The sequence below is a fragment of the Lactuca saligna genome, chromosome 4 (genome assembly GCF_052625555.1).
Source record: "Lactuca saligna cultivar CGN05327 chromosome 4, ASM5262555v1, whole genome shotgun sequence".
Classification (NCBI taxonomy): Eukaryota; Viridiplantae; Streptophyta; class Magnoliopsida; order Asterales; family Asteraceae; genus Lactuca; species Lactuca saligna.
In genome coordinates, this window is record NC_136420.1 from 284,533,230 (window position 1) to 284,594,201 (window position 60,972).

The 60,972-nt window shown below is 37.0% G+C and overlaps 2 protein-coding genes and 1 long non-coding RNA gene across 3 annotated transcripts; all 3 read right to left on the minus strand.

Annotated features, from left to right (window-relative positions):
* Nucleotides 1-2,175: 2,175 nt before the first annotated feature.
* Nucleotides 2,176-2,484, minus strand: LOC145040716 (TMV resistance protein N-like). The gene has a single exon (XM_078988623.1). The coding sequence runs from the start codon at nt 2,482-2,484 to the stop codon at nt 2,176-2,178; it is 309 nt and encodes a 102-aa protein (XP_078844749.1).
* Nucleotides 2,485-35,301: 32,817 nt separating this feature from the next.
* LOC145043718 (uncharacterized) lies at nt 35,302-37,213 on the minus strand. Its single transcript, XR_013681132.1, has 4 exons — nt 37,071-37,213; nt 36,894-36,967; nt 36,691-36,811; nt 35,302-35,597 (listed from the first exon to the last, which is right to left on the minus strand). It is a non-coding gene; the product is annotated as an uncharacterized LOC145043718 (long non-coding RNA).
* Nucleotides 37,214-38,805: 1,592 nt separating this feature from the next.
* On the minus strand, nt 38,806-44,272 carry LOC145043716 (TMV resistance protein N-like). The gene is made up of 5 exons (XM_078992455.1): nt 44,165-44,272; nt 42,386-42,885; nt 41,048-42,146; nt 40,649-40,948; nt 38,806-40,533 (listed from the first exon to the last, which is right to left on the minus strand). Exons 2-5 carry the CDS (start codon nt 42,862-42,864, stop codon nt 38,944-38,946), a joined length of 3,468 nt encoding a protein of 1,155 aa, XP_078848581.1. The 5' UTR covers nt 42,865-42,885; nt 44,165-44,272; the 3' UTR covers nt 38,806-38,943.
* Between the last annotated feature and the right edge of the window lie 16,700 nt (nt 44,273-60,972).

Here is a 60,972-nt window from a genome sequence, read left to right on the forward strand (position 1 = left end):
ATGTTTAATGATTGTAAAATACAAAGTGCGCTTTTCTAAACATTCTAACCGACCAAGATCCTTAGGTAACTTCTCAAGAAAAGAACATGAGTTGAGTTCGAGAGATTTCAGATGTTTCAACATACAAATGCCGTCTGGAAGATGGTTTATCTTTGTAGACAACAATATTATCTCCTCGAGACATTCCAACCTGTCAAGGTCCTTGGGCACCTCCACAAAACTTCCTTCCATTTTAAGCTTTCTTAAACGTCGTAACCCACAAATGCTTCCTGAAATCTTCTCAAGGCTTGTGCAAGCACACTTGACTAGAGAAATAAGCATCTCAACATTTCTAGCCAGTGAGAGCTGATCTTCTCTATAAAAATAAATAAGCATCTCAAAATTTCTAGTAAGTGACAAGCTATTGTCGGGATGAAGTGGGCAGCTTTCTAGGGACACCTCAATCAGATGTAACTCAGCTAAAGGACTACAAGATCTATAACCCTTTGCCTGAAACATAAGAGCTCTAAAGCCCAAACCACCGCTTACGTACAAGTGGGAAATCTCTTTTAGACATCTAAGAGGAGTGATCAGTTCTACCAAATTACAACATTGTGCAAGATATAAGTTCTTGAGATTTGGAGTCAGCCCAAGGTTAAGGGTCCTCAACTTTGAATGAGTAAGGTTGAGGTTTGCCAACTTTTGACATTCATCGTCCATGTGAAATTCTTCCAAATAATAAGAATTTTCAAGATCTAAATTCTTGAGATTAGGAGTCAGCTCAATGTCAAGGGTCCTCAATTTTGAATTGGTGATTTGTAGGGATATGAGATTTATACATCTATTAGGCATTTGAAGTTCTACCAAATCAGGACATTGATCAATAATCAATATCTCAAGATTCAGAGCCAACCCAAGGTCAAGAGTCCTCAACCTTGAATGTGTGAGGTCAACGGATGTGAGCTTTAAACATCCAACGGACATGTGAAGTTCTTCCAAATCATAACAGTTTCTAAGATCTAATGTCTTGAGATTTGGAGTAAGGCCAATGTCAAGAGTCCTCAACTTTGAATTAGCAAGTTGTAGGGACGTGAGATATAGACATCTATCAAGCATGTGAAGTTCCACCAAATTACAACATTCTTGAAGATATAATGTCCTAAGATTTGGACTCAGCCCAAGGTTAAGAGTCCTCAACTTTGGATGACAAATGTTGAGGTTTTTGAGATTTTGACATTGATCAGACATGTGAAGTTCTTCCAAATAATAACAATCTTCAAGATCTAAATTCTCGAGAACCGAAGTCTGCCCACTGTCAAGGGTCCTCAATTTTGAATGAGTGAGTTGTAGGGACTTGAGATTTGGACATCTACGGGGCATGTGAAGTTCTACCAAATTACGACATCGATCAAGAATCAACTTTGTGAGATTCGGAGCTAGCCCAAGGTCAAGAGTCCTCAACCTTGAATGTGAGATGTCGACAGATATGAGCTTCAAACATCCAACAGGCATGTGAAGTTCTACCAAATTAGAGCATCCTCCAAGATTCAACGTCTCAAGATTTGGATTAAACCTAAGGTCAAGGGTACTCAACTTTAACCAACTCAGGTTAAGGAATCTAAGCTTGTTAAGAACCTAACATAAGAAAAAAAATACAAGACAAGATGAATATTGGTGTAATAACAATAGAATGGATGTAGAACATTACAATGAATCATGAAAAAACAAACAATCAATCATATTTCTACCTTGTTTTCTCCCGCTTCCCAAAGTTGTATGATTTGACTGTTAGTCATCTCAAGTGAAACAAGATTATTTGCTTGAAATGCTTTGGGTAAAGACCAAAAAGGGTAATAATCCACACTTAGATATTGTAAAGCATTTGGAAAAGTCCGGGTTATCTATATTATTAAATTCCGAAGTACGGGAACGATATCCAAGATCCACGGCAAGAAGTCTAAGTTTTTTCATCTTTCCAAGACCTTTTAGAACAATATGCGGATTGAGTTTCTCGGCGTGGACTAGTATACATCTTGTTGCTTTAGTACCCTGTCATCAAAAGACAGTCAACATGAAACCGAAGTTGTAACAAATGAACATGTATTAGTTTTCCCCAATTAACTTAGAAAAAGAACTTGACCCTTACCAAATAATTAGCCAATATCTCTTCAATTTCATCGGCGATCCATAATCGGCTCATTTGTGAGGCTTATCTGGGTGAGAGCGACGAACAATATTCCTGCCCATTTCTTGAATATGGTCATGCATTCCAATACATTTGTAACCTTTACTATTATAATTAGAAATAGTTATGAGAGATCTTTGCTCAAGAACTCTTAAACCATTACTAGCATGTAATCCGCAACTTTCAAGTGATTTTATTGCATTATCTTTCCGCCAGCCTTTCATGATGCATGCAATATCTAGGAATATTTCCTTGTAATCCTGCTCTAGACCAATATAACTTAATTCCAGCCTTTTTAGTGTTTCTGCTAAAGGAACCATTTTTAGTCTTTTTAAGTAATCTACCCATTCAAGCTCATTTTTACCACAAAGAAATGATCCCAAAACTCTGACCGTTAAAGGAAGGCCAGTAGCATAACCTACAACTTGTTTGGATAGCTTTTCATATTGTTGAATATGTTGGGGTTGAAACAAACTTTTATTCAGAACTAGAACAAAAGGAGGAGCTTACTAGCTCAATTACAAGAAAAGAAAAACAACCCTCTATTACAAATACTCACTCTATCACTCTCTGTTTTTGTGGTGCCTTACAACTGAGATTACAACTTCTATTTATACTAAAGCTAGCCACTATAAGTACTGTGGCAATTTATTGTGTTCATCGTATGAATAAAGAGGCTGCCGTTTCTAGTTGTTATTGTCAACAAAGGAGGCATTCATTTGTCAACTAAAGAGGGTGGTGCAGCTACTCATGGCAGGTTCACACCCAAGTAGGTTTACACTCACATTCTCCCCCTTAAACCTTGGCTCGAGATTCGTCACTCCGATCATGTTTCGCATTTCACCATGTTTCACGTATGCTAAAGCCTTTGTAAAGATGTCCGCCCGTTGATCCTTCGAGTTGACATATTCCATTATAATTTGCCCACGTTCAACACATTCTCGTATGAAGTAATAACGAATGTCAATGTGTTTGCTTCGTCCATGAAACACAGGATTTTTCATCAATGTGATTGCTGACTTGTTATCAACATATAAGGTGATAGGCATGATATGGTGTCCCGTGAGCTCCTTCACGAGATTAGCAAGCCAAATGGCTTGACATGCTGCTATTGTAGCTGCCATGAACTCGGCTTCACATGTGGACAAAGCAACAGTCTTTTGCTTTTGGGATTGCCAAGTTATCGCATTCCTTCCCAAACAGAAAATCATTCCACTTGTGCTCTTGCTATCAACAGGGTCACCTCCAAGATCACTATCGGTAAAACCAACCAAATCTTCAATTTCACGACCTCTTCCATAGTTGAGTCCATAATCAACGGTTCCTTTTACGTATCGTAAGATGTGTTTCACAACTTGAAAATGCAAAGTGGTTGGTTCCTCCATGAAACGACTTGCAATTCCAACCGAAAAGGACAGGTCTGGTCGAGTGTGAGTCAAGTACCTCAAACAACCTACCACTCGCCTATATTCAGTTGGATCAACTTTTTCACCATCTTCATCCTTCTTAACCTTTAACTTAGGTTCCATTGGTGACGTTGTCGGATTGCAATCCAGCAACCCAAAATGCTCTAAAATCTTCTTTGCATAAGCCGTTTGTCGCAAAGATATTCCCCACTTCTTTTGCGAAACTTCGATTCCAAGGTAGTAAGAAAGTAATCCCAAGTCACTCATTTCGAATTCTTTCTTCATTTGTTCTTTGAATTCGACAACGTCGTTAGTGTTCGACCCAGTAATGATCAAGTCATCAACATAGACACCAACAATAAGAATTTTGTCTTTTGAGTTCCTTTTGTAAACAGTTGGGCCTTGTGAACTTTTTGTAAAACCAAGACTTTTTAAACTTTTATCCAAACGAATGTTCCAAGCTCGAGGAGCTTGTCGTAGACCATAAAGAGCTTTATAAAGCTTGAACACCTTGTGACTGTTTTCTTTATCAACATATCCTTCTGGTTGGGTGACATAAACCTCCTCTTTGAGATCTCCATTGAGAAAAGCCGACTTGACATCGAGATGGTGGACAACCCACCCATGTTGAGCTGCTAAGGCAAGAATGAGCCTTACGGTGTCAAGTCGTGTTACCGGTGCGAAAACTTCATCAAAGTCGACTCCTTCCTTTTGTACAAATCCTTTTGCTACAAGTCGAGCTTTATGCTTCACCACTTTTCCCAAGTTGTCTTTCTTCACTTTAAACACCCATTTCAAACCGATTGCTTTGTGTCCGAGTGGTAAATCGGTAAGTTACCATGTCTTGTTCTTCTCGATTGCATCCAACTCTGTTTGCATAGCCTCCTGCCATGCCTTAGAGGTTACCGCCTCTTTAAAATTCAAGGGTTGATCCGATGCAATCATCAACAATTCTTCGGGTTCAAGGAACACATTTTCGGTTTTTGTAGATGTATGTTGTAAAAGTCGAATAGTGTGTATTGTAATGACTCACATTTGTATGTTATTTTACTAAGTCAATTTTGTATGCGAAGTGTAGTATGCGAAGTGTCAATGTATAGACTTAGTATATTTTTTGTATGTTCCCTATAAATAGGGACTTAGGCTTGAAGTAGACAGAGGAAGATCGAAACACAATATCTCTCTTCAGCTTACTCTGTAATCAGTCTTAATAAAACAAGATCTGATTAATATTTACTCCTTGTGTTCATCATCTTTTCATCATTCAAATCTATCGTTTCTTTTCTTAATTCTCGATAACAATTCTCATCAATTGGTATCAGAGCAGGATTCAAACTGCTTAGATCTGATTTTCGTATAAGAATCATTTGCTTTTTGAGTTGCAAAAGTTACTCAAAATTTTCCGTGCATTTTTGGTTTTGAAAATCACTTTTGATCTTCAGATTTGAATCGATTCTGTATTTGAATTGTTAAGTCGAGTAATCGATTAGTGATTTTTGATCAATTCGTTTGATTGAATTCTGAAATTCATCAAGTTCTCAAGTTTTCAGATATTTTTCTGAGTTCATCAATGGCGAACTTCAATATGAATACAATGACTTCTTTCTTCATTTTCTTGGTTCCTCAACCAAAATTCCGATGTTGATTCCAGAATACTATGATCAGTGGGCTGATAGAATGGAAGATTACTTAAATGGAATTGATGAAGAACTTTGGAATTGTATCGATGGAACAGTACAAGCTCCTGCTAATGTTCAACAAATTGGATCATCCACTGGATCTCCTGATGTTGAAGTTCAAAGAAAACGACTGAAGGATAATGAAAAGAGGTGCATGAGGGAACTAAGAGGTGCTCTACCTCCTGTGGTTTACAATTACATTCGTATTTGTAAAACAGCCAAAGACATCTGGAATACTCTAAAAGAAAAATATCAAGGTAGCGAAAAGACGAAGATCAATTATGTGAAGCAATGTCTGTTTGAACTGAAGGAATTCAGACAAAGGGATGCAAAAACTCTCGAAAGTTACTATGATCGTCTGAATGAGCTTATGTTTCACTGCAATAGGTATGGTATCACTAGATCTATCATGGAATTCAATTTAACTTTCATTATGGGTCTTCGCAAGGAATGGCGAAGTGTGAGCATGATGATTAAGAATCAACAAAGTTTTGATACAACTAAATTGAATGATCTCTACAATCAACTGAAAACACATGAATATAAGGTCTCAGAAATGTATGAAGAATCAAAACTAGCTATTGGTGGTCCTTTGGCTCTAGTTTCAAAGGCATCAGAAACTGATGAAAAAGATGGTTCAGATAATAAAGGATTTTTGATAAACTCTGATGATGAAGCTGTAGCATTATATTGAAACAACAGAATTAAAAAGTTTTTCAAAAAGCCTTTTAATCCAAAAGGAAAGATTAATGATGCGAAAAATGTTGTCACAAGGACTGGAGGGGAAGAGAGGAAGAAAATGGAGAAAATTGATGAAAAACAGAAAAATGCGAATGAAGAGAAAAAGTTGAAAGGTGATTCAGGAATTTATTGTCATTATTGCAATGGTGCGAATCATTTCGCAGCTGACTGCATGTTGCGAAAGAAAGAAGAGAAGAAAGAAAAAGTTAAAGATGAAGCATACTACTCCGAGAAGATTGAAGAATTACGTGCTAAGACCAAAGGAGTGTCATTGGTTGCTAAGGGAGAAACTGCTGAAGAAGAAAGTGGAACTTATCAGATCTGGTCTTCAGGATCTGATGATGAGGAAATGAGGCATCCCACCCATGGAGCAATGTTCGCAAGTTTTGAGGATTGCGAAGAGAACATTTCAGGGAGATGTTTTGTGTCTAAATCCACTGACAAGTCACCCATGACAACCAAGGTACGTGCAATTCTTGAATCTTTTAATATTCCTTTATCTGCTTATGATGCTGAAATTGTTTCATTTGATGATACTGTGGCTTATTTTGATTCTGTTATTGTGTCTGCTAGTAATGAAACTAAGAAATTAAATGTGCAACTTAGTGAGACACAAAGAGATTTAGAAATAAAGAAGAGCAGAGTTGAAAAATTGGAAATGCAAGTCAAAAATATAGATTGTGATAGGAATAATCTTACTAACGATGTTAGGTTATTACTAGCACAGAGAAACATATATTGTAATTCTGCAAAACGTTTGTATGCAAAATTAACAGCTTTACATCATTCTTCTGATATTAGCAAAGAACAACATAGGAAACTTTTACCTTTTCTTGAGTATGAACGTGAAAAAGTTGATGTTGTTTCTTATGATTGCGAAAGCACAATTGCTCGATTTGACAAAATACCTGATGATAGATATTCATATGGTATTGTCAAAATTGATGAATTTTTGAATGTTGATGAGTTGGTTAACATTGTCAATGAAAGTTTGACAAAGAGTGAACAAGTGAAAATCATAAAGAAAACTGAAAATTCAAATCTTGCATCATTGTTGAATTATGCTGATATTGATGAAAATTCTGATCATGTAAGTGAAATCAGTGAGATAGAAGAGGAAGAAGAGGTTGATTGTTCTCAATTGTCAATCATTAATATCACATCTAAGATCAAAGGTAAAGAAATAATAGTTGATTCAATAGTAGAGGATGAAATTGATAAATCTTCAACTTCGCAACATTGTATGTTTGATAATGTGGAAGTTGAAAGCTGAAAATCTGATGACACAGATGTAAATAAAGAAGAAAAGAAAGTTTCAACTGAAACACCTCAAAGGATTGTAGTTGATCAAGTGTTTGAAAATACAAAAGAATTTGATAAAATTTTAAATGATAAAGGCGCACATTATTTGGAAACCAACACTGTGGTATATCCAAATTTTGTATGTACTGATAAAACTATTTTTCCAAATCAAAGTTTTGTCACTACTGGAAATGCTGAGAAAGTTCTTCCTAAGTTTAATAAAATGATTGAAAAAGATAATCAAAAGTCCACGATTGAAGGTTTTTTCGCAACTCAAAACACAGAAGAAAACAATTTAACCAAAAATCCTTATGTGTTTCAAAAACAAAAATCGGCACAAAAATGGGTGGTTAAAGGTGAAAAATCAAACAAAATTTTTCAAAAAAGATGAAAAACCAAAGGTTGAAGTGAAACTAAATTCTCATGAATTCAAATTGATGGTTGGAAACTATTCAACAGAAAATAATGTTTCAAAAAGAAAAGCAAGAAAAGCAATTTTCTGGCAAGTTGTGTCTAATGAAAAATCAAGAGATGAAAAAGAACAAATTTCAAAAACATCATCAATTGATAAAAACACAAAAACATATTCAAGTTTTCATAAACAAATAAACTTTGTTGACAAGGTTCCATATGTTCGCAAATATGACAACAAACGAAAATTTGAGAATTCGCAAAAAATTGCAAATAATCAAAAGTTTCAAAATGTTGGCAAATTCACGAATACTTCATCAAGTTTGAAGAACTCAACTCAAGTCAAAAAGAAATTTTCACCAAAACAACCAAATTTTCCAAATCCTTCAATATCAAAACCAACCAAAGTTTCATACAAAAAAGGAAAATCTGATGTTAGTACGATAAATAATTGGAGAAAACAGTATGCTCCATACTCCTGTGACACTCCATTATCTTAACAAGTTCATCCAAACACCAAGATGAAGAGGCATAGTTCTTGGAGAAAACAATGATGTAGAATTTTGAGTCTTCAATGGATCTGATAAGCTCATCACTAATGTTTTTCCCTTTTTGATTCTCTGGTTGTCCTTGTAAGTATGAATGCTTTTTTGTTTAAGAGCTTGATAAAGATGATCAACGAAGTTCGTACGGGTGTCTTCACCCCTAAAACTCAAAAAAACATCATACTTAAAGCTCTTGTGAACAAATAAAGTTGTAGAAGACGCCATTGAAGGTATGATCGAAGGATTTGTTGGATATTTTAATAACCAAAACGTAAAACGCGGAAGCATAATATGAAGATCTTTAATCTCGAATCTAATTAAAAGAAACTTAAACATCAAAGAATGTGATGAGAATTGTTATCGAGAATTGAGAAAAGAAAAAATAGATTTGAACGATTGAAGATGAAGAACACAAAGAGTAAATATTAATCAGATCTCATATTGATTAAGACTGATTACAGAATAAGCAGAAGAGAGATTTGTGTTTCGCTACTGTGTCTATCTCTACTTCTAGCTTCCATCCCTATTTATAGGGAACATACAAAAAATATACTAAGTCTAGAACTTTTCACTTCGCACACAAAATGACTTAGTAAAATAACATAAAATGCGAAACAATACAATACACTATTTTCGACTTTTTACAATTTACATCTACATTCTCCCCCTTTGTAAACAGTCGATGCAATTCAACTCAAAAGCTTTTGAATTGCAGAGTGAATTGTCCTTCGCACTTCTCCATACCAGGAGATCACCTTCTTGAGATCTTTCTTGTCTCCTTCATTATTATTCTTGCAGTTATTCATACGTACAATGAAGTGCGTATATTGCGAAGAATTATATCTTTCAATCTCCGAGACTTTGAACAAAATTTTCTTCGGTTTTCCTTTTGTATCTCTTCCAGAAAACACCATGCCAAATGGTTTTAGGCATATTTCACCAACAACATACTTCGACAAAGCTGATTGAGTTAAAGTTTCCTCCCATGGAACTTTTACTTCTCTACCCAGCACATTTGCTAATTCTTCATCTGTAAGAGCCAAACAGTCGAAATAGTTATCGATGAATGTCTTCACATGTGCGAAGCCAACCTTGAACACATCTGTCTCAGAGCCTTTAAGATTGTTTTCTTCCATATGCTTCAAGATCAGAGCTACTTGAATTAAATCATTGCAGTTCATCAATGGAAAATCAGCTACTGTGAAGTCATATTGTTTGTTGTCTGCTCTGATAACAAAATATCGGAAATTTTGAAGCATGTCTTCAAACAAAATATATCCTTCTTAATTGTCAGCACCTTTTTGATCTTCATTAAAGACAAAACATCATCTGGATTCTTCCCCAAGACTGCATGAAATCTGATTTTCATGTGAGTATAATCATCAGGATTATCAAATTTCTCACTAATCTTATATTGAGCAGTGATGAACAGCATTTCGTTTATCGGGAAATCCAATTGACAATGATCTGAGTTCGCAATATCATAACTTCTTTTCGGCTTCTTCTCGAACTCATACATCTCCCTTCCCACAACTTTCGACTCTATTGTTTCATTGTAACAGCCCGGATTGCCAGGTATCTTTATTGTTTTGATTTTTGGTGTTTTGAGAGGGGACTCGGCGAGTTGGAGCTCAGACTCGCCGAGTAGGGTCGCGATTCTGGACGTGGGATTCGTCTGGACTCGGCGAGTCCAGGATATGGACTCGGCGAGTCCGTGCTGTTTAATGAAACCCTAATTTCTCGGCTTTGGGACCTATTTAAAGGGCCTTATGGCCGTCCTTTGCCCCCAACAGTCCATAGAGAGAAACCCTAGAGTGCTTTAGCGATTTGAGAGAGAAAGCAAGCATTTCTTGACCTTTGTGTGTTGTTTAGCAAAGGAGAGGAAGGTTCTAGCCAAGAGGAGGCAAAGGAGATTGCTAATCTGTGGATTTGGTGCTTAGATCTTCGATCTAGAGGTATGATTTCGGCTCATCTTCTGTTTTGTGAAGTATATTTGGTTTTAGGGTTTCTTGTGATCCTTGTTGGGTTGATTGGATGGCCAAATAGTCCCTTGCTAGTGATAAGGCCTTGGATCTGGATCCATAGAGGTCCAGAGAGCCTTATTCATCAAGCTTTATGGAGAACAATGGAGGTTACGACCTTGAGTAGTGATATTTGTGGGTAATCCTTCATATATGGTCATATAGAGGTTGTTTGTGCACCAAGTCTAGGGCTTTACGTGGTGGTTCAGTCTACGAAGGCCAGATCTATGAATTGTTGGAACAGATCTGACCTTAGAAGCAAGTTTGAGTAGAGGTGGCAATCGTGTCGTGTCGTGTCGGGTTCGTGTCGTGTCAAAATACTAAACGGGTTGAAAGTACTTGACCCTAACCCGACCCATTTAATTAACGTGTCGTGTCGTGTCAACCCGTTTATTTTCGTGTCGAGTTCGTGTCGGGTTTCGGGTTAGGGCTATACCTTGACATATGTCGTGTCATGTGAGGTTAAAAGATTGAACATGTTGAAAGAGTAGGAGTTAGGTAGGCGGAGAGGAAAAACTAATAGTTTGGAGGCAGAATAGATGAAGTCATAGCAAGTTCAAATGACAAAATTAAAAGAGTGGGAGTTGGAGAGGCGGATGAAAAGGTCGCGAGGATGTGAGAGTGGTGAAAGAGACTGGGTATTTTGGGAGAGAATGGAAAAACTGAAATTAAGTCTTGATCTAGACGGCTAAGTCATTTCAAAATTACAAAACTAATGGTTTTGGTTTTGTATCTTTCTAGTTTATTTAAATAATTCAAAAAATTTGCATATAAATAAACGGGTCATTTTCGAGTCATATTCGAGTTGAAATTCTCAACCCTAACCTTACCCGTTTAATTTTCGTGTCGTGTCGTGTCAACCCGTTTATTTAAACGGGTTGAAATATCTTACCCAAACCCGTTTATTTCGTGTCGGGTTTCGTGTCGTGTCAATTTTTGCCACCTCTAAGTTTGAGTGATTGCATGGCATGGACTCGCCGAGTCCTATGAGCAGACTCGGCGAGTAGCTTGAAGATTGCCTTGGATCGGCCAGTGAGTGATCCAGTTGATTCACGGGTTGACTCAGTGAGTCAGGACGAGTTAGAGAGGGTCGACAGGTGGACTGAGTCGAGCTGGGACTCGCCGAGTTGTTCTTGAGAGTCGGCGAGTTGAGTCAGGGTGGCCCCGCGACTCTCCCAGGTGGAACTCGTCGAGTCAGGGGAAGCACTCGACGAGTAAGAAGGGAATCCTAGGGAGTTGACGAATACGTCTAGACTCGCCGAGTTGCCCTTGTGCACTCGCCGAGTCCGGTCAAGTTGACCGTTGACCGTTGACCAGAGTTGACCTATGTTTGAATTCTTAGGGATAGTCAAACTTAGAAGATAAAAGTGTTAACAAGAGATGTATGATGTTATAGGGAGATTGTAGCTCGGCGGATCGAGCACAAGTGACTTCGGGATTTGCTAGCTATCGATATTCACGAGGTGAGTCTTCTCACTATACTGTACCCGGAAGGGTTTGACTGTGTGACCGGAAGGTCGGATATGATATGAGACATATGTGCTATCTGTGATAAGTTAATTGTTATATGTGCTATGTATGATTTATGTGGGCCGGAAGGCATTATGTTATGGGCTGGAAGGCGAATATGTTATGGGCCGGAAGGCGTTGCAATGTGGACCGTAAGGTTGGCGTGGGTAGGACCGGAAGGTTTACCCAGTAGGGACGGAAGTCCCCTGAGACACATGGACCGGAAGGTCCGGGCCTGGAAAGGCGTATGTGCGTAAGTTGTATTTTGGGGAACTCACTAAGCAATTATGCTTACAGTTGTTGTGTATGTATTTCAGGTACTAGCGAGGACCGTGGGAAGGCGCCGGCGTGATCTGTACACACTGATAGATGATTTATGATCTTGGGATTCATATGATTTGTATTATGATATGACACGTGGGATGTTTATGCCTTATTTTGGATGAAAACACTTTATTTTGAAATGAAAATTTTGTTTGAAAACTTACGTTGTTACAAATTGGTATCAGAGCCTTGGTTTGAGGGATTCGGGTGCACCTTCGGGCGTAACTGAACTCAAACCGAGGATTTGAGGAAAACTTTTAAAATAAAGGCATAAACTCTTATAAATGATTTTGTGGTAAACAAGAATGAAGCAGTGTGTACGATCAGTCAGCGCCCGAACGGTAAAGATCCCCAAAATACCTTACAATGTTATGTTAAGAGATATGATATGATCTGATATGAATTGTTATGCATGCTAGAAGACTAGGTATTCATGATAGGACTAGAGTGGCCTAATTTGTGATGCCTTAGTCTAGGGAAGTTTGCCGATATGAGATGCTTTGATAGCGTGCGGGTAGTTAGTGCATAACAAAAGTAGAGTACTCACTATCCGGGGTTTGGGGAGGAAGACTTGGGATGAATGCTGATGCGGTGTGGTCGGTAGTATTGGGCCCGTACTACCGAAGGCACTGGATCAGTGGGCAACCCAAGTAAGAATCTCTAGATATCGGAGACTGAGTAGGGTTGCGTTATCGAGTACGATTATACTCGATAGAGTCTCTGATAGTTTTATGTTGTATTTCAGAGACATCATGGTTGGACCACGCCACAGACCGAGTACGAGCGGTGTGAGTGACGAGGAGATTTGTCAGATGATTCATGAGGAGGTGGCTGCAGCGATCCGGGCTGAGATTCCGGAGATGTTTGGGTCTATTAAGACCACCTTGATGGAGACTTTTGATGAGCGGTACGCCGCATTGACTGAGGCTGCAGCCGCTGCAGCTACCACAGCTGTGGCCGCTGCCAGGACACAGGGGGGTGACTCGTTGCTATTTCGGGAATTCAGCAACACGAAGCCACCCGAGTTTGATGGGATGCAGGATCCGATGAGGTGGATCGCTGATATTGAGGGGTGCTTCTACACTTGTTCATGTCTGGAGCATCTGAGGGTATGGTTCGCTTTGAACCAGCTCCGTCTGGGAGCGAAGGATTGGTGGAAGTTCGTGACGGCGAACTTCACTTTGGCAGAGATTTCAGCTGTGACGTGGGAGAGGTTTACCTCTATGTTCAGAGACGAGTACGTTCCCCCGGTGGAGAGGTAACGGTTGGTTCAGGAGTTCTTGACCCTCAAGCAGGGTACTGATTCGGTTACGGTGATCACGCGGAAGTTTCATGAGAGGGCGATGTTCTGCCCCGAGCAGGTGTCCACAGAGCAGGCTCGGATGAGCCGGTACTTGGGTGTGTTGAGGAGGGATATCCGGGAGTTTGTGTCAAACTCCACATATCATACCTTTGCTGAGCTTCAGGCGAATGCCAGGAAGCGTGGGATCGAGTTGGAGACCCAGGCCAGGGAGGAGGCCGAGTCTCAATGGGTGGACCGGCGGCCGGCTCAGTCTCAGCCGGCAGCCAAGCGGACTAAGTCTGCCGATTCGAGGATGGGAGGTCCGAAGGGCCGCACTTGCGGAAAGTGCGGCAAGGGTCACAAGGGGACATGTCGATCTGGTGCTTGCTACAATTGTGGCAAGGAGGGGCACATCGCTAGGGATTGCCCCAAGGGGTTTATGGTTTGATTTCATTGCAACCAGACCGGCCATCGGAAGGCCGAGTGCCCTCAGCTTCTTCAGGGATCTGCACCTGCTGCCAGGGCTACTGAGACTCGACCGGTGAAGGCCGAGGCCTCGAGGGCTCGTGGGAGAGCCTTTCAGCTGACTGCGGAGGAGGTCCGCGCTGCGCCCGACGTTGTGGCAGGTATGCTTTATTTCATGTATTTATTTTGATGTTGAGATGTTATGCTTATTTTATGATATGCGTAGGTACTTTCCTTGTGAACTCTGTGCCTGCTTTAGTGTTATTTGACTCGGGTGCGAGTCGGTCCTTTGTATCTTTGGCCTTTAGTCAGCATATCAGCGTTAGTCGTGAGCCATTGAGTCGGCCTCTGAGAGTTTCTATAGCTGACGAGAGAGTGATTTGTGCCACGGAGGTTCTTCGGGGATGTGTGTTAGAGATTTTCGGGGTTGAGTTTCCAATTGATCTGATTCCTATTGCGATGGGTGATGTCTGTGTCATTGTGGGCATGGATTGGTTGAGCCGATTCGGCGCAGTCATCAACTGCGAGCGTCAGCTGGTGACTATACGAGACCCTAGTGGGGGAGTTCTTTCGGTGTACGGTGAGGGTACAAGTTCGGGATCAGCCTTTTGTTCGGCCGCTAGGGCGAGGCAGTGTCTACAGAAGGGCTGTAAGGGTTTTGTGGCGTATGTGATGGATACGCGAGCGACTTCCGAGAGATCGAGTTCAGTTGAGGAGGTACCGGTGGTACGTGAGTTTCCAGATGTCTTTCCCGAGGAGCTGCCGGGAGTACCTCCTGTGAGGCAAGTGGAGTTTGGTATTGATTTGGTTCCGGGGGCCGCACCTATTGTTAAGGTGCCTTATCGTCTTGCACCTCCAGAGATGCAAGAGTTATCCTCGCAGCTTCAGGAGTTGCTGGGGAAGGGATTCATTCGGCCGAGCAGCTCACCGTGGGGAGCACCTATTCTGTTCGTCAAGAAGAAGGATGGTTCACACCGGATGTGCATTGATTACTGGGAGTTGAACAAGCTGACGGTCAAGAACCGTTACCCGTTACCAAGGATCGACGATTTATTCGATCAGTTGCAGGGAGCATCTTGGTTTTCCAAGATCGATTTGAGGTCGGGATATCATCAGGTGAGAGTGCGGGATGAGGACGTCCAAAAGACAGCATTCAGGACACGATATGGGCATTATGAGTTACTGGTGATGCCTTTTGGGCTCACCAATGCCCCGGCGGTGTTCATGGATCTCATGAACAGGGTATGCAGGCCGATGTTGGATCGGTCGGTGATTGTATTTATCGATGATGTTTTGGTGTATTCGAGATCTAGAGAGCAGCATGAGGAGCATTTGAGGGAGGTCCTTGGGGTATTGAGATCGGAGAAGCTTTATGCAAAGTTCTCCAAGTGTGATTTCTGGTTGCGGTAGGTCCAGTTCCTAGGACATCTCGTTAACCAGGAAGGGATTCTGGTTGATCCGGCCGAGGTTGAGGCGGTGATGAGTTGGGAGGTGCCGAAGTCACCATCTGAGATCAGGAGCTTTCTTGGGTTGGCAGGGTATTATCGGAGATTTATCAAGGATTTCTCCAAGATTGCAGTGCCGCTCACCAGATTGACCCGGAAGGGTGTCGCATTCTCATGGGGTCCCGAGCAGCAGACCTCCTTTGAGACACTTCGTTAAAGGTTGTGCGAAGCCCCGGTATTAGCTCTCCCGGAAGGGATGGAGGATTTTGTAGTATATTGTGATGCATCGATTTTGGGGCTGGGTGCGGTGTTGATGCAGAGGGGTCATGTGATAGCATATGCATCGAGGCAGCTGAAGCCTCATGAGACGAGATATCCCACGCATGATCTAGAGTTGGGGGCAGTAGTGTTTGCTCTCAAGATTTGGCGTCACTACTTGTATGGGGTTCGATGTACGATATACACGGACCATAAGAGTTTGAAATACTTGATGGATCAGCCCAACCTAAATATGCGTCAGAGGAGGTGGTTGGATGTGGTCAAGGATTATGATTGTGAGATCCTGTACCACCCAGGTAAGGCTAATGTGGTAGCCGATGCGTTGAGCCGCAGGGCGGAGAGCACTCCACTACGAGATGTATGTTTGAGATTGACGGTGATAGCTCCGGTATTGGATGCCATTGATGGGGCACAGGCCGAGGCTGTGCGACCGGAGATGCAGAAGAGAGAGCGGGTCGTTGGTTTGGTTTCAGAGTTTGTTACGGATGGACGAGGGCTTATGACGTTTCAGGGTCGGATTTGGGTACCGTTTTTGGGCGGTACGCGTATTACTTTGATGGAAGAGGCTCATCGGTCGAAATTTCCGATCCATCCGGGGGCTACGAAGATGTATTTGGATTTGAGGAAAGAGTATTGGTGGCCCTGTATGAAGAGGGACGTCGCTTGGTTCATTGAGAGGTGCTTGACCTGCCGCAGGGTTAAGGCCGAGCACCAGAGACCGCATGGCAAGTTGCAGCCATTAGAGGTTCCCGAATGGAAGTGGGAACAGATCACTATGGATTTCATCACCAAATTGCCGAGGACTGCCAGAGGAGTTGATGCAATTTGGGTGATTGTGGACAGGTTGACGAAGAGCGCTCACTTCCTTACCATCAGTGAGAGTTCTTCAGCGGAGAAGTTGGCGGAGATATATGTGAGGGAAGTGGTATCTCGGCATGGGGTGCCGATCTCGATTGTTTCGGACCGTGATGTGCGCTGCACTTCCAGATTCTGGAAGAAATTTCATGAGGAGTTGGGTACTAGATTGCATTTTAGTACCGCATATCATCCCCAGACAGACGGCCAGAGCGAGCGGACGATTCAGACGCTTGAAGACATGCTTCGAGCATGTGTGTTAGATTTCGGGGGTAGCTAGGATGCGTATTTACCCTTGGCAGAGTTTTCCTACAACAACAACCATCATTCGAGCATTGGTATGCCACCCTTTGAGCTGTTGTATGGCAGGAGGTGTCGGACCCCCATTTGTTGGGGAGAGGTTGGGCAGAGAGTGATGGGCAGTACAGAGATCGTGCTTCAGACGACAGAGCAGATTCAACAGGTCATACAGAGGTTATTGACCACCCAGAGCCGACAGAAGAGTTATGCAGACAGACGCCGGTCCGAGCTTGAGTTTCAGGCCGACGACTTCGTTCTCGTGAAGGTCTCTCCTTGGAAAGGAGTGATTCGATTCAGGAAGAGGGGCAATTTGGGACCCCGGTATATTAGGCCATTTTGTGTGATTGCTAGGGTAGGCCGGGTAGCCTATCGTTTGGAGTTGCCAGCAGAGTTGGGGCAGATCCACGACACTTTTCATGTGTCGCAATTGAGGAAGTGTATAGCCGATGAGTCGGCAGTGGTTCCATTAGAGGATATTCAGGTGGATGCGAGCCTGAATTATGCCGAGAGGCCTGTGGCCATCAGGGATCAGAAGACCAAGGTTCTGAGGAACAAGGAGGTACCTCTGGTGTTGGTTCAGTGGCAACACCGGAAGGGATCGGAGATGACCTAGGAGCCGGAGCGCGAGATGCGGGAGCAACATCCGGAGCTATTTTCAGAGCGAGACTTCGAGGGTGAAGTCTAGTTCTAGTGGGGGAGAATTGTAACAGCTCGGATTGCCAGGTATCTTTATTGTTTTGATTTTTGATGTTTTGAGAGGGGACTCGGCGAGTTGGAGCTCAGACTCGCCGAGTAGGGTCGCGATTCTGGACGCGGGATTCGTCTGGACTCGGCGAGTCCAGGATATGGACTCGGCGAGTCCGCGATGTTTAATGAAACCCTAATTTCTCGGGTTTGGGACCTATTTAAAGGGCCTTATGGCCGTCATTTGCACCCAACAGTCCATAGAGAGAAACCCTAGAGTGCTTTAGCGATTTGAGAGAGAAAGGAAGCATTTCTTGACCTTTGTGTGTTGTTTAGCAAAGGAGAGGAAGGTTCTAGCCAAGAGGAGGCAAAGGAGAATGCTAATATGTGGATTTAGAGCTTAGATCTTTGATCTAGAGGTATGATTTCGGCTCATCTTCTGTTTTGTGAAGTATATTTGGTTTTAGGGTTTCTTGTGATCCTTGTTGGGTTGATTGGATGGTCAAATAGTCCCTTGCTAGTGATAAGGCCTTGGATCTGGATCCATAGAGGTCCAGAGAGCCTTATTCATCAAGCTTTATGGAGAACAATGGAGGTTACGACCTTGAGTAGTGATATTTGTGGGTAATCCTTCATATATGGTCATATAGAGGTTGTTTGTGCACCAAGTCTAGGGCTTTACGTGGTGATTCAGTCTAGGAAGGCCAGATCTATGAATTGTTGGAACAGATCTGACCTTAGAAGCAAGTTTGAGTGATTGCATGGCATGGACTCGCCGAGTCCGATGAGCAGACTCGGCGAGTAGCTTGAAGATTGCCTTGGATCAGCCAGTGAGTGATCCAGTCGAGTCACAGGTTGACTCAGTGAGTCAGGACGAGCTAGAGAGGGTCGACAGGTGGACTGAGTCGAGCTGGGACTCGCCGAGTTGTTCTTGAGACTCGGCGAGTTGAGTCAGGGTGGCCCCGCGACTCTCCCAGGTGGAACTCGTCGAGTCAGGGGAAGCACTCGACGAGTAAGAAGGGAATCCTAGGGAGTTGGCGAATACGTCTAGACTCGCCGAGTTGCCCTTGTGCACTCGCCGAGTCCGGTCAAGTTGACCGTTGACCAGAGTTGACCTATGTTTGACTTCTTAAGGATAGTCAAACTTAGAAGATAAAAGTGTTAACAAGAGATGTATGATGTTATAGGGAGATTGTAGCTCGGCGGATCGAGCACGAGTGACTTCGGGATTTGCTAGCTATCGATATTCACGAGGTGAGTCTTCTCACTATACTGTACCCGGAAGGGTTTGACTGTGTGACCGGAAGGTCGGATATGATATGAGACATATGTGCTATCTGTGATAAGTTAATTGTTATATGTGCTATGTGTGATTTATGTGGGCCGGAAGGCATTATGTTATGGGCCGGAAGGCGAATATGTTATGGGCCGGAAGGCGTTGCAATGTGGACCGTAAGGTTGGCGTGGGTAGGACCGGAAGGTTTACCCAGTAGGGACGGAAGTCCCCTGAGACACATGGACCGGAAGGTCCGGGCCTGGAAAGGCGTATGTGCGTAAGTTGTATTTTGGGGAACTCAGTAAGCAATTATGCTTACAGTTGTTGTGTATGTATTTCAGGTACTAGCGAGGACCGTGGGAAGGCGCCGGCGTGATCTTTACACACTGATAGATGATTTATGATCTTGGGATTCATATGATTTGTATTATGATATGACACGTGGGATGTTTATGCCTTATTTTGGATGAAAACACTTTATTTTGAAATGAAAATTTTGTTTGAAAACTTACGTTGTTACATTCATAAGAGTAAAGTTTCACAGGATCTCCTTTGTTCATGGAGGGAGGATCACTTGCCCTTTGCCTCATGATACTTTGAACTTGTCTCATTCTCTCCAACTCAGCCTCTGCATCAGCTTTCAACTCCTCCTTTGATTTTTCGTATAATATTCCTTTTCCTTTTCCTACAACATCTTTCTGAAATTTTGAGCTTAAACCTCCTTCATTTTCTCCAATAACAACACCTTTTGAAACTATTTTTGTGGTAATTGTAGTTGAAGAAATCGGTTTCGTAGGAATAGGAAGAGTAGCTACAAGCTGAGTCGATATCACTTTTCCAACTGTTTTTGCCTCCTCTTCTTTACTTCGAATTTTCTCTCCCCCTTGCACCCCTGTGTAAACAGGTGGAACACTCTTCGGTAGTAAAGAAGTGAAATTCGTAAGTGGAGCAAGAGCTTTTTGAATTGCTTGTTCTAAAGTATTAATCTTTAGAGACAAGAATTCAGGAGTAAGGATTTGAGTTGATGAAGAATGCGAAACTGCTGTTTTAAGCTCAGTTACTAACTTTATCAGCTGATCAAACTTCTCCGTTGTTTCGGCTTTATGAGCTTCAAGAACAGGAATATCATTAAGCTTTTGGAGTTTAGAAGAAATCTCCACAATCTGATTTTGAACATCTGCTTGTTTAGTATGAACATCCTGAAGATCCTTCGCAAGTTCAGACTTCAACTCTTAAATCTTGAAGTTGACATCCTCACGAACTTTCTTTACATCTTGTACAAAAAGAATATGACGTTCTTTTGTAGCAGCTTTTAAATCTTGAACAACAGAATTAAAATTGCTCCCTTGTGCTTTAATTCGAAGCTCATTATTTTTTTCTGTTTGATCAACCTTCTCCATGATACGTTTCTCAGCCCCTTTTATCATGACTTCAACCTCCATGGCTGATATAGAAGACATTCTACCAGAATTAGCTTGCGTTTGAATAATGGTCTTCAATTTCTGATTCAGAATTTTAAACTGTTTTCCTGTCATCAGCATATGATCAGGAATATCTTCTTCTTCTGAATCAAAAGGAATATCATCAAGTATCCCTCCAAAGGCACCTCCTTCAACTTCAGTATCAAAAAACTGTTGCGAAGGTTGAGGATTTTCGGGTGATTGAGATGGAAAAAGTGTTGTGAATGGGTTTTGAAGAGCATGATCGAATATTGATGAAGTGGTGGATAAAGTGGTAACAGGTAATGAAATGGGTAAAGATGTTGGGATTATTGGTGCAACACTCAGGATAAGTGCCCCCGTATCAGATACGTTGACAACTGTATCGGAAATAGGTACCGCCTCAGAAACTGATTTGGTGAGAGCTATTTCGAGTGGTTTGGTTTGTGGTAGAGTGGTAGAAGTTTGCGAAGTGTGAATAAGTGGTAAAGAAACATTTACCATAGATGTGACAGGTGGAGTTTCCAGAACAATTTCTTCATCAGATGATTCATTGCGAATCACCATCTTCCTCCTTTTGACAAACGTACGTTGCATATTTTTGGCAACATCTTCAGCTCGTTGTCTTTTCTTGCCTGGAGACACCGGTGCGGGAATACTGCGAATAGTAACGCCTTTACTACTCACTTCAGCTTTGCGAATTTGCTTCAATACCCCAGACTTAGAAGGTATGAGTTCTTTCTTCGACTTTGATGAAGTTTCTTCAGTTGGAATAGCTTCATCTTGTACTTTTGGTGAGGATGAATCCTTCGCATTTTTCTTGCTAACCTTCGTTTTCTTTGATGGAGTAGCAACGTCTTGTAATACTCCAGTCTGATCTGATGTATCAATATTTCGCAAATATCTTACCAAAACTTTGTGAGTTGGAGAAACTTTGCGAAGCATCGCATCTGGAATACGAGCCACATGAGAAAAAATTGCCTCATCATCTTCTACAGTCTTTGGAAATTGATAGAAGGAAAATTCAGCAACTTCAAAATCTGTCATCACTGGAATTGCTTCTTTCTCATAAACTTTTTCCAGAATTAAGCTCCAGTATCTTGCACATGAAATCCCCTTCTCCGAATTTGTATTTTCAAGATTTTTAACAAATTCCTTCCACAACTGAGTTGCATAGTCAACATTGATATCATAGTAGATGCCCCTTACCATAGCATATACTTCCACTCTTCCTCTATCCAGTCCAACTGATCTTCCTGTAAGATACCTTAGAAAAATGCCAAATAGGAAATTCCAGATACACGGCAACCCAGACTTTCTGAAGTCACTGATTTTCTCAAGCTCCGGTTGATGCCCCATCTCATTGAACATGTGAATGATCTGCGAGTTGACAGGTTTGACAAACGGAGGGTTGTTTGGAATCTGCAAGATTTCAACAAACAACTTCTTGGACAGTTTAACCCGTTTGTTGTTGGTTAAATTGAAAGTAATCACATCCGCCGTGTGATTGTATGATGCCGTTGAACCTGCTCGAGATAGCCATACCATTGGAACAGAGAATGAACTAAACATAGCAGTTGACAAAGATGATCGTTTCAGAGCAACGATAAGCATCTTCAATTCTTCAGGATAAGCAGAAACGTTTGGATCAACTTGGTAATTGGTGCTTTGAATCTTCATCAGGGATTGAGAAAGAACCTCATCAGTATTGGAATGAGTGGCTGCCATTGTTAGGGTTTTGAGAAAGTTGAAGTTTTGATCAAGGTTTAAACTTTGAAGTTTTGTGAGAGTTCTTGTTTGCGTAACCGTACATAGTGTTCTTGATCCCCCTTTTATAGGTTACTCAAAATTGATTTGAAATTAAAGCAGGATACATTTAATGTTATCCGATGTGGCACCTTGAAACTTGGATCATGACTGCAAAAGATAACTATGATTCAAAAAGTAACTGTCACATCTCCTTGAAAACCGGATAGAATACCAACCATTTTGAGTATACAGCCTGGCAAGTTTCCGTTATAGAATCCGAAACGTTAAAACCCTTTGCATGGAAGCAAGGCTCATTCACTTTTGGGATTTAAAGTGAAGTCATATGCCAGATTTGCGAAATCATCAGTCTGAGTTGGTTTTACTCAGAACCTCAAGGATTTCGTGTGTGCATTGTGTCAATAGAATAAGATAAGAAACAAGAAAATTTGGAATGTTGTGATGTCAAAATTTTAATTTGACATGAATGCAGTAAAAGCCCAGGCAAAGGTTGCTTCATTAATCATGCTGTTAGATCTTAAACACAAACTTGTGATTTGTCTAGGTTTTGATTGGTTTGATCAAAGACCTCAAGGACAAATCTCTTCAAAAAATTTGGAGTGTAAGAATTGTTTGGTTTAAAAAGATTGGATAAGAATCGAAGTGTACCTCTGTTACAATGAACAAAACAGAAAACTCTTAACTCATTTGAGAAGAGTAAGGTAGCTCTTTTTGACTTATGCGAATATAAGCCTTTTTGGGAAGAAATTTTCATGTGATAATTTCATTAAGGCTTTCTTTTTACACATAGAGTCGTGTTGAGGCTTTTGGTCTACTTACAACAGCATGCTTCTAGGGACATCCTAACTAGTTTTTAAAAGAAATTTAATACCTTCCCATAGAAACAAATATGTATGACCTCTTCGCATTTTAGCCCTGTATTAAATTCTCAGTACACAAAGTTTAAAGAATAAAGAAAACAAAAATATTTTTGTGATTTTTGAATTTTTCAAAATTAAAGAACAAAAAAATAAAATCTTTTTGGATTTTTAATTTTTCAAAATTGAAAACATAACAAAATAAAATCTTTTTGTATTTTTGATTTTTCAAAATTAAAAACAAAAAACATAAAATCTTTTTGGATTTTTGATTTTTCAAAATTAAAAACAAAAAAATCTTTCTGGATTTTTGATTTTATAAAAGTAAAAAAAAAAATTATTCGTAAACCTTACCTTAGTTGTTATAAGCTTAGATGCGAAAAGATGTGGATGCGAAGCCTCTGAATGAACAGTAACCTCTGAATAATGTTGACTCTTATCTGCTGAACAAAACTTTTAGTCTTGTGTTGTTGAAATTGAATTCGCATTAATCATCCCCAAACCTGCTAAAATTCTAACAAATGATTTTTCATCAAGAGGTTTTGTAAAAATATCAGCAAGTTGTTCAGCTGTTTTAACAAAATGAATTTCAATATTCCCATCTTCCACATGATCTTTGATAAAATGATATCGAAGAGCAATGTGTTTTGTCTTTGAATGTTGTACTGGATTATGACAAATGCGAATTGCACTTTGTGAATCACAATACAAAGGAATCTTTTTCATGTTTATTGCATAATCACGAAGTTGACTTTGAATCCAAATAATTTGCGAAGTGCAAGCAGTCGCAGATATGTATTCTGCCTCAGCGGTTGATATAGCCACACAAGTCTGTTTCTTTGATTGCCAGCTCACCAACTTTCCATCCAATAGTTGACATCCACCAGTCGTACTTTTTCTATCCAAAGTACATCCTCCTAGATCGGAATCTGAAAAAGCTTGAATGAAAAATCCTGTTTTCGCAGGATACCAAAGTCCTAAAGAAACGGTTCCCTTTAGATAGCGAAAAATATTTTTCACTGCAGTCAAATGAGGTTCTCTTGGATTAGTTTGATATCTAGCACAACAACAAACCGAAAACATAATATCAGGTCTACTTGCAGTTAAGTACAATAAAGACCCTATCATGCTACGATATAGTGTTAGATCAACAGCATGAGCATCTAACGAAGGAGTTAGTCTTGTTCCTACTGCCATAGGTACTCTGAGTTTTGTGCTATTAAGCATTCCAAACTTTTCAAGCAAGTTCTTCGTATATTTTTCTTGATTGATTAAGATTCCTTCCCTGTTCTATCTTATGTTTAAACCAAGAAAATTATTAATTTTTCCCATCATGCTCATTTCAAACTGACTTTTCATTAAATTTTCAAATTCAATTGACAATGCTAGATCAGTTGAACCAAAGATAATATCATCAACATAAATTTGAACAAGCATTAGATGACACCCAACTTTCTTGCGAAATAATGTGGGGTCGACTGATCCTTGTTTAAATTTAGATTGTTTCAAGAAATTTGTAAGTGTTGCGTACCAGGCCCTTGGTGCTTGTTTTAACCCATATACAGCTTTGTCAAGGATATAAACATGATTAGGATGTTCATTGTTAACAAATCCTGGTGGTTGTTCAACATACACTGTTTCTTCTAGTTTTCCATTTAAGAATGCACATTTAACATCCATTTGATAAACATCAAAGTCTTTGTGAGCTGCATAGGCTAAAAATATGCGAACTGCTTCAAGTCTTACAACAGGTGCAAAGGTTTCTTCATACTCAATACCTTCTTGTTGCGAATAACCTTTAACCACTAGTCTTGCTTTATTTCGAATAATATTGCCATCTTTGTCGGTTTTGTTTTTAAAAATCCATTTTAATCCAACAATTGAAACATCAGAAGGTTTAGAAACTAATCTCCAAACCTTGTTTCGTTCAAATTCATCCAATTCAGATTGCATAGCAACAACCCAATCTGAGTGTTCCATAGCATTCTTTACTGTTTTTGGCTCTATTTTCGAAATAAAGACATTAAACATACATAGTTCTTGGTTTGCATTCAATACCTCATTTTTCGCACGAAGTTGAGCTCTAGTCAACACACCTTCTTGTGGATTACCAATTACCTGTTCTTTTGGATGATTTCTTGTCCATTTCTCAAGTGGTGGAAAATTAGGATCAAATTCTAATGGTGCATCTTCATTCATATCTTCATTTTCAGATCCTGCAACAGAAAAGTTATCATTAAATTCATGAAACTCTTCATTTTTATCAAGATTAATTGTCTCTGTTTCATCATGCTCCCCCTCAACATGATCTGCATCTTGATACTCCCCCTCAAAATGATGTTCCTGTTGATTCTGCAAATGCTCCCCCTCAACTTGATGATTCATAATTTCTTTCTCCCCCTCAAAAGTTGGCTGACAATCTTCATGAATATTCGTGTGTTCCTCCTCCATACGAACATCTGATGTGCTTTCACAAGTTATCGATGTTGTAGTTATCGTTGATTCATCAGTATGTTTTGAGGATTCTGATGTTTGATTATCAGGAGGATTATTTTCTGCGTCAATTGCCCTGTCAGGAATTCCAAAAATTAAGTCATAATCAAAATCATTGATTTCAGAATTATCAATTTGAGTATTTGAATCCACAAGTATTGATTTATTTTCAAATTTACTATCAATTTGTTTAAGATAGTAATCATCAAATGTTAAATTGAAAGTTTCTTCAATTTTTCTTGTTCGTTTATTAAGCACTCTGTAGGCAACTGAATTCTGTGAATATCCTAAGAAGATGCCTTCATCAGCTTTAGCTTGGAACTTGGACAAATTATCTTTGAGATTCATGATAAAGCACCTGCAACCAAAAACATGAAAGAATTTTACATTAGGTTTCCGATTATTGATTATTTCATATAGAGTAACATTGAATCTTCGATGAATGTATGATCGATTCTGAGTAAAACATGATGTGGACACAGCTTCTGCCCAAAGATATTGAGGTAGATTCGCATATGTTAACATGGTTCTGGCTGCTTCGCATAGAGATCGATTTCTTCTTTCAACTACACCATTTTGCTGTGGAGTATATGGTGATGAGAAATTATGCGAAATGCCTTTGCTTGTGAGAAAAATGTCAAGAGTTTGATTTTTAAACTCAGAACCATTATCACTTTTAATTTTTCGTACATTCTTCTTCAGACTAATTTCAATCTTTCTGATAAAATCAATCATCATCTGAGCAACTTCAGATTTCAACCTGAGAAAAAACACCCACGTGAATCTAGAGAAATCATCTACAACAACTAAAATATACCGCTTTTTATTTATTTTTGCAACGGTTGATGGTCCACATAGATCAATGTGAAGAAGTTCCAATGGATCTACTATTTTTGAATCTATCACAACCGGATGACCTTTTTGATGTTGTTTTCCTTGTTCGCAAGCTGCACACAAAGAATCATTGTCAAATTTTAGTACTGGTAACCCTCGAACTAAATCTTCAGTTACAAGTTTATTTATATTTCGAAAGTTCAAATGTGACAATCTTCTATGCCAAAGCCAGCTTAGATCATTAGATGCTTTTGATAGTAAACACACAGTTGGTTTTCCCACAATTGGTTTGATGTCCAGTGTAAACATATCACCATATCTTTTGGATTTGAGAAGTATTTCATTTGTCTTTGCATTTGAAATGATACTTCCTTCTTCATTAAATACAACTTGATTTCCAGTACCCACAACAAGTTGTGATACACTTATCAAATTATGTTTAAGTCCTTCAACATAAGCAACTCTGTTTACTGTGAAGTTTCCATTTGTGACTTTCCCATACCCTTTCACTTGACACTTGTGATTATTTCCAAATTTGACTACTCCAACATTTTCCAAGCTTCTGTAATCTCGCAAATTTTCCTTTCTTCCAGTCATATGACGAGAGCAACCACTATCAATATACCATTTCATATCATATTGCTCGTCACATATCACCTGCATTTATTGAAAGAATTTAGGAACCCAAGACTTATTGGGTCCATCATTAGTATAATGAAACAAATTTTTGGAATTTAAAAACCATGTTTTCACTTTGTTTGTAACAGAATCCATTATATCAACATCATCAGTTCTAGATATTGAGACATAGTCATTCAATAATTTTGGATTTCCATTGATTGTAATCTTATCCTTCACAACATTCGCACTTTTGATAACTGGTTTCCATTTTTGAACCTGAACTTGCGAATTATGAGATGATGCACTAGCAATTGAAGAATTATTTGTGAACTTATCAAATGCACTTTTGATTTGTTCTTCTGAAAACTTCCCACTTTGATATTTCTTTCCTTTCCCTTCAAACCAATGATTGATCGTACTTACATCAGATTTTCCTTTTGTGTATGAAACTTTGGTTGGTTTTGAGATTGAAGGATTTGGAAAATTTGGTTGTTTTGGTGAAAATTTCACTTTGGCTTGAGTTGAGTTTTTCAAACTTGATGAAGTATTTGTGAATTTGCCAACATTTTGAAACTTTTGATTATTTGCAAATTTTTGCGGATTCTCAAATTTTCGATTGTTGTCATATTTGCGAATATATGGAACCTTGTCAACAAAGTTTATTGGTTTATGAAAACTTGAATATGTTTGTGTTTATTAGTTTTGAAATTTTGATGATGTTGTTGAAATTTGTTCTTTTTCATCTCTTGATTTTTAATTAGACACAACTTGCCAGAATATTGCTTTTCTTGCTTTTCTTTTTGAAACATTATTTTCTGTTGAATAATTTCCAACCATCAATTTGAATTCATGAGAATTTAGTTTCACTTCAATCTTTGATTTTTCACCTTTTTCAAATATTTTGTTTGATTTTTCACCTTTAACCACCCATTTTTGTAATGATTTTTGTTTTTGAAACACATAAGGATTTTAAGTTAAATGGTTTTCTTCTGTGTTTTGATTTGCGAAAAAACCTTCTGTCGTGGACTTTTGATTATCTTTTTCAATCATTTTATTGAACTCAGGATGAACTTTCTCATCATTTCCAGTAGTGACAAAAACTTGATTTGGAAAAATGGTTTGCAAATAATGTGCGCCTTTGTCATTTAAAATTTTGTAAAATTCTTTTGTATTTTCAAACACTTGATCAACCACAACCCTTTGAGGTGTTTCATTTGAATCCTTCTTTTCTTCTTTGTTCTCATCAGTATCATTAGTTTTCCAGCTTTCAACTTCCACATTATCAAACTTACAATGTTGCGAAGTTGAAGGTTTATCAACTTCATCCTCTACTATTGAATCAACTATTATTTCTTTACCTTTGATCTTAGATGTGATATTAATGATTGACAATTGAGAACAATCAACCTCTTCTTCCTCTTCCATCTCACTGATTTCACTCACGTTATCAGAATTTTCATCAATATTAGCATAATTGAATTGTGAGGCAAGAGTTGAATTTTCAGTTTTCTTTATGATTTTCACTTGTTCACTCTTTGTCAAACCTTCATTGACAATGTTAACCAACTCATCAGCATTCAGAAATTCATCAATTTTGACAATACCATATGGATATCTATCATCAGCTATTTTGTCAAATTGAGCAATTGTACTTTCACAATCATAAGAAACAACATCAACTTTTTCACGTTCATACTCAAGAAAAAGTAAAAGCTTCCTATGTTGTTCTTTGCTAATGTCAGAAGAATGATGTAAAGCAGTTAATTTTGCATACAATCTTTTTGCTGAATTACAATATATGTTTCTTTGTGCTAGCAACAACCTAACATCATTTGTAAGATTATTCCTATCACAATCTATATTTTTGACTTGCATTTCCAGTTTTTCAACTCTGCTATTCTTTTTTCTAAATCTCTTCGTGTCTCACTAAGTTGCAAATTTAATTTCTTAGCTTCATTACTACCAGACACAATAACAGAATCAAAATAAGCCACAATATCATCAAATGAAACAATTTCAGCATTATAAGCAGATAAAGGAATATTAAAAGATTCAAGAATTGCACGTACCGTGGTTGTCATGGGTGACTTGTCAGTGGATTTAGATACAAAACATCGCCCTGAAATGTTCTCTTCGCAATCCTCAAAACTTGTGAACACTGCCCCATGTGTGGGATGCCTCATTTCCTCGTCATCAGATCCTGAAGACCATATCTGATAAGTTCCACTTTCTTCATCAGCAGATTCTCCCTTAGCAACTAAAGACACTCCTTTGGTCTTAGCACGTAATTCTTCAATCTTTTCGGAGTAGTATGCTTCATCTTTAACTTTTTCTTTCTTCTCTTCGTTCTTTCGCAACATGCAATCAGCTGCGAAATGATTCACACCATTGCAATAGTGACAGTAAATTCCTGCATCACCCTTCAACTTTTTCTCTTCATCCGCATTTTTCTGTTTTTCATCTATTTTCTCCATTTTCTTCCTCTCCTCCCCTCCAGTTCTTGTGACAGCATTCTTCGCATCACTATTCTTTCCTTTTGGATTAAAAGGCTTTTTGAAAAACTTCTTAACTCTGTTGTTTGAATAGAATGCTACAGCTTCATCATCGGAGTTCATCAAAAATCCTTCTTCATCTGAACCATCTTTTTCATTAGTTTCTGATACCTTTGAAACAAGAGCCAAAGGACCACCAATAACTTGTTTTGATTCTTCATACATTTATGAGACCTTACATTCATGTGTTTTCAGTTGATTGTAGAGATCATTCAATTTAGTTGTATCAAAACTTTGTTGATTCTTAATCATCATGCTCACACTTCGCCATTCCTTGCGAAGACCCAAAATGAAAGTTAAATTGAATTTCATGAGAGATCTAGTGATACCATACCTATTGCAGCGAAACATAAGCTCATTCAGACGATCATAGTAATTTTCGAGAGTTTCTGTATCCTTTTGTCTGAATTCCTTCAGTTCAACTAGACATTGCTTCATAGAGTTGATCTTCGTCTTTTCGCTACCTTGATACTTTTCTTTTAGAGTATTCCATATATCCTTGGCTGTTTTACAACTTCGAATGTAATTGTAAACCATAGGAGGTAGAACACCTCTTAGTTCCCTCACGCACCTCTTTTCATTATTCTTCAGTTGTTTTCGTTGTTCTTCAACATCAGTAGATGCAGTGGATGGTCCAGTTGGTTGAACATTAGCAGGAGCTTGTACTGTTCCATCGATACAATTCCAAAGTTCTTCATCAATTCCATTTAAGTAATCTTCCATTCTATCAGCCCACTGATCATAGTATTCTGGAATTAACATCGGAATTTTGGTTGAGGAACCAAGCAAGTGAGAGAAAGAAGTCATTGTATTCATGTTGAAGTTCGCCATTGATGAACACAGAAAATATCCGAAAACTTGAAAAATTGATGAATTTCATAATTTGATCAAATGAATTGATCACAAATCACTAATCGATTACTCGACTTAACAATTCAAATACAGAATCAATTCAAATATGAAGATCAAAAGTGATTTTCAAAACCAAAAATGCGCGGAAATTTTGAGTAAGTTTTGCAACTCAAAAAGCAAATGATTCTTATACGAAAATCAGATCTAAGCAGTTTGAACCTGGCTCTGATACCAATTGATGATAAATGTTATCGAGAATTGAGAAAAGAAAAGATAGATTTGAACGATTGAAGATGAAGAACACAAAGAGTAAATATTAATCAGATTTCATATTGATTAAGACTGATTACAGAATAAGCAGAAGAGAGATTTGTGTTTCGCGACTGTGTCTATCTCTACTTCTAGCTTCAGTCCCTATTTACAGGGAACATACAAAAAATATACAAAGTCTAGAACTTTTCACTTCGCATACAAAATGACTTAGTAAAATAACATAAAATGCGAAACAATACAATACACTATTTTCGACTTTTTATAATTTACATCTACAGAATGATTACATACCTTGTTCCATTGAGATTTTCGGATCTAGAGACTAGGAAGAGCTTTCCAGTTGATCTCAAGAACTCTCTCTAAAATCCCTCAGCAATGAACCATACGAATTTCTTAGTGTATTTTCGTGTGTCTTGATTTGCTCCTCATCACATATATTTATAGATGGAGATAAACCCTAATGTGAGAGATGGAAGGGATCTTGAGGATCTTGAGTCAAACCGGGAACTCAACCCACAAGGTAAGTAAATATTCTATAAATCGGTCCATCAACAATTTATACTCTTACCATAATAATTGGATTTAATAATATATATCTACATATTTATGAAGTGGTCCTATAATTATCCAACAATCTCCCACTGGACCACGAATATATAAATGTACGTATAACTGTATAAGCACTTTAATGAATGTTATTATAACATTGGTACCCTTAAACAATCTCGTCCACTAATCATAATAGTATAGGATCAAAGCGGCCTTCGTTACAATTTACGTAACTAAACCTATCAATGGTCACATCTACATATATAACTAACAACATAGATTAAACATGATGTGTGGTTTTAAAATCTAAATAGATTTACAACGAGTTCCTCTTGAGATTGAAGTAAGATCAAACTTCAAATAAGTGCAACTAATAACGGAGTTCACCGAATTCTTAATTCTGTACAGAAAAACATAATTGATCTTAAACAAAACGCAAAGCACCATAAAACTCCCACTAAAACCAAATATCACACCAACGTGTGTAGTATGCTCCTGAAAGACCTAGGGAGGTAATCCCTTTATGAGCGGATCCGCTTTCATGGAGTTTGTTCATATGTGCTATATATATATATATATATATATATATATATATATATATATATATATATATATATATATTCCATTTTGCACTATTGTGTTAACAGAAGGAAACTTGATGTCAATATGTTTTGACTTAATAGAACTTCTGTTGTTGGAATATAACATTGCTGACTTATTATCACAACTTTAGTGGTCTTTCAATACCAACAATGTGTAGCCTCGTGACAAATTTCCGCAACCATATTCCATGTTACAAATTATGCTGCCATTATGGAAGAAGCTACCGAAGTTTATTCCATGAAATGGTTTATCATGCTAAAATGTAAAAGTATCCTGATATGGATCAGTAACCATTTTGGCATCTAATAAAATCAAATTCTTAATAAAAATGATCTCCAAAACATCTAAATTTCCTGTAGTTGAGCATATAGACTTTTGTTATATATAGATATCTCAAATCCATTTGGTTGCTTTCTTATTATCCAAACTTGAGTTGCATAGATATCTACCCAAATCCAAAAAGATAAATTTACTCCCACTTAATATGTGATACACAAAACCATCTTTTGTATTTACCTCAAAACCAAAAGAGATAAAAAAAAAATTTGATGAAAAATATGGTACCACGCATAGGATATCCAAAGTTGAGGTTGTTGAGTTTGTGTATTTTGAATAGGAGATTGAATAACATTGTCGATCATTTTTCCATAATTTGCATACTATCGAAAGCAATAATAGGAATCAAGATTGATTCCTCCTTAAAGATAATGTTTTAACCTTGTTTCTCCCCCAAACTCAACATCCTCAAAGAATGTTGTTGTATCCAAAAATACAAGGTCAATACCTATACAATTGAGAACTAACATAATGCCCTCATTCCATTCCTTAAAGTTAATCTCATTGAGTACATGACTCATAAATGTGATCAATGTTAACAAAAATAATACCATAATTCAAACATAAGCAAATCTATTTTTATGCTCATTAATCCATAAACCGTAATCAATAAATTCAATTTATGACATCTTTATAAGGTATCAACACAAGATTAATATCAAGTCTTTGGACAGTAATACTAACTTGCAAGAGATAACCTTATTTTAGAGATAAACATTGATAATAAATCATGTCAATTAACAAGCCCCTCTTTGGATTGACTTATTAATCACATGGAACCAAAAAATCACCACATGTTTATCACCACATATATGTTTATTCGGCCAAATATCAGTTTACCTTTGGGTCAACTAATACCCTCATTAATAAACACATAAACTATAAATTTTGATAATAAGAATTGACAATATATCATATCAATTAATAAGTCCCTCTTTGGATTGACTAATTAATGACATGTAACCTAAAAATTGTCACATATTTATCATCAAAAACGTGTTTATCCGACCAAATACTAACCTACATTTGGGTTGATTAATATCCACATTAATAAACACAAACCATACAATTTAAGTTCTTTGTAAATTAATTTTTACAAAAGATATCACTTTGACGATATATTGTGTCAATTAATTTATCTTTAAAATAAGTAATAGGTCATAAATGAAATTTATCAATAATCAAAAATAATAATAATAATAATAATAATAATAATAATAATAATAATAATAATAATAAAATTACAAATATTAATCGGTATCAAAATTACCGTTTTCATAAGTGTAATTTATTGGCCAACTAAACATATCAAAATAAACAATGATATGTAGACAAGCATATATTTCCACATGTAAACATGAATTAGTTTTGTGGGCATGATATAACAAATTTAATAAACATTATCCTAAATTTCATTCAACACCATGAATAATTGTTAAGTTTATAATTTGTTAATGCCATAAATGTTTACTTAACTAATTGGCCCATGCATACACACGCAAATGGGTGTAACTGAAAGAAAAAATAGTGATTAAAACTTCAAATATAAATCCAAAGGAGTAGAGTTACGTCAACAAAGGAAATAATAGAGTTTGACAACTCTACAAGGGTTTGACGTGAGCACTTTAACACACTCGAATGCAATATTTAATTTGCAACATTTTCTTTCAAAATCTTTGTAGGTTTATTATTTATCAAAGGAGTATGGTCAATTTTGCTAACTCCTAACAGGGCTGATTTCATTTACCAATACACTAAACAGTAAAATCAGTAAAGCAAAGTTCCAGTAGTCAAACTCAAGGTACAAAATATATGCACACAATCTTGTTTCTAGTACAACTCAATGCAGTAAATTAATATTAAAGGAAGCCTTAAACCAAATGTGTTGTTATCAAGGTAATCAAGACACATAAAAGTCACGGTCTAGCAAACTCAAATAAAAAATAATAATAATAACCAGCTATGGATAGCATATAACCATCGGTCCATAAATTATTTGAAGCTTTAATGTCTTTTGAAGAAAAAAACAATATACTCTTGATCTCAAGAAGTAACAAAAAAATAAAATATCTCAAACCTCTTTTTCCCTCATCGTCGGACACGAATGTACAATACATAAAACAATTTTGAAGTAACGAGGACAATCAGGTATGTTTTCATTTAAAGATCAAAAGAACTAAGACCATCACACAATTTGTTGATAACAGATTCGAGTACGGCTCTGATACCAATTGTTGGATATTTTAATAACCAAAACGTAAAACGCGGAAGCATAATATGAAGATCTTTAATCTCAAATCTAATTAAAAGAAACTTAAACATCAAAGAATGATTACATACATTGTTCCATTGAGATTTTCGGATCTAGAGACTAGGAAGAGCTTTCCAGTTGATCTCAAGAACTCTCTCTAAAATCCCTCAGAAATGAACCATACGAATTTCTTAGTGTATTTTCGTGTGTCTTGATTTGCTCCTCATCACATATATTTATAGATGGAGATAAACCCTAATGTAAGAGATGGAAGGGATCTTGAGGATCTTGAGTCAAACCGGGAACTCAACCCACAAGGTAAGTAAATATTCTATAAATCGGTCCATCAACAATTTATATTCTTACCATAATAACTGGATTTAATAATATATCGTATCGTGGTCCCATAATTATCCAACAGGATTATGATAAAAATCAAATCTTTGTTGGGGAATTGAAGTTTATGCGAAATTGACCGTAAAGAAACTTGGAGGAGATGAATAAGTAACCCGTAAGTGTAAATTACTTGTAAGGAAATGTGAACGCAATGTGTTTTTCGGAAAAGCTGGAATGGGTGGAAATTAAAGTAAGGCACTTATTTGGTCAAAAGAATAGGGTAGCTAAGTAGCTTTATTTGAACAAATTAAGAATAAAGGCAATTTTTATTGTCTGTATATTTTCCCTTTTGAAAAAGATATTATACTAGCTAGAAGCTAGGTAGGAGGTACAAGGAAAATTTAACAAAATAAGTATCGCGTTTTGACACCATCCTTCCCACCTGAACCATCAGTTTTCATCCTTGAATTGATTCATAAGTGTGAGATAAACTGTACCTAACTTGCCAACGCCATGTTCGATTTAGGGATATTTGAATGCACTTTATGGTTTCTTAACTCCCACATAACCCACAATAATACGAATGCTATAGCCACATATATTTCAACCAAATTACCCGTACCTCCTTAACTATTGCACAACTCAAAAATACATGAGCTTTGTCCTTTGTTTCTGACTATAGATACAGCAAGTAGGGATGGAATTGATTCTTGCTTTATTGAGATTAACCATGGTAAATAGTCTCCAATGGCTCACCTTCCAGGCTAAAATTTTCAATTTACTTGGGACGAGATTGTTCTAAAATTGTTAAAAATCATCATTTAATTGTTTATTTGTCACATGTGGAGAAATGGTCAACATAGGACTCATTCACAACGGAGAATCAGCAGGATCCCGTAAATATCAGACATTTAGTTACTTGTAACACTCCAAATCAGGTATTACCTTTGAAGCCCTTGAAATTTTAAATATTGCAAAATAAGTCCCTTAAGTACATTGGGCTTACTTCATGAGTAGGTTTGATCCTTGTGAGAGGATGTTATTAATATACGCTCAGCCTTGTGTGGGAAAGTCTCCACCTCTTCATCAAGAGTGTTCATGTGAACTGACCTGTAGTCTAGTCGCACCTTCTCGTTCTCCCTATATCTGCACATTTTAAGATCAACATAACATCATATAGCTAATTATAAGAGATTAATGATTTTCAAATTGTAATAATATCAGCAAAATAATGCATATATGCTAAATGCAGGAAATACCATTGTACTTTCATTCATTTGAGTATTATAGCGTCATATTTCATTTCTTTCTACTACAACAAACATCTACTCAATTCTAGAATTGTATTCGTAATATCATTTCTTATTAAAACATTATATTTTGAAAACTCTACCCAATTATAGCATTGAATTTTCAATTTCATTTCATATTAGAACATTACACTTTGTAGTTTTGTATTTTCATATTCATTTCTAATCAAAACGTGATGATGCTTTAAAAATCAACCCAATAATAGCAGTGAACATTGATTTTGTATTTGAACGTGATAGCTATAGCCTGGTATAGTTAAATAGGTTGGGTTGGGTTGAGATTTTCAACCTATTTATTGTTTTAGTAACCAAACAGGTCAACCCGAAAATGACCCAACGTAACCCACTGCCATCCCTATTTTTTACCAAAAGCATTGTGTTGGTTGTAGAGACTAGGACCAAGCTGAATTTTAGAAAGGACACGTAGAGGATGAGTGGACAATTTTAGAAAGGACATGTAGAGGATGAGTGGACAATGTTTTTACAAATTTAGACAGCTAAGACAGAATATATTTCGTACAATTTTAACAAGGAGCATACTAATGGAGTAGAAGTGTATATCAAGTAGCAGTGTAGTACTAGTGGGAGCAAGTACTAAACCCAAAAGAGAGTATAAAGTAATTGGGGTCTATGATCCATATAAAGAAGGGGGGACGAGGAATTTTTTGTTATTGTTGTTGATAATTGGGTAGATTTTTCAAAGTATAATAGGTCGACACGAAAGTAGGATGCCATAATAAACACACCAAGAAAAGTATGCTACTACCCATGCATATACATATGTTTATATAAAAGAGAAATTTACCCAAACGTGTGTTTCGTCCATTTCTCATCATCAGTTTTTGGCAAAAGCATTAAACTTCATTCATGAGAAAATGTAAAGAGAAGAACAAAATTAAAAAGGAGATATGAATATAATGTTAGCGAACCATAAAATCTTTATGGACATGAGCTCCTTTACTCTCTTTCCTGGCTTCAGCTGAATGCATGGTGATACATGCATTAATCAACAGGTTCTCCAACTCTATTGTCTCTAGCAAGTCAGAGTTCCTGAAATATGTCTTCACATAAATACATCTGACCATAATAATAATAAAAAAATACTAAATCTTAAAAGTCCAATGGAATTTACCATATCAAGCTTCTATCTTTCAATTTGACATCATGCATGATAACTCTCCCATGCTTTGTACATCAGATCGCAACCTACAACACTCACATAGTCAGCCAATATGGTCACCAGAAATAACATATGTATATAAATATCTATATTCTATACACACGCACACACACACACACTGACACACACCTTCTTCTAACGTCTCATGTACATGTGTTAAAGACAGCAGCATTATTTTGCATGATTCAGCATGTTCAATCGGATACGAGAGTGAAGTGAACCATTTGAATTCCTGATTTTGTCTAACCATGCAATGGTCTTCTCTCCAGTATCCTTTTCCAATGGTTTTTGTTTTTTACCTGTATATAGCAGAGAAACTTGAGGCCATATGATGCATTTTTTTCTATTAATTATACATGCAAAACTTGGAAAACAACTTCACCTGGCTTATGGATTTCTGAAACTCTATTAGCAAAAGCTCTACGGAAAACAACAATGCCACCAAAAACAACAATGCCAAGAAGAGAATTTGCTCCAAGACGATTAGCACCATGAACTGAGATTTAATTGGTGAAGAAACATAAAACATACCTACACCACGACCTTCTCTGATTTCCATTGTCATGGATATTGAAACAACATCCCTTGATGCAAGATCCTTTGCAGTTGGAGCATAACGTTCCATAAATCTTTCACCTTCACTATTCCTTAAAATACCCCCTTCACCACGAGATCCTGCATTGAGATGAACTAGGTTATAAGTCTTTTCAGTTGAACAAATAGAAATATACACTAACCTTCAGTAATGAGGCACAAACTCAAGATCCTGAAACAATTAGGTATTAATAGAAATTCATGGGGATGATGAAATAAAGTTTAGTTATAATATTAATACCTCAAGAGGAAGGCCTCCACACATAGCATTCCCATCCCCTGTGCAAGTATGAGCAGAGGTTTTTGAGAAATATGCTCTACCATAACCCTGGAAACAAAACAAAAATGTGATGAGATCATAAGTAGATATCCCTATTAGAGACCAAATTAAGTTCAACTAACGCATATTCCCCCTAGTCGCCAAGATTGGGAACAAGGGAAAATTTTGATGCAAGACTCCTATATATACTTGTGAAGTTCTTGATGCTGAACTACACCCAATAATTCAAACTTTTTATTATCTTACCACAACAATACACATCAACAAAGACAAAATTTTGCTCAAGAAGCGGTAGCGCTTAGTGCAACAATTCTGATGAAGAATAGAAATTAGGGTTTGATGAAATAGGATCAAACAGAGAAAGATTGAAAGAAAGAAGATGATGATGAAATAGAACTGATATGTTGAACGATTACACAATCTGAAATTGTTCCAGGGGAAACCCCTCTCCCATAGCCAAAGCTAGAGCCGATACGGAGTATCAAACCTAGATGAATTTCCTGTTTTACCCCTTATAGTATTTAACTATCTAATTCCTATCAAATTCATTATAATATTTTGAGGGAATAATCATTTCCTTGTATGTTCATAATAAGATGAAAGAAACAACTTGTGTTCATACAATACTTCCATAGGACAAATTATTCCTTCATACAACATTTTATCCATGAAAAAAAAGCATACTTGTGCATAATTGCATACTAAGGTTAGTGAGGTGACATTTAAGATTCTACTAGGTGATTAAGTTCTCCCGGCGAACATAGTCTAATTAGCATGTTATGCACGAGTAGTTGAAACTTCATTGAAATAACTTATAAGCAATCAACTCGAGCAAAATTGATTATCGAGTTTTTGTATCAAATAGTTATTATTCTAACATAAAGGTCGTTGAAAAAAAAATGCTCAAGGATACATGCAAAGAAAAACAATGAAACAAAACAAACCGATACTTTGACACAGCTTATAATATAATTGTTGAATTTTCACTGAAATATCAAAATTATTGTCATATCAATTTTACAATTCAAATCAAAATAAGATTATCTATATAGAAAACAGAGAGAGTATATACATGTTACAATAGTTTTTTGTGAATTGGCTTTTCCAGGTCTTCCCAGCTTCTCAAAATCATCCCACCATTGCGTAGACATCTGTTTCGTATACTCTGCCTTGTATCTCGGATGTAAACCCACATGACTGAAGAAGCCATCTTGGTGCAAAAATACAGAGACCTTTTAACAAAAGAATGCTCTGTGGAAGATGACTTATGCTTGTAACTTTTATATCTAACACTTTTAAACATTTCATCATACAGATGCTATTCGGGATATCTTGTAAAAGTTTACACCCTCTGAGGCTTAGCTTCTCTAAGCATTCTAATCGGCCAAGATCATCAGGTAACTTCTCAAGCAACCAACAATACATAAGTTCGAGAAATTTCAAATGTTTCAACATACAAATGCTATCCGGAAGATGTTTAATCGTTGTATATGACAAATCTATCTTCTCTAAACATTCTAATCGGCCAAGATCCTCGGGTAACTTCTCAAGAAGCCTACAATGCGTAATTTTGAGAGACTTCAGAGCTTTCAGCATACAAATGCTTTCAGAAAGATGTGTAATCCCTAAAGAAAACAAAGTTAGGTCCTCTAAACATTCTAACCGGCCGAGATCCTTGGGTAGCTTCTCAAGAAGCAAACAGGATATAAGTTTGAGAGATTTCAGATGTTTCAACATACAAATGCTATTTGGAAGATGCTTAATATCTGTACGCCATAAAGTTAGCTCCTCAAGACATTCTAACTGACCCATGTCCTTGGGCACCTCTAGAATACTACCTTCAAGTTTAAGATTTTTTAAACGCCGTAACCCACAAATCCTTCCTGAAAACGTTTCAAGGTTTGTGCAAGCACACATACCTACAGAAATAAGAATCTCAAGATTTCTAGTCAATGAGAGTCGATCTTCCTTATAAACTAAACCAAAGAGAAACTTTGGCAAGCTATTGTCAGGGTGAAGTGGGCATCTTTCTACGGACTCCACAATCAAGTCTAACTCGGCTAAAGGACCAACTTCAAGTGACTCATCCACTCTACTAGAAGTATAATGCTTTAAATTAAACTGAAAGGATCTAAACCCCAAACAACCACTTAGGTGCAAGTGGGCAAGGTTTTTTAGACATCCAATGGGAGTATGAAGTTCTACCAAATTATAGCATCCGTTAAGATCTAAATTCCTGAGATTTGGACTAAGCCCAAGGTTAAGGCTCCTTAAATTTGAATAACTAATGTCGAGGTTTTCCAGTTTTTGGCATTCGTCGGCCATGTGAAGTTCTTCCAAAAAATAACAATATCCAAGTTTTAAATTCTCGAGATTTGGAGTCGACCCAATGTCAAGGGTCCTCAACTTTGAATTAGTGAGTTGTAGGGATCTGAGATATAGACATCGACTGGGCATGCGAAGTTCTACTAAATCACGGCATTCAGAAAGAATTAATGTCTCGAGATTCGGAGCGAGCCCAAGGTCAAGAGTCCTCAACCTTGATGAATTACTAAGGTCGATGGATATGAGATTTAAACATCCACCGGACAAGTGAATTTCTACCAAATCATAACAGTGTCGAAGATTCAAGGTCTCGAGATTTGGAGTAAGCCCAATGTCAAAGGTATTCAGCCGTTGCGAATAACTGAGGTCAAGGAATCTCAACTTGTTAAGAACCTAACAGAAGCAAAGCAAAAAAAAAAAAAAAGATGAATATCGGTGTAATTACAAAACAATGGATGTACAACATTATGATGAATCATGCAAAACAATCAATCAACCATAATTCTACCTTGTTTCCTCCCCCTTCCCGAAGTTGTACAATTCTGCTGTTTACCATCTCAAGTGCCACAAGATTATTTGCTTGAAATGTTGTGGGTAAAGACCTAAAAGGATAATAGTTCACACATAGACATCGCAAAGCATTTGGAAGGTCCAGGATAGCTTTATTATTAAATTCCAAATCCCGGAAATGATTTCCAACTACATAATAAAGAAATCTAAGTTCCTTCATCTTTCTAAGACCTTTAATAAGAATATACGGATCGAGCTTCGTATGGTGGATTAGTATACATCTTGTTGCTTTAGTACCCTGTAATAAATAAATAAAAACAAGTCACCATGAAACTTAAGTCGTAACGAATGAAAATGTGTTTCTTTTCCCAAACTTACAAATACACTTGATACTTACCAAATCATTAGCCAATATCTCTTGAATTTCATCTTCAATCCACAAACGGCTATGTTTGTGAGGCTTATTCGGGTGCCCACGACGAACAATATTCTTGCCCATTTCTACAATATGGTCATGCATTTGCACACGCTTATCATCGAAAAATATGAGAGACTTTTGCTCAAGAACTCTTAAACCATTTCTAGCATGAAATCCACAGCTCTCAAGCACTTTGATTGCCAAGTCTTTCCGCCAACCTTTCAAGATGCATGCAACATCTAGAAATATTTCCTTGTAATCTTCCTCTAGAGCAATATAACTTATTTCCAATTTTTTCAAAGTTTCTGTTTCCGGAATCGTTTTTAGTCTTTCTAGGGCATCTATCCATTCAAGCTCATTTTTACCACAAAGAAACGAACCCAAAACTCTAATCGTTAAGGGAAGACCAGCAGCATAGCATACAACTTGTCGAGATAGCTCATTGTAACCATGAACCGGGATCTCTTTACCAAATGCATACCTACTGAAGAGGCAAATTGCTTCATTAAATGATAAGAGATTGACATCACAAATCACATTCACTCGGTATGCTAATAGCACTTGCTCATCTCTTGTTGTAATAATAATTCTACTTCCCGGCTTAAACCAATTGGGCTCGCCCGCTAATGCCTCAAGTTGGTCTATATGGTCCACATCATCTAGAACAACAAGAACCTTCCTATTAGGCATCATCCTCTTTATCACGTGCTTCCCATCATAAACACTATTTACATTGATGCCTTTATCGTTTAAGACATCTGAAAGGATTTGATTTTGCAATGTCTTCAAACCGGAAAAAGAAGCAGTTGAAACTTCCCTGACATTTTCAACAAAGCTTTTACCTTCGAACTGAAAGGATATTTGATCGAAAACAGCTCTAGCCAAAGTAGTCTTCCCACCACCTCCCATCCCCTTAATGCCCATCATGCAAACATCATCAAAACCAATTCTTAAAGATGAAACAACTTCCTTCATCCTGGATTCCATTCCTACCAACTTTTTATCAATGTTGAAACTAATGGAATGTAGCTCTAGTGAAAGCTCTTCAACGATTTTTTGAATGAACTTAGCTTCATGCCTGTATTTTCAGGAAGATTCAATTAACATACTCGTAATCCCACATGACCTGTTACTTTCAAGTCTATAACATAGAACTCAATATGCAACATAACATAGTTGTACAATCATATCTCATGGTTAACTTTTCAACAAGACGCAAAGTTTGAGTAAAAATTTGGCAATCTAAGAGGTCATTTACGAGCTTTTTAGATCCAGGGAAAACATAAAATTATTGCATAGATGTGATGAATGAATTACCCATTAGCAGTATTCTTCAACTCCCACCCAGCCAGATCTGCTGCTTCTTTCAGAGCCTCTCTCCATTTCCCAGCAGCTTCTTCATTTTCATGTTTGGAAAAGGCTTCTTCAACTGCCCCACTTTGTTTGCGGACTTCAGAAGGTTCCACATCATAGAAGACGGGGTACACAGTATGCTCAGTTGTTCTATGACATTCCATTATCTTCATGAGTTCATCCAAGCACCAGGATGAAGAGGCATAGTTCTTGGAGAAAACAATGATGTAGAATTTTGAGTCTTCAATGGATTCGATGAGCTCTTCACTAATCTTTTTTCCTTTTTTGATTTTTTCGTTGTCCTTGTAAGTGCGAATGCTTTTCTGCTGAAGCGCATGATACAGATGATCCACAAACTTCGTGCGAGTGTCTTCACCTCTAAAACTCAAAAACACATCATACTTAAAGCTCTTGTGAATTGATGAAGTTGAAGAAGATGCCATTGAATGTATACTTGGTTAATCCTTTAAAATCAAATCTTCGTTAGGGAAAATTTATGCGAAACACTTGCAAACAAACTAGAATGAGATGAATTGTCTCAAGGGTGTATACTAAGAACATAATGGATATAGCACTGATAAGGTGAACATGATGTGTGTTTTGGAAACCTTTGGAATTTGGTGGAGAAGAAACCTCTTGATTGGTCAAAATTAATTAGATAGCGTTTGGTACACGAGACTGAATTGGACAGGACAAATTTTCTACATAGGTATTTGACAGGTTATGTAAACGCATTTGATAAGGCTAGAACACAGTAAAACAAGATGTTAAAGAATACCAGATTGCCCTTATACAAATTTCTTATCAACTAAGTTTTCCACACAACTTATTCATCAAATCCATAAATTTCAAATAAATTCTAAGACCTAATAATCAATATAACTTCAAAACAACAAAGTTGTTAACCCAATTGTCTAAACATCCATAATTTTAATTAAATTTCTATGAAATTACTTAACAGATAAAACATTCTAAATCTCAATATTAATATCCTCTACTCAAGAGCACTCATACTGTGTCCCCACTGTTGCAGGTCAAAATGATCAACAACCAGTTAAAAGTAGAACAAGAATCAACAATTTGCTTAAATAATTTGATGACAACATGATGGAAGAAAAATTTTCATCTAAACAATTTTAAGGCGTTCTAATTTGTTCAAGCAGACTGCAATCTCATGATAAAGAAGTAAAACTCCACAATATGAAAATTCTGGAAACAGAAGAACTAAAAGCATATCATCAGGAGACGTACTAAGTTCAACAAAAAAGTGAGAGACTTGATTAAAGTTTTAAACTGTAAACAGCACAGCAAACCGATGTTGCTCTGATCGGATAAAGAATGAAGATTTCGACATCTTTGACTTTTGAAAATCAAACCCGACTCGTTTTCAATTACAAAATCGGTACAAATTGTTTCGAATAACCGATATGTACATTGATCTACAGGAATGTTTCACGACTGAAAATATTTGATCTGGAATTGTAAAGATACCAATATTAAGTTTGAATTTGAAAAGAACGGAGACGGAGTGAGTTTTCAAAATCATCCAGGCAAATTAGGCCGTTTCAAGGAAAACAGTCATGAATAAATCTCTTATACAGAAGCTGTTCTTGAACTGGTCTCTATACATCAAGACTAATGGTCTATTTTGCAAGATTACAACTTTTTAATGTTTGAATATCCTCTACAATCAGAAGGAAATCAAGCAAAGTATAGAAATTAAGATAGAGATTAAGCTAGTACCGGTGGCAGGTGGTATAAACGGTACTTGAGGTGTTGGATAGAAGAGAGGAGACACGAGAGAAGAGAATCGTTGATGGAGATTGAGAGAGTAGAGACGAGAGAGAAGTGTTGACCAGTTGCGTTTGGGTGAAAGTCGGAGACGACCGGCCGTGTGATGATCGATGAAAGTGAGATGCGATTCGCAAAACTAGAATAGTGGACCATGGGAAGCAGTTTTGGTAGGACCAAACCTATCAACCAAAATCTGAACCTTACTCCAAAATTACTGTCTTTGTTTGAAAGGTTTATTTAGGGTCAAGTTTCTCTAATGATATAATATCATGTCATGTGTCTATTTTTTATTTTAGATTTTAAAATTTAAAATTTTTATTATTAATTATATCAAACTAGGTGAGGAACCTGTTTTGTGGGGTATAGATTTGTTAATAGTATAGAAAATAAGAGATTATTGATAAATTGTTTTGGTTGTTTATGGTACGCTTTGACAGTTTATTCTGGTGGGCGTGAGTTTCTTTCTAAATCATCCATGCCATATTTTAAAAAAAATGCTAAGTCGTTATACAAAATTGAACAAAAACCAATTGAAACTTGGCTACTCTTAGATATATTACCGTATTGTATGCAAATTTATAATATTATAAAAAGTAGTACATAAACAATAAAGTAACTAATCCAAATCGTTAGATTTAGCAATAGTTGTTGTAGAAATAGTAACTTATTTTCATTACTTTATTTGTTATAACATGTTGCTTTAAAGTACAAGTATTAGGAAGAAAAAATAGTAAAAGTAGAGTGTTGTAAATGGAAAGAAATGAAATCCTCATAAGCTTTCAGCAACTATGTTTAACGTCATTATTACATATGTAACTTGATGTTACTTGTATTTAGTTTCCTACAACAAAGAGTTCAAATTTGAATAATGAGTTTAGTCCATTTTTATTTATAAATAAATAGATAATATGAAGTCTTACCATATATATAAGTGGTAATTTCTGTAAACAATAAAATATTTTCAAAAGTATGCATCTTTTTTTTGCTTTTTCCGAATTTAAGTGCTCAAAAGTAAAATATATTGGTGACTTCAACCGTTTTCCTAGTCCATGCATAATTAAATAACTAAATTTTAGAATGTAATAAATAGCAATGTGCTTTTGTTAATAGTTTTTTCTATTATATTCTACTTCCATTTTTTCCTATAGTTCCAAAAATTATATATTACACTAAACCACCAATAACAACAATTTTAGTGGCATTGACAAATGACATTGTCAAGGACCTAGCTTTTACTCCAAAATGATAATGGGTAACAAAATTTCTTCTTGCTGCATTTCAAAAAGGTTCAATTTAAGTGTGACTTTTTTATTTGCACTGTTAGTTTAATATTAATACTTATCATTTAGATTTGGTTTGTGTGTTATACCAAATTTGGTTCCTTAAGTTAACCGAAAATGTAACATCCTATTTAATTAATAAATAAATAGATAAATTGGATGAGTGAATAGTCGCAATAAATTCATAATATTTAGTGGTGTGTTGGTTTTGGGAAGCCAAATGTTATAAATCGGATCATTCGGGGGTTAAAAAGTAATTTTGGAATTTATTTTGAAAAGATTTTGGAGGCTAAGGGGCTATTTGGTAAGTATTAGACTTAATTTGTAAATGATTTCAGGAGGTTGGGTTAAAAAGGTAAATGTCTGACTTAAAATGAAAAGAATTGGGGGAGCAGGGGTATAAAGAGTAAATTTTGGGCCTTTGATGCAAAAGTGTTATGGGGAGGGACCAGTTATGCCATTATGGCAAACTTTTATAAGGAGCGGGTATTTAAGGGTTCTAAACCCTAACCTAAAGAGAAGAAGCGGCCGCTACCTCCCACCTTGTCTCTCTTGTTTGCGGTCGCAAGCCTCACGACCCCCACCACCAGTTATGTTCCTTCGCCCGTTGAAGCCGGAGTGCAAAGTCACCAGCTACCGGGAAGCACCAGATCATCCGGCGCCGTTGTTGCTTCAATGTACCGGCGAAGAGATGTCGCCTCCGATGTGAACCGTTGCCTTGTGCTGCTGCTGCTGATGACGCGTCGCCATCTTCTGCTACGATGGATTTCGACCGTGTTCCATTGTCGGTGTCGAGCAGTAAACGCTGTATTCCCCTTTCTTCTCTTGCTGCTACTGTGATTATTGTTTCCGGGATGGATTGCCACCATTTTCCCCACCGTAAACGCCCCTCCATTTCCGGTTACGGTTGGACCTGTCATGTGTCATCGCTGTCGCCATCGTTTTATACCATCGTCGTCATTTGCGCCACCTGGAGGGGTAGCTGGGCTCGTTTACGGCCAGAAGTGGGCATGGTGGTGGTGTGCTCATATGATGTGGTGGTTTGAGGCTATATGAGCACTGCTTGGTTGGAGATCCGAAGAAAGACCCCACTGCCACCACCGTGAGGTGGTGGCTGCCGCACTCTACCGCCGACTGCCGCCAAGATGGTTGTGTGTGTGTGTTAGATTAATATGTGTGTGTTTATTTTGTTTAGTGTGTATTTATTTTGAGAGTAAAGCCTTGTAAAATGTAACAGAAAGTGAAATAATGAAAGAAAGGAACCCTAACCACCACTGTGAGGTGGTGGCTGCCGCCACCGGCCGCCGTGTCGGGTGGCGGTATGCTTGTCTTGTTGAGTTTGATTCGTTTGGGTGCTTGAAACTAGCGGTGGCAAAAGTTGACACGACACGATAAAAATACACGAAACGAAATTGAGACGAAATAGAAATTTGAATTCATGTTCGTGTTGTTTAAAAAAAACGACGTCGTGTCGTGTTCGTGTTTCAAATTAGAAACGATAACAACACAACTAAAACACGATATATACACGATTATAACATGATATTAAAACGAAATGAAACACGACTATAGAACAATACTAAAACGATAATAGCACGATAATTCCATTTTACACTTTATTAAATGATAGGTATTTAATAAAATAATAATAATAGGTATTTAAATTTATGCATTAAAATAATTAAACAATTAAGGATTCAAGACCTAGGCCTTTCCATCGGCTTCTTTGAAAACCCAAAAGACTTTTAGAAATTCTAATCGGTGTTTTGCATCTCCCCATTCTCAATACTCAATAGAACTAGAACCATAAACCGTTGATGGCGGTGTTATTTGAAAACCATACACAATCAATTTTGTTAAAGGAATCTCCAGTTCATTATTTGTTTTTAAACTACAATCCCTCAACCACAAGCCGACAATCGGTGATCGCAAAACCAATTTGCTCTAGCCGTTTCCTATTCTTGCTTCTCAAACTTGTTTCGTTTATGGTTTAGCCGTTCAGACAATCGCAATTGACTCATATACTTGCTTTATTGCTTCTCAAATCTCAACGACAATTGACGCAAGAAAGGTAATTTTATTATTTAATTTTCAAAGAATGTTGCAACTGGTTACTTAGAAAATGACTTTTGTGAATTGTGATATCGTTAAGTACGCAAATACGTAATAGCACTAAACATTTGTGCACTCAATAATTTGTCACTTGCTTTTTTTGTAGTTTCTTATACAAAAAGAAAATAAAAATATTTCTGTGATAATTCTTGATTGATTTTGCAATAAGGAGAAGTTGTATACATCTTATCTCTTGATTACTTCTAATATTGCTCCATACTTGTTTCTGAGATACTTGATTTTACTTATACTTCTAGTCTTCTTAATTACTCTGAATTTTGTTGTTATTTTAATAAACTGTACATTCCATATTTTGCTTCTGATTGCTTTCTTAGTTTCATATTGCAGCTTTCTTTTAAATATTTGTTTCCAATTTTTATTTCAAACAGTTTGATAAGAAAATCGACATGAAGAGGGCAAAGCTTGATAAAACACATAATACAAAAAAGGCAAAGCTTAATAAAACAGATACACATTCTGCAACTGTAGCTCCTCAGATATTTTATTATTTTTTTAAACTTTTCCCCATCTAAATTATATAATTTCTGAAAAAGACCTTCCTTTTTTATTTTAGGATGTAGAACTTGAAGAAGAAGCTCATGACATTGATGTTGTGGAGGTAGATGTTAAAGTAGAGGGTGAAGAAGATCATGTAAAAATGGAAAGGGAAAGGTGGTTTGAGGTATGGAAGTATTATACTAGACTTCCAATTGGTGCAGATGGTAGGGAAAGGGCTGAATGTGATAAGTGCAAAAAAAAAGATACATTTGTGAAACAAAAAATGGGACAGGTAGCTTGAGAAATCACATTGCAAAGTGTCCAAGAAGGGACAAAAGTGACATAGCACAATTCATTTTTGCAAAATCAGGTGGTTCAATTTCAATAAATTCCACAGCTTTTAAACCCGAAAGATTCCGTGAACTTATTAGTGAAGCTATTGTCAAGCATGACCTTCCCTTTAGGTTTGTAGAGTATGAGGGTATTAGAGAAATCTTTAGTTACTTAAATGAAAAAGTTACCACAATTACTAGAAACACCGCTAAAGAAGATGCGCTGAATTTGTTTAAAAGAGAAAAAGGAAAACTCAAGAAATTGTTTGAGTTACTTCCTGGTCGAATTTCATTAACTGCTGATTTGTGGTCTTCTATTAACACAGATGGTTTCTTGTGTGTTACTTCTCACTTTATTGATGAGGAGTGGAAGTTGCAAAAAAGAATTTTGAACTTTCAATATATGCCACCTCCACATAATGGTGTATGTTTGACCGAAACAATATCTACTTTATTGACCAATTGGGGGATTGATAAAAAGTTGTTTACAATCACGTTAGATAATGCTGCAAGTAATGATACTTTTGTCAATCTCCTAAAAGGTCAATTATGTAATGAAGGTGCACTTCATAGTAACGGAGATTATTTTCATGTTCGATGTTGTGCTCACGTGTTAAATTTAGTTGTGCAAGATGGCTTGAAGGCTATTGATGAAGGGATTGTCAAAATTAGAGAATCTATCAAGTACGTGAAGGGATCTTCAGTAAGGAAAAGAAACTTTCTGAATTGTGTGAAACAGGTTAATTTGAATCCAAATAAAGGCTTGCGACAAGATGTTCCAACAAGATGGAATGCTACTTTTCTTATGATTGAAAGTGCCCTTTTTTATCGTCGTGCTTTTTTCCGTTTAGCACTAAGTGATTCTAATTACTTAGATTGTCCAAGTAATGAAGAATGGGGCAAATTAGAAAAGATTTTCAAATTTTTGGAAGTATTTTATGAAGTCACATGCATTTTTTCTGGAAATAAGTATTGCACAGCAAACTTATATTTTCCTTCAGTTTCCACGGTTGTAAGAAATTTAAAAGAAGAAATAGAAAGTTCGGATACGTTTATAAAGATAATGGCTTGCAAAATGTATGAGAAGTTCTCTAAATATTGGTCCGAGTATAGTCCAATTTTGGCCATGGCTGCAGTTTTGGATCCACGTTATAAAATGCAATATGTTGAGTTTACTTACAAAAAACTCTATGGAAGCAGTTTTCGTGAGCATAGTGATTGTATTCGGGAGAAGTTACATGATCTATTTGGTGAATACGTTATTGAATCACCCATGGCTTATAGAGCATCAACCATTTCAACAAGTAATTCAAGTAAAAGTGTTTACAAAAAGAAAGATGACACAACACTTAGTAAAAGCACGAGAGAAATGCTACAAGTAAGAAGTTGTTTTTACTAATTAATTTTTTTATATAATTAGTTTATTTCATAAGTTTTTTTAATTTATACTAATTAATTTTATGTTTTCATAGGAGTTCACAGTGTATGAAACTAAGGAGTTTGCTTTGTCTCAAAAATCACAATTAGAGATGTATCTAGATGAGCCAAGAAGTGACATAACTGAAGATATAAATGTACTTTCTTTTTGGAAAGCTCATCAATATCGTTATCCGGAACTTGCTTCCATGGCTCGAGATATTTTGAGCATCCCCGTTTCCACAGTGGCATCCGAATCAGCCTTTAGTAATGGTGGTCGTATTCTTGATCAATATCGAAGTTCGTTGAAACATGAAAATGTTGAAGCTCTAATTTGTGCAAAAGATTGGTTGTTTGGGATTAAAGGTAATTTGTATTCTTCTTGAAACATTTGTATAAAGTATTTAATATTTTTAATATGTTTTTAATATTGTTTGTAGGTGATGAAGAGTTATGTTTACAAGATCTTACCGAAGATGTTATGAAGTTTGATAACAATGCTAATGGTACACATGAAGAAATGGAGTCACAAGCTTGAAGACATTTAGCAAAATTTTATGACGTTTTATGTTATTTTCTGTCACTAAATGTGTATTTGTTATGTTTAATTTAACTTTTTTTGCAAGAACTATGAATGACATTATGGAATTGTTTTTTTTTTGGTAAATTATTTCGTGTTATCGGTTTTTTCGTGTTTTCGTGTTTTTTTTTTTTTTTCGTGTTCGTGTTAACGAAAACAAACACGATATCGTTTCGTTTCGTGTTCGGGTTGAGGGAAAATAATTCGTGTCATGTCGTGTTAGATAAAAACACGGCACGACTGCCCGATTTGCTACCCCTACTTGAAACCCTAATTGGCCTTGTAGGCCCTAATGGACCCAATGAAGCTTAATGGACCTATAATCCCAAGCATGTGACTAATGGGCTTAATGATATTCTAATGGGCCTAATAGACCCAATAAAGCCCTAATTGACCTAAAGGCCCAACAAATTGATAAATGGGCTAGTATTTGGGTTGGAAACCCTAATGCCAATAAAACCATAATTTTGAGAATTTATCGGGACACACACGAGAATTATTTAATAACTTGAAATGTTAAATAATAATCATTGGCAGAAATTAATCTAAGCAATATTAGACTTAATGGATTAAGTCCTTAGTAGATTAAGTCCTTAGTGGGTTAAGTCCTTAATGGGTTAAGTGAGAAACACTTAACTCTAATCGTTATTTTATGTGAAAACCTAATTTCACTTGGGCCTTAAGTTGGACCTTTCCATTGGGCTTTGATGATTGGGTTATAAATGGGTCATCCAAGAATAATCAAATGGACTAGAATAATTAGATGGACTTTAGGGTAAGGCCCATATGTGAGGGTTTGGTTCCAATTTGGAAAAATGGTCCATAGATGGGCCATATTTAGGCCTTCATGATTATGAGATGTTGGGCCACTTGAAATGCCAAATGTTTGGACCGGACTAAATAGTCGGGCCTTAGAATAATACCATGTAAAGGTTTGGGACTAATTTGGAAAATTGGTCATATGTTGGGCTTTGATTCATAGTTTAAATTTTAGGCCTTTAAATTTGGGACTTGAGTTGAACCAAGCTAAGATAGGGGTAAAGCAACCTTTTAACCCGAGCTTGGACTTATGATTTTTGTGTTGGAGCCCAATTATTAATTAGGCGATGTTTTGATATTGACAGTTCGAGAATATGTCATCCAACAACTGGGTTTTTGTCTACGGGACTTCAGCAGTAAGAGGTGAGTCTTTTCACCATACCAATGGGTCTAAGGCACCAAGGTCGGCCGATTTTATGTTATGTGGTACAATATTTGTAGTATAGATATGTGGTATGATAGTTAGCTTTATGCTGAGTGGTATGCTAGTGATTATATGATATGTGTTATGCTAATTGTCTTTGTGATACTTGCATGGAAGACCCTTGGAGGAGCCCGTGACATTAGATGTAAGACCATGTGGGGTAGCCCATGGCAGTCCTAGGTAAAGACCATGTGGGGTAGCCCATGGCATTGGATGTAAGACCATGTAGGGTAGCCCATGGCAGTCCTAGGTAAAGACCATGTGGGGTAGCCCATGGCATTGTTACAGGTTTTTGTATGTGTGGCTTATGTGTTATATGTAGATTCTATAGCTAGTAGGAATTGTGATACAGGTAGATTTTATAGCTGACAAGATATGTGATATGTGTATTGTGTGTATGGTATGCTCTGGGAAACTCACTAAGCTTCATGCTTACAGGTTTTGTTTATGGTTTCAGGTATCATCATTTTGGAAAGGAAGAGCTCGGATTGATCGCAGCACACACACTTACGATTTCCACAATGAATGATTTTGGGATAAACTCTGGTAGATGATTTACTTGACTATGATTTGAAATGTTTGAATTAAATGGTATTAATGTTTTAGTTATATTAAGAACGAAATTTTTACCCTTGATTTTTAGGTCGTTACAAGTTGGTATCAGAGCCTTGGTTTGAGGGATTCGGGCACACTCTCAGGTGTGTCTGGACTCAGAGTGAGGACTTGGTATGAAATTTTCCAAAAGAAAACCATTTTTACGAAAAGGAATTTGAAAAGGAAGCTAAAAAAGGAAAAGAACTTTGAAAAGAACAATGTGTGTGATGCGTGCAATCACCCGAGCTCAAGTAAGTTTCCCTAAAATAGCCACATGTGTTGTCTGTTATGACTTGGTTTATGAATCTGTGACTCACATGCTAGTTTATGAATAATATATTTGGCCTTATTTGTAGCACCTGGTTCCTGGTACACATTTAAATTCAAGTATTTTGGTATTCTACTCTGGGACTCTACGAGTTGGAGGCCCAACTCGTCGATTAGACTCGACATTATGTGGGGGTTTTAGTGATCTACTCGACGATTATGGGGACCGACTCGACGAGTAGGAGCTGTCTAGACAACACCCTAATGTTTAGGGTTTGCACCCTATTTAAACACTTTATCTCGTCCCAAACCAACCTCCATCACCCCTCCCAACTCCGAGAAGCCCTAGATTGAAACCCTAACCTTGCTTGGGTGATTTTGAGCCATTTTTGTGTGTTTTGTGGTGCTTTGAAGTTTGAAGAAGAGAAGGAAGCTTGGAATATCAATAGAAGACTAGTAGATCCAGAGGTTTTGACTTATTTCCATCCCATTCAAGGTAAAAAGCTTCAACCTTGACTTCTCATTTGATAGATCTCCTCTAGGGCTTAGATCTTATCATTTTGGGACATTTATAAGGCCATATTCGGATTGAGTTTGTATCATGAAGTTACACTTCGGATCTTGTGAGGGTTCCTATGGCATAAAGGTGCCAACTTTATGGGCATAGGAAGCCCATGCATCTTATAAGCCCCTTTTCATGGATTTTGGAGCCAAAAACCCCATGCATGGATATCAAGTTCGTAGCTTTACGTATGAAATGGACCCTAGGAGGTCAGATCTATGGTTTTGATGCATTAAGACCCATTATAATCAACTATATAGTTTTAGACAAAGATGGACTCGGCGAGCCGGGTCGCTGTTTTCCCCAAAAGTCTTCTGGTAATGGTCTTTGGTTGAGTGGAAGGAACACTCAGCCTGTTATGGGTTTGTCATGGACTTGAAGATCAAAGGACTCGGCGAGTGGATGAACAGACTCGGCGAGTCCAAGGCAATGTCCCAACCATATGAAGATGGACTCGACGAGTTCAAGAAGAACTCAACGAGTCATATACTGAACACCTACATATGGATGAAGATGGACTCGACGAGTTCAAGGAGGAACTCGACGAGTCGGTTGAAGAAGGTCCGAGGTGTTGTTGAAGGCGAACTCATCGAGCACTTGCTAGACTCGACAAGTAGGGACAAGGTTGTAGATTTTCGTGGACGAGGGGACTCGACAAGTTAGTGAACCAACTCGATGAGTCTAGTTAACCAAATGTTCACTTTGACCAAAAGTTGACTTTGACCAAGGTTTTGACTTTAACTTTGTCTTGGACTTGAGTGACCCTTGTAAGGCTTATGAGTATGAATTGATAACCGAGAAAGTTGTCGTGTAGGGATTGGGGTGTCGGGGAGAGTTGGTTTTCATACCGAGGACAGTACAGACACTACACGACATTTAGGTAAGTTACCTTCCAATAGAAGTGGGTCTAAGGCACCAAGGTCGGCCCACCAGTAATTGATTATAGTTGAGATGATTGTCTTTGTGATAATTGTCTGGTTTGCTACTACCTGATATGTGTTAGCATGATATGTTATATGTGATAATGGTAGTAGGAGGGGAATAGTCCCCCGATTTGGTCGTTAGGACCGAAGGGTAGGTTGGACACCCCAGATATGTCTGACAGTATGTTTATCATATGTTATTATGTGATAGTAGTAGGGGTGAAATAGTCCTTGTGACTGGGTGAGATAGACTGGAGGGTAGGTAGGCACCCCAAAATGGCGTGACACAGGTAGGTCAGCACCCCAAAACGACTTGACATGGGTAGGTCAACACCCTAGAGTGGTTTGACATGGGTAGGTCGGGCACCCCAGAATTGCCCGACAGAATGTATGATTGCATGGTATGTGGTATGATGGGGGAACTCACTAAGTTTCGTGCGTACCGTTTTTACATTTGGTTTCAGGTACTTCTTCAGCTAAGGGGAAGGAGCCGGTAGGGTAGCAGTGCATCGTATACACATGATTTCCGCTGTGAGAACCCTAGGATTGTACTTTGATATTTTACCATTATATGTTATGGTTTTTGAGACTTGTGATCTGTGATTTGATGTTTTGAAATGACAACAAGGATGTTTGCGTAAACTATTTTTATAAGTAATATCATTAAACAAAAAATTTTGGGTCTCGATTTTGGGATGTTACATCATAAGTGCTAAACTTTAATATATCTTTCTTACTTACATGATATCTGAAATAACACAAAAGTGATAAATTTAGATATACTTTTTTACTTACCTGATATCTGAAATATCACAAAAGTGATAAATTTAGATATACTTTTTTTACGTACTTGATATAAGATATGGATATCACATAAGTAACAATCCATCAGAGAAATGTTCACCCCTTTTAGATAACCTGTAAGAAACTGATATCACAACACCTTCTTCTTCCCCTGCCCCTTCCATAACTCCCCTACCCCCTGCCCCTTTATATCTTCAGGTATATGAGGTTGATAGTATGTTCATAATGAACAAAAATATACTACAAGCAAGTAGTTAGCGGGGCTATATTACAAAACATCAAATGTCCAAAAGAACTTGTAAAATGCACATGCAACCCCTTATACAAAACGCACCAATTTTTGGGTTTGGATTTAGGAATAGTGTTCATTGGATTTTGCTAAGATGCATAGATGCTTTTAGGTTTTGATTTTGCTTAAAAAAAACACCAACTGTAGGGGCTTCGTGTCAGGCTTATCACCTAGTTTATTTTACAAAACCATATAAACGAACATAATTTTTCTATAAATAAAAATATTAAGTGTCGTTTAATAATAATAATAATATATATATATATATATATATATATATATATATATATATATTAAATAGAAGAAAAAAAATGCAAAATTGGTCCTTTTGGTATGCAAAAAACTTTGGATAGGATCCAAAAGTTTCCGACCTGCATGAAAGGTCCAAAATAAAGAATTTCCTGTGGTTTAAGTCCAAAAATATTTGAAATGACTGTTTTGCCCTTTTTTGTATTTTTCATATTTATTTTAATCTTTAATTAATTAAAAATTAAATAATAATAATAATAATAATAATAATAATAATAATAATAATAATGGACCCATCCATCTTTCTCTGGTCACCACAATAAACATACACTCTCATACATACACACTTTCGAGTCAGCTTCATGGTGACTTATTCATTTTATCAATAAACTTGATCAAAATACAAATCAATATTTGATCAAACTCATTGACAAAATAATTGTTATAAATCTTCAATGTTGCATATTGATAAAAAAAAAATCATGCAAAACAAGAGATCTTCAATCTTTCATTTATTTTGCCAACAAATCAATTAACATTTTGATTCAATTTCAAAATCAAACCACCAGTGAATTGTTCGTTAGAAAGATAAGCTTAAACAAACTTCGTAACCATAGAAAATCATCAACAAAATACATTTATTTTAAGTGTGTATGTTTGTTTATATGTTGAAGAAAGATGGGATTATCTCAGAAAGTTAGTGCACCTTGATTTCAGATTCAACACACATGTTTACAGTTGAGACTCACAAACAATTACACCTTGATTATGGTGTTGAGGCTTACAAACAATTGCAGGTTCGACCGTGAAACACTCATAGTTGTTGAATAATCTAATGAGGATGGGCAGTCAGCCACCGACATCTCAAATGTCGATCAAACCCTTACCCAACACCACCCTCTTCAAACGAGACCCTAGTAGTGGCGACTCTGAAAACCCTAGTTCCAGCGGAGACCATCGTTGTTTCGTCTTCTCCGGAAGCTTCATCGATTAATAGATCTATGCTTGATGATGATGAGTGAGAGAGATAAAAGGAAGATGGAGTTGATTTCTTAAAGAGAGTAGGGTTGGGTCAGTGTTGTTGACGGAGAAGATGGTACAGATAATAGAGTTTTTTAGACCAGAATTATGAACAAGGTGGAGAGAGAGAGAGAGAGAGAGAGAGAGAGAGAGAGAGAGAGAGGTCACTAATGGGATGGGGTAGATAGACACAATGTTTTTATTTTTTATTTTTGTTTTAATAAAGGGTTTTACAATAATATGAAAAAGAATACAAAAAAATAAATAAAAATGGTAAAATCGTCATTTCAAGTTTATCAGAAAAAAATGGACTAAAACCATATGAAATTCTTGATTTTGGACCTTTCATGTAATTCGGAAACTTTTTGGACCTTATCCAATATTTTTTTTACATACGACAAGGACCATATTTACAGTTTTGTCTAGATAGAATATAGTCCACCATACCACCCCACCTCACCCCCACAGTTCTTATTTCTTCCACCCGATCGGTTCTCCCACTTCCACTAGCAAACTCTGACACCCGGGCGACTTCCACTTCTTCCACCAGCTGCTACTATCATCTTGCACAACTTCAAAAATCCATCAAAATCATCCGTGTTTTAGAGAAAACATCAGAGGAGTTTGATAAGTGCACAGATGCTCTGCAAATGTGGAAATCCGCAATCTTTTCGGTGGTCCATTTTCACTATGGACAATCTGGGGTTCAGATGTTCATGTCAAACAACATCTCTCACTTCTGCTTTCCTAGTGTCGTTGTCCTGTTTTTTCCCAAACAATACTCTACCCAGATACATACGATCGCCAAATCCTTGACCACTTCAGTGAATGAACATTCTCCAACATATACCAACAATGTTCACATCAAAAGGCTCTTATCATGGAAAATAATCGAACACACTGTTTTCATTACGAATTGTTTAATCTAGATGCCCATAAAGTGTTCGAACATGGAGCATGCCCATAAATTGTTCGATAGAATGCCTCAAAGAGACTATGTTCTTGGAACGTTATGATTTTTGGGTATGTTGGAAGTTAGTTCTTAAGTATTGATCAGGAGATGTTTGTTTTAATGCATTTTTCAGGGTACTTACATAATTAAAGTTGTTGGAAATCCCTTGAAGTTTTCATGTCTACATGAAAAGATAGTGTTGTGTGGGACTACCATTGTTGTGGTTTTGAAGGCATATTTGGATTTGAAGGATTGTAGTTTAGGAATTTAAATCCATGTCATATCCACAAATCTTTGGACGCTACTGTTGGATTATGGTGTATTTTTGTATTACATCAAATCCATCATGATCTCATATTCAGTAATTTCTTGAAACCATAAATTAAACTGGCAAGAGATGAATCAATTACCTCTCTTTGTAGTCAATTCCTTTGCTTTCTCCTTGGATGAATCGAGATCTCAAACCAGAGATCCTTTTTTAAGCAACACCCGAGAACATTGATCAAGAAACAATGGAAACTGCTCTTGTTGGAAAATTATATTTTTTCAAGATATTCACACATACTAATGATGCAAATACTTTGTTTCAACACAATTATAAGATGTAATTATTACCATATATAACCATTTTCATACACGCATATGAGATATCTTTAACTTTATAAACTACAATCTTTTTGTCAACTGAGACACACTTTGGCTTTATCCATGTCAAGTCAAAGCAAGAAGCATAAATCATTACACTCTAAGTCTAAAAAAACAAAGTTACAAACACAATCACCAGAGACAACTTATGTGCAGGTTTTTAGGGTTTTGCATCAAACGGCGAATGCAATGTTGTGTTCTAGCCTCTAAAGCTACAGTAGCCATCATTGTTGACAAAATGAAACCTACAAGACAAGTTTTTCTTCCCACCCTATGATGAACACAATTAATGAAGGCAACATTCTTCAGTTGTATGCATCCCAAATACAGAGAAACAGATAGTATAACACTTAGAGTGAAAGTGTTAGTGAGAGGGTTGGTTTTTTGTAATAGTTGAGTGTGACAGTTGCTCCTCCTATTGTAATTATATTTTAGTGTTTATAGAAGAGTTTTCCAACCCCAACATGTCACACCCCCAAACCAGACGGCGGAAACGTCTGAGGGCTGTTGTGACTTAATTGAATACCATAACATTGAATATATATGAAACATAACATCGTTCATCACCATGCATTAATATAGTACAACTGGTAGGGTTTACACTGAGTACATTGTTTTAATATTACATTCCCAAAAATAAATTGTTCGATCATAGATAAACAAACTGCAAGCCATCACTGAATACATTTCCTTCGGTTTACTTGTTACCTGAGAATACAAGTATTTTGAAAAACGTCAACATATGAAATGTTGGTGAGTTCATAAGCGGTATTAAAAAAAAAAAAAAAAAAAACAACAACATTTTGTATTGTTTTGAAAAACTACCAGAAAATCCGATATTTTCTGAAAAGAGTTTATGAAAAAGTTTGTGAAGATCCATAAGTATGCTTGTTTGTTTCTATAGTTGTAAAAAGTGTTCATTAAACTTGTATACATTTCGAGACTGTATGTATAAAAAAAATACCCTAGGAAAACCCGATGTTTTCCTAACACTTTGAATTCCATGTAGTTGCTGTACCATCGCGGCATGTGAAGTCATTGATTCCCGGCGACGTCGGATTATTGCGCATGGTGAATTATTATAAACAGGCGTTACACAAATGACCAGTTTACAATTATACTAACGATCCCGTAGGCGTCGTTCGTACTATTCACATAACCCAACCGCCCTGACTTCGTGTAGCCCCACGACCGAGGAGAAGAGAGGGCACGAAGATCTCAATAATCCCATTAGTCGGTCGAGGCTATAGTGAATGCGAAGAACCCTTGGCCCGACTCGCATTTGGTGAACTATCGACTTTAATAGCAGTACCAAAGGACCCTTGGGGACCAATAGTATAAAAGCCATTGAAAGTCCTTTTACGTTGTGTTGGATCATGTAAGACCCAACAACTCGTAAGGTTGAAGTCTTCGGGCCTAAAGATCAGGTTATTGGGCTAGCTAGGCCCAACAAACAAGATTTTACACTTTGGGCCCAAAGATGGTGCGTCGACGTCTGTGCACTCTCACATGTGTATTGAATTCCCGAATATTACTTGTATGAATCGAGTGATCGTCGTGTTAGTAGTTTCGGGTTTGTTATTGATTCGAGACCGAATCAATTCGTTTGATAACGATTTTTGGTGTTGTTGTGTATTGAAATTCGTCGATAGTCGTAGTGCCATTATTTGATCACAACGGATGTATTGAATTAACATTGAAAAATTTCTGTTTACAACTCCTCTTTGTTTGGTAAATTTACTTTTTCAACCCTTGGAATAAATAAATTTCCGGTTTAGTCCTTAAACCATTTTTCTTGTCATTTTAACACCAAAACTTATTGCAATTGACATTTTTCATCATATTCTTAGTTGAAAACAGCTTTAGTCCCTGAAAATGCAGTTTTCTCGGTTGTAGCCCCTCTTTTTTCGCAATTTTTACATTTTTGGCCCAAATTGGAAATTTTTTACAACTTTGGTCCTCTTTAATTATGAAAGCATTTTTAACCCTTGAAAAGGACTTAGAACACTAATAGTCCACTGTTTTACAGAAAAATACAGTTTTGGCCCTTCAAAACAGAAAATTTCGCATATTGGGCCCTATTGGGCCGAAAATGTCATTTTTAGCCCATTAAGCTTGAAATTTATATTTTCAACCCTCCAAAAGAGTATATTTCCAGAAAATACTTTATTGAAACTGTTTTGACTCTTCTAATCCATCAGAATTCATAATATCTCATTTTGGGCCCTTTAACTTTATATTTTTAACATTTTATATCCAAAAATTGATTTTTTAGCCCAAAGAATATGTTATTAAGCCACTTAGCTATTTTTCTTGGAATAATTTGTATGTAGAAATATATTTGATGCTAGTATCGTTTATCATAAAGTATATCTCGATTTTTAGGGGCTTATAGTTAGATCCAACATCATAAACACACAAAAACACACATATAAGCATAGAAATCATACAAGGCATACAAAACACATATAGATCTACACTTTCACTTGTATATCCCCCCCCCCCCCACAAAACTTATAAAACTGAAAGATAGGGAGTATGAAGCTCACCTTAGGGTGTGGTTTCGGTTTTTGAAGAAGAGATGGAAGAAAGTTTGGTGATTTTTGGCCCTAGCACCCCTTGATGAAGATCTCGAGTTTATGGAGTTTTCTAGGAGTATGATCACCAAAAAAAAAACTTGTTTAGAATAAGTGATCTTATATGAGAGGGGATTTTTGTAACTTAGACATGGAAAAACTTACCAAAGGATGATGATTATCTTGTAAAATCCTCTTGAAACACAAGCAAAATTTCGAGATTTTGAATGGAGAGGAAGAGAGAAGTCTTGAGTGGTTTAGAGAGATTTTTGTGAGATGGGTGTGTGTGTGTGGAAACTCTCAGCCGAAGGGAAAAGAAAGAGGGGGAAGAGAAAGGAGTGAAGTGATAGGTGAATGGAAACATGTGTTTGTGCATGGAGATCCATGAGAGAATAAAGAGGTGGCAATGAAAGTC

Excerpts from the sequence above, each read along its gene's own strand:
- LOC145040716 (XM_078988623.1), bottom strand. The coding sequence starts at position 2,484 with ATGGTTCCTTTAGCAGAAACACTAAAAAGGCTGGAATTAAGTTATATT.
- LOC145043716 (XM_078992455.1), bottom strand. The coding sequence starts at position 42,864 with ATGGCATCTTCTTCAACTTCATCAATTCACAAGAGCTTTAAGTATGAT. Across the intron at positions 40,949-41,047 it reads AGATATTGGCTAATGATTTG|GGTACTAAAGCAACAAGATG; the intron begins GTAAGTATCAAG and ends TATTTATTACAG. Across the intron at positions 40,534-40,648 it reads GGGAAGGGGGAGGAAACAAG|GTTCTTAACAAGTTGAGATT; the intron begins GTAGAATTATGG and ends TGCTTCTGTTAG.